Below are 72,089 nucleotides of genomic sequence, written 5' to 3'. Positions count from 1 at the left end.
TTGTGATGTTGAGCATTTTTTCATATGCCTATTGGCCATCTGTATGTCCTCTTTGGAGAAGTGTCTATTCATTTCTTTTATCCATTTTTTGATTGAATCGTTTTTCTTTCTGGTATTGGAGAATGTATTGTTAATAACACTAATGAGTTGATAAAAAAATAATAAAAAAAATTTTTTTGAGAAAATACAGTGAAAAAAATGAAAATTCTATTGTGTAAATTGGAATGAAAACTACATAGAACAGAGGGCCTGAGTTGGGGGAAAGTGACAAAGAGACAAAAAAACAAGGTAAAAACCTTCAAAATGCCACAAAAATAATTTGAATGCAGAATAAAATAATTTGTGTGTGAGGATTGAATGAGAGAAAAAGTAAAAGAGAAAAGAAGAAACAAAAGAGTGAGAGAGAAAAAAAGAGATAGTTAAGGTAACCCTCATAGAAAAAAAAAAAAAACAAGAATGAAAAATGTAACACCTATGGGTGATGGAATTCAAAATGAAAAGGAAAGGATAAAATGGAAAGAGGATAAATTGACCATGGTGGAAGAGTAAAAAGATAAAAAATACAAGAAAAAGTGGAAAAAGTTATAAAGACTGGATTTTTTTCTGGTTTTGAAAGGTTATCTTTTTCCTTTTTCTTCTTTCTTTCTCTTTTTGGCTGGTGGCGCTGTACCCCAGGTTCTGCTCCTGTGGCACTCTTCGGCAGAGATTTGCAATTGATGTGTTGCTATGGCGATGACATAAACTAGGCCTCAGGTAAGCAGGGCTTGTTGGCATTTGCAGGCTTCGACAATGGGAGAGTCCATTTTCCCGGAGCCTCTCCCCACGTCTCTTCTTCCTGAGCCAGCAGCCTGGGAACCCAGCTGTGAAGTTTCCCCAGCCACTGCTTGGAGAGCAAGGGGCTCTATGAGCTGTCAAATCCCCCCTCTATCCCCGCTCAAAGCAAGGTTCTGGGTAAGACTTTCCTAGCCAGAGCTGCCAGCGTAACCAGGCAGGGCTGGGAGCCGATTGCTTTTCAGGTGTCTTTCCATGAGCCTCTGGGCATGTCTAGTATGCCTCAGCACTCCACAGGCCTACTCTCCCCAGGTTTTTTGCACTTTGTAACCTTTGTAAACTTTGGCTGGTAGGAAGATGCCCCAGTTCACTGCCTGCAGAGCAAGAGGTTCTAAAAACTGCCAAGTTCCTCTTCCAAGTCTGCTCAAAGCACAGCTCTGGGTAAGGCTTTGTCAACCAGAGCTGCTAGTGTATGCAGGCAGGGCAGTGAGCTGACTTCTGGTCAGGCTCCTTTCTAAGGTTCTTTGGGTATGTCTAGTTAAATTTGCCTCAGCACTCCGCGGGTCTGCTCTCCCTAGGCTTCTCCCTTGTTGGGAAGCCTACAGCTCAGCCCGTCCAACTTCTGCAGTGTTCTCTGAGGTCTGCTCTGTGGGAATGTGCTTTTTAACATGTATCAGCTCTCAGGAAGTTGCCCCAGCCACTGGCTGCAGAGCAAGGGGCCCTAAGAACCATCAAGTCTCTCCTCCAAGTCCACTTAAATTGCAGCCCTGGGAAAGAAGGCTTTGTCGGCCAGAGCTGCCAGCATAAGCCAGCTGGGCAGTGAGCAGACTGTGGGTTAGGCTCCTTTCTAAGGGTTCTGGGTTATGTCTAGTTTGCCTCAGTGTTCTGCAGGTCTGCTCTCCAGAAACTGCCTGCTCCAGCAAGCTGCCTGTGCGCCTAGCCCTCACAGCTTCTGTAGGTCTTTTCCATGGGAATGTGCTTTGTAGCCTGTATCGGCTGGTGGAGGCGCCCTGCCTGGACAGGTCCAGTGCAGGGAACTCAGCCCCTGCGCACTTCCCATGCCCTGTTGGTCTGGAAGCCGATTATACAAAAACTCTGACTACAGGCCATGCACAAGGTCACTACTGACAGTCTCTGACCCAGCCCCTTCTTCTGGGAATGTGGGTGCCCATGCCCCAGGTACCAGGTGGAACCACTTGCACACTGCCCCTGATTGCAGACCGGGAGATCGGGAGTAAACAAAGCCCAAAGCAGCTCTGGTGTGAGTCTCTGCAGGCAACCCGCTCGCCCACCTCTGCCAGGGTCAGCCACTGGTGTTAGCTCTGTGTTGATGATCTCAAGCTGAGCCGTGGGCACACTTTCTCTTTGGCTTGAATGTCTCTGCCCTAGCCAGCTTATTTTCTCTCCCCTAGCCCTCCCTTCCTCTCAGTTACAAGTAAAACCAGCCCTTCCTCAGGTCAGTGAGGGAAGTGGAATACTCTGTTCTCCATCTTATTTCCTTCAGAGTGGAATATATATATTATATATTCAGCCACCTTTTCGCCCAATTGTACTTTGTTTGATGTATGTATATTTCAGATGCTCCTGGGATTGTTTTTCTGTCTCTAGTTGTTGAATTTGTTGAAATTTCAGGAAGAGGTATCAGGAGCACCGCTCACAGTGCCATTTCTCTGATGTCACTCTTGTGTGTTCTTAAATTTAAAGTGAGTTTCTTATAGGCAGTATATACTTGGGTAAGGTTTTTTTTGTTTTGTTTTTTTAATCCATTCATCTACCCTATGTCATTTGATTGTGCAATTCGACCCATTACTTTGAAAATAATTATTGATAAGAATGGATTTATTATTAACAGTTTTTTAGGCATGGGGTCATGGTGTGTGTGTTGGGGGTTAGGGTGTTATATTCTGTGGGACACTTGCAGCTATGTTAACCCAATAATATTAAAATATTTTAAAAGTTAAAAAAAACATTTTGTTAGTTGTTTTATATTATTCTTGTAAGTTTTTTTGTCTGTCTTTTCCTCTCTTGCTGTTGTTGACTAAAATTTAATATCAACTAGGTTTTTCATCACCAAAAAGGATTTATTCAGGAAAAAGAAAAGTTTGCATCTCAGTGAGTGCAGACATATAAAGCCATGTGCACACTCTGCTTGGTATGCCAAGATTGGGAAGTAATTATTCCAGGTAAAAGGAAGTTAGAGGAAGTAAGAACCGTAGAACTAAGTTATAAGCATAGAACTCTTCCTGTAGTGTTCTCACATGCTCTTGAGATTGCAGAAGAGACTTTCATAAGCCCTAGCTCCTCCCATAGACCCTAGAGCAGGGGTCCCCAAACTTTTTACACAGGGGGCCAGTTTACTGTCCCTCAGACTGTTGGAGGGCCAGACTATAAAAAAAACTATGAACAAATCCCTATGCACACTGCACATATCTTATTTTAAAGTAAAAAAACAAAACGGGAACAAATACAATATTTAAAATAAAGAACAAGTAAATTTAAATCAACAAACTGACCAGTATTTCAATGGGAACTACGGGCCTGCTTTTGGTTAATGAGATGGTCAATGTGCTCCTCTCACTGACCACCAATGAAAGAGGTGCCCCTTCTGGAAGTGCGGTGGGGGCCGGATAAATGGCCTCGGGGCTGCATGTGGCCTGCGGGCCATAGTTTGGGGACCCCTGCCCTAGAGACTAAATGTGTTTTCTTAACATTCCAGTTAGTCGTTATCATTGTCTGTGTATTTGTTGATTTTTTTGTACTGATATGCATTTATTCCTTTCTGTTTTTCTTTTGTCTGAGTTCTATAGCTATATATATATATATTGTGGTTACTTGGGGCTTATATGGCTCATGATTGTTATGGTCTAATTAAGGTCGATAAAAACTTAAGTTTAATTGCTGACAAAGCTCTACACTGTCACTTCTCTCTTTCATGCTTTATATTATTGTTTTCACAACTTACAAGTGTTAATATTATGTATCTTTATATGTATTTTTAGTTATATTTATACTTATTTTAATACTTTTTTCTTTTTTATATTTAATTTAAAGTGAATGCCATCATTACAGTAATACAATATTCTGCATTATCTACATATTTACCTTTGCCAATGAACTTCATACTTTCTTATGCTAGCATGTTGCTGTTTAGTGTCTTTTTGTTTTAACTTGAAGAACTTCTTTTTGCATTTCTCATAAGGTGGATCTAGTAGTAATAAAACCCTCACAACTTTTATTTTTCTAAAAAGTTTTTTATCTCTTCTTTATTTTTAAAGAACAGTTTTTCTGGACATAAAATTTTTTTGTGTGTGACAGAGACAGAAAGAGGGACAGACAGAGACAGACAGACCAGAAGGGAGAGAGATGAGAAGAATCAATTCTTCATTATGGCATCTTAGTTGTTTATTGATTGCTTTCTCATATGTGCCGTGACCAGGGGGCTACAGCAGAGCAAGTGACCCCTTGCTCAAGCCAGCGACCTTGGGCTCAAGCTAGTGAGCCTTGCTCAAACCAGATTAGCTGGCGACCTCAGGGTTTTGAATCTGGCTCCTCCGCATACTAGTCCAAGGCTCTATCTACTGTGTCACCATCTGGTCAGGTTGGACATAGTATTTTTGATTGGCAGTTTTTTTCTTTCAGCACTTTAATTTATCATCCTATTCCCTTGTGGACTGTAAGATTTCTGCTGAAAAGTCTACTGATAGTCTTATGAAGATAATATGTAGTCAATTGCTTTTCTCTTGCTGTTTTCACATTTTTCTCTGACGTTTTACAATTCAATTATAATGTATCTCATGAATTTGGGGGGGTTCATCTTATTTAGTGACTTTTGGACTTGTTGGATTTGGATACCCATTTTCTTCTTCAGATCTGTGAAGTTTTCAGCCATTATTTTTTTGAATAAGCTTTCTGGTCCTTTCTCCATCTTCTTATGAGACTTTCATAATGTGTATGATATTTCATAAGTATATTAAGTTTCCTTCACTTTTTTTCATCTTTTTTCTTTTTCTTTTCTAACTGAATATTTTCAATGGCTTGTGTTTGATTTTGCTGATCTTTTCTTATGCTTAACCTAAACTGATGTTGATTGAACCCCTCTAGTGAATTTTTAAATTCTGTTATTGCATTCTTCCCTATTTCCATTTTGTATTTTAAAAATATATTCTATCTTTTTGTTGAAATTCACATTTTGTTCATACATTGCTCTCTTAACTTCAGTGAGCATATATATGACATTTTGAATTTTATATCAGGTAAATCAGGGGTCTCAAACTCGCGGCCTGTGGGCCGCATGCAGCCCGCTGAACAATTTTGTGCGGCCCGCAGACTAATCCACGAAGTTCAAAATATTTTGGATAAAATTAAGTAAGCCTAGGGGCCTACTTGTATTTTTCATTTCTCTAGCATCCTAGCTAGATATTAGCTTAGTTAACAGCAGTTGTGATGCGAACTACAGTTTCTGGTCGTTTTGTGACACTGAGTAAACTGCATGTACGATTGTGCTTGTTGTACTAATTCTTTTTTGTTTTCAACTGCAGTGAGAAAAGTGTTGCGTAACAGTTGCCTTTTGTAGACCTAGTGCGGCCCGCCGAACAGCTGTGATCTTGCTCTGCGGCCCACATGCTGAGTTGAGTTTGAGACCCCTGAGGTAAATCATATAACTCTGTTTCATGGGGTTTGTTTATGGAGATTTATCTTTTTCCTTTATTTGAAGCATCTTTGCCTAATTCTTCATTTTCTTTGACTCTTTGTGTTAGTGTCTGCATATTAGACAAAGCAGAAACCTCTTCTAGTTTCATAGGCTAGCCTCATACAGGAGATTACCACATATGATCAACCTGGTGAGAGTTTGGAGTTAGACTGCCTAAGTTCATATCCAGACTTTATCACATAACTTGGGACCTTAAAAAAGTTATTTAACTTTTCTGTGCATTACTCCAAACAGTCTCAAAACTACAAAAAATTTACAAGATGGATACAAATAATCTTCGTATATCTTTGTTTGGAAATCCCCTTCACATTCATGAATTTGAATGTGATTTCAGATCATGCATTTTATAAAGTTACCATGTCTCTCTCTAGTTCTTTGAGTATGAAATAAATAATTTCCTAGTCTTTTCTTAACATTCATGATCTTAATGTTTTAAATGATTTAGGCCAGTGGTTTTGTAGATGCCCTTAATTTGGGTTTGTTAAATGTTTTTTCATGATTTGACCCAGGTTCAGAACTCAGTTTAAACGTTCTCTTCTCAGAGTTACATTTAATGTGAAATGTTTCCCTCAGTTACTCTGTAAACAGGATCCTGCCATATTTTTTCGTTCTATTTTTTCTTATCTATTTATGTATTTATTTGTTTTCTGTCTCAAGTTGGTGGACTGTAAGGTCCATAGAAGCAGCCTGGACTTTATTTTTCTTGTTCAGTGCTATATTCTAACACATACGGTGATTATAATCTGCCAGTTATTGAGATAAGCAGTAGCAATAAAATGGTGACACAAACAGATGTTATTATTTAAAAATGCATTAGATGGTGTTTACAGATAACTTGCTATTAAGTCATTCATTCAATAAATATTTATTGAACACCTACTATATTCTGATTTCTGGGGATAAGGCAGTGAACAACACAGAAAAGTTCCTGATCTCCTGAAGTTTACATTCCAGAAAGGAAGCAAATAATAAAACAATTAAATCAATATGTAATACAATTAGTGGAGAGGATGAACCATCTTGCTCTACAGATGAAGAGGATTCAAGAGAGGGAAGGGGAAAGAAGAAGGTCTTGAGTTGGGTATACATTTAGCAACTCCAAGGACTGACAAGGAGTCCACTGTGGCTGGAGCAGCTCAAGTGAGGGAGAATGAGTGAGGAAATGAGGTCAGTGAGGCAGCCAATGTTCCATCTTGTGTGGCTTTGGATTTCATTCTAATTGTGATGGGAATCCATTAGAAGGTTCAAAGCTTGAGAGTGACATAATCTTTTACTGCACAGAGAGTTGCTTTGTGAACTGTTTTCCTTCTCAGAAAGCTCCGTAGGGAATTGTCTGAGAATCAGTGATGCTCAAGAAACTTGACATTTCTGGCTGATATTTTTTATACATCAGGTCCTGTACTGGTAGCTAGAAATCCTGGAATGTGTTCCCAGATTTGCACATTCCTTTACAAGGGGCCTTGGCCAGGCCAGTTTTTCTGGCTTAACAATACCTCTTCATACTCATGCATGCAAGAAAGTATGAAGAGTGAAGAGGAAAGAGAGCAGAGCACTTACGGGAATTCTCCAGCAATCCGAAACCTCAAGTATGAACATGGTATAAATAAATTAGTATGCAGAAAGAATCTGGGTCCTTTCCATAATGAAAAAAATCAGTAAGTCCTCCTTTGAAATATTTTCTGAAGGTTTAATAATTAGTGTAGGCAAAATCAGAGGTCAGCATGACTATGTAAAGCAAAACAACCCCTCAGCTTTGTTTTACCCAAAGGCATTTCAATGACCCCAAAAGTAGCTTATTTAAAACATTTTTGACTTCCTCACTGTGTTGACTGATGGATAAAGCATTTTCTGAATCAATCAGGGTGTTAATGAGTAAGAGAATTACTGGGAAGTTCAGGGAAGGACAGTTTTGTGGCTGAGTATAAATGGAAAAAGGAACTAGAAGAGAATTTGAGAGAAATAGTATATTTCATGCCCAGTTTTTGAAAAGATTGTATGCGGATATTTTATTTTTAAAGACACGAACTTTTATCTGATATGGGTGAAATTGGGTGATCTGTTTGTATGGGATGACAGTGAAGAAAATGTAGCCAAGCCCTCTTGTTTCTGGAACTATGGTTTAGGTGTTAAGCCACAGGTTTCCTGGAATAGTTCAGTTTTTTTTTTTAATTTTTATTTCTTGCCTTCCTACATTAAGAGAGAATTAGGTCTTCCAAGTACTCAAGGAAGTCTAAATGGGACTCTCTGTGGTTTAAAAAATAATTCAAACCAGAGTCTGACTTCTTTTCTCTTTTCCTGGAGCTTATTTGGGATACATTTTGTTACCTCTTCCAAAGGTGTGAAATAGAAGTTTGGTATTTCTGATCAATGACCTTCTACGGTAACTTCCTGTTATTTTATTCCCCTCTGGGAACCAGATAGCCATGCAATGCATTCCCACTGTGTGAGGATGAATAAACCTTTCTAATTTAGAATTAGTCATTTGTGAGATCCTAATTAACACAATGAGTAAAATGTCTGTGTTTATTTCTGACCAGTCATGGGAGAAGCCTGTGTTAAATTCATTGTACCATTTTGTTGACTCCTTCAATTTAAGAAGCTGGTGTCTGATAGAGCAGTAACATCCCCACCCTATTTTATTTTTCCTTTTTTCTTCTTTTTTAAATTCTCTATTGGTGGCCTCCAGTCACTTCCCTACCTCTTAATTACTGTTACCTCAGAGCCTAACCATGCCTGGCAGCTAATGTGTACCTTGTGAACTGACCAAACAAAGGACTGATTCAGAGAGAACTCACAGAAAAGCAGGTTGGCATTTAACTTTAAACTTAAAAAGCAAACAACCAGGCAAATATTCGTCAGAAAAATGAGTATCCAATGATCCCGGCCCGGTGATTACAAAGCTCTGTTTTGTGTTCTTCATTCTCGTGTGAAGTATTGTAGTCTGCACATGGGCACACATCCCAATTTAGATAGAAGGAAAATAGGATTGACCCCTGAGAAATCAGCTAGTAAAATCTATAGGAATGGACCAAGAGATCAGTCATGTTTTAATGAAGAAATTCAGAAATATCTAAAATGCAATTGAAATGCAATCTTGGAAACAAGACTGAGTTGTAATTACAGTCTGATAAATGGATGCTTAGTCAATTTTCATGTCTCCCTGTCTGGGGATAGGCTGTGATCACAGAAGGGACATGACTGAAGAGAGTTTAGAGAAGGTAACCAGCAGGACAAAGAATTTGGTTGCGTGTCAGTGATATTCAAGAAGAGGATGCTGCCACCCCTGAGAATGTTATTTGGAAGGTTTGGTTTTTGGATCCCTGGAGTAATTCTAGACTTATCAGCCTATCAAATTTTGGCAATGCATTCACTGACTCCTTTTCTGAATTTATCCCCCAAGAAGCCATCTGTGTATGCTCCAGCTTCTGTGTGGCTGTCTAACAGGGAGATTTTCTGATCAGCCACTATCTCATGCTGGATGGCTCAATGGGTGCATTTCTCATGATAAACTAAGAAATTGACATTCTGGCTTCTGTGAGATCACTTAAGGTGAATCATTCCCAGGAAACAGGAAAAGCTGGCAAAGCTGAGTTTCAGGGGCTGCCAAGCCAAAGACTCGATCCTGGACTCTACCTGGTAGCTGGTCTCTTTCTCATCTTGCTGTAACTGCTATAAATATAAAAGGACTATGAACACTGCAGTGAAGCCTAATAAGAATTCATGGGCATGTTTAATCCATTATGGTTAGAAACTGCATTTTAAATCACTGTACTATTTTGCCTCAATCTTTACTTATAAACTCTTAATTGATTTTGGTGATCTAAAGTCTACTTTCTTTCTCATACATTTTCATATTTTTCCTTATGTGACCTATATGGTTAGTAACTTTATGTCCAGGAGCAAATGATGAATATTTTAGAATACACATATCTATAAAAGAGGGAGAATATTAGAAATCTGTTCTTCATGGAAAACGAATTGCTACTTCATGACAATTCCAAGCCACACTTTATTTTTGAGCTGGAATTAAAGCAACAAGTAGATATCATTTCAAATATCCTGCAGAGGAAAGAGAGGGATCATTCTCATACCAGATGCTTCCCATCCAAGTGGGAATACGCAAAAGGCTTTTATGAGCCAGACTCCTTAAGCACACAGGGTAGAAACATAGACCATGTGTTCAAACGAGAGCATAAGAAGAATGTTGGTCTCAGGAATGCTGGGATTGAACTAGAAGACAAGTACCAAGGCTCTGCCCCTGTAGAAAAGGTCATAAAATCCATACGTGAATGATCTCAATTTTCTAAAAAAAAAAAAAAAAGATTTTTCAGAATAAGAAATGCTGACGATCTTTCTCTTTGCTCTGCTTGGAACTCATGACCTCATGTACGTATTTATCCACACATAAGAATGGTGATAAGAAAGAGAAACTTCAAAGCATTTTTCTTGCTACTGACAAAAGCTTTTGAGAAAATAAATGGAATATTCACAAGGTCCTAAAAAACTGTGTATAAGTATAGAGTGTCAGTAATAATTAGAGAAATACATAAAATAAAAGAGAATACAATCTTTTCTCTAAAACACATGATTTTTTTTTTCAGTACTTACATCACTGACAAGTATATTGGGTAATTGGATTTTGGAAACAAAATTGTCTTTGTTACATTTTTGTTTTTGAAATCCAATATATTAGCGTGTGTGTGTGTGTGTGTGTGTGTGTGTGTGTGTGTGTGTATGTGTGTGTGTGTGTGTGTGTGTAAAATAAAATCTTCAACAAGGCAAATAATTTTATCTTGTTTTTTAAGCTGCTATATGCCTCCAGGTCCCAGTATAGTGCCTTGAACATAGTAGGCATTCAGCACATTTGTTGAATGAATTATTGGGTGTATCTAGTAGAGAGAAACATGATATCATGATGAAAATATGAACTACTATTGATGCCTGCTTTCTGGTCTCAAAGGTAGACCTGATTTACTTGATGACCTAGAGAAAACGTCAGACTTCACATTGGGTATCTGGTGGTTCTATTCATGCCCTTTCCTCTACTCTGTGTACAAAGACTCTCCCATTTTCCTGTCAGGGTCCCTATACTGCTGTCAAAACCTAGCTCAATATGACTACCCCTTGAAGAGTTTTCATGCTTAATCACATTTAAATGTCCATCCTGCTTTACCCTGAGTATTCACTGAGTGCTAATAATTGACATGATGGCAGCACTAGGGAAATTTAACCTAAATGTATTGAAACTCCCCTTCTAATCCTTTCTTTATTGTTATTTCTGATGACATCCCATTCTTTATTGCCTCTCCTTCCACTGTCTGGTCTTTCCCTGGGTCTAAGATTATTACTGACATTCTCCAACCCCTCCCTACTCCCAAACTTCTACTGTTAATTATCTTTTCTGAGATAATTTCTAAAGATAAATTGATAACTGACCCATAATATTAGTACGTAACTCAAGAAGTAGTTGATGCAAGTGGACAGAATACTGATTTGATCATCATGAGACCTCATTTCTAGAAAGCTCTGACAGTAACCAGTTTTGTAAACTTGGGTTCTCAATTTCTCTGAGTTTCTTTTTTTATGTATAAAATGTAAGGTTTTGTCTAGGTTAGTGTTTCTATTAAGTAAGTGCTGTAACACTGATCTGGGGATATGTCTTTTTTTTTTATAGGGACAGAGAGAGGGATAGATAAGGACAGACAGACAGGAACAAAGAGAGATGAGAAGCATCAATCATCAGTTTTTCATTGCGACACCTTAGTTGTTCATTGATTGCTTTCTCATATGTGCCTTGACCGTGGGCCTTCAGCAGACCGAGTAACCCCTTGCTCAAGCCAGTGACCTTGGGTCTAAGCTTAACCCCTTGCTCAAGCCAGCGACCTTGGGTCTAAGCTGGTGAGCATTTTTTTTTTTTCTCAAGCCAGATGAGCCCACGCTTAAGCTGGTGACCTCAGGGTCTTGAACCTGGATCCTTCGGAATTCCATTCTGATGCTCTATCCACTGCTCTACCGCCTGGTCAGGCGAGGATATATGTCTTTTAAAAATATATTTTGGGGTCACATTTGTTTGGGAATTGCTATGTGCCTTTGTCACCTTCTTGAATGTTAGCAAGTGAAGGTTCTGATAAGTCCTGAGCTAAGTAACTATTTTTCTATACCTGATAATTTACTTTTTTTTTTTGGAGGAAGGGTAAGGTGTTGGTAGGTCCCTAGAACTCTATGAAGGATTCCTTCAATGAACTTTCTGGGAATCTTGGCTGCAGTAACACATCCCTTTATCCCCAATGCCAGCTGTGGAGGGCATAGAGATAAGTAGGTCAAGTTCTTAGTCTTTCAGGCATAAAAGATCAAAAATGGCAGAGAGGAAAATTATAAGGGGTGGCAATTTTAGACTAAAATGATAAGGGGCGTAAGTATTGAGAAGCATGTAGATCTACCCAGAGCTGGGGAAGTGGAGGAAGAAAGGGAAGTTTCCACAGGTGAAGTGCCATTGGAGCTGAATGCTGAGAGTGTTTGCAGTGGTTCACCAGGTAGAGAAGGTGTGACAGGATATTCTGGGCAGAAGGAATGACGTGTCATAGAGACATAAAATACCAAGGTTTGTTCCAGTCCTGTGCAATAATTCTATGGTTATGGAGCCAAGGAGTGCAGGCTGCCTAGGGAGAAAGAAGCAGGAGAAAGTTTGGGAGTTGGGTAGAGGTCTGCTTGCCATGTGCTTTAAGTGTCACTTTAAGGAGTCTGAAATTTATCTAGTAGGTAACAGGAAAGCATCCTTAGCTTGGTTTTTAATCAGAGGAATTACATGACCAATAAGTATTTTACAAAAGGAATTACTTCTTTTAAAAGTAAAAAGAGAGAGAGAAAATTCCAGGCTAATGAGAGAGTGCTAAGGCAGTATGGAAGAGGAAGGAACTCACCAGGAAAAGAATGATGATACTATTGAAATGGTTCTATTAAGAGATAATAAAAGGCTGAATAATTAACAGTGCTAAAAGAATAAGATGGAGGTAACAGATTTGAAGGAAATTTAGAAGCTCTATAGATTGTGTGAAGTGACTGGAGGTGAGACAAGAAAGGAGCAGGAATATAGAGTGACTCTATGGTGTTTAGCTTGGGCAATGTGTCTTCTCAAACTTACTAGGATAGGAATTTAGTAACTGTTTCATACAGATCTTGAAGTGGAATGAGGACTCTATATAGTGTAATTTTCCGGTAAAAACCCATCTATTGATTTTTGTGTTTGAGTTCAAGAATGATTTAAACTATACTCTTTCTTAAGGAGATTTGGCATCTATAAAAAACTCTATTCCAAACTGAAATTTGGTAGGTGCTCAACGCATGCTTGTCAACAAAACAGTAGTTTAACCTATATATTTCTTTTGATAAATAATCATTTTTAGGACTGTAAATCCATAGGTTTCATTCAGTCAAGAACTTCTTTTAAGCATGGATAATCCTATATATGTTGATATCTCAGTAGAAATTTCAAAATGATTTCTTTTTCTAGGTGGAAAGAGCATGGATCACCAACAATTGTAGTGATTTAAATATTAAACCATTATTTTTTGAATTAGTTCTAAATTTGGCCTAAACACTAAATATTATTGATGCTAATACATTAAAAACATTATGTTCATATAGTCAAGGAGTCAGTAAAAATTAGAAAACTATTCTTTTAAAATACTCTTCAAAATTTTTAGAAGTTCATGCTTGCTTATTGTAGAGAACTTAACTAAGATTTTAAAGAATTATGTTTTCCAGAAACCTTTTGAAGTACGGGATTTTTCATTTGGGGAAAAAACCCTTCTTTTTAGAGGCAGGATGTGGAGACTAGCATGAGCCAAATTGTTTACACAAAAGCAACCCACACCTCCCTAATTAGGTCAGAGACTTTTGCCTTTACCTGCCACAGCTGCCTTCTATTAGTACTAGAAACAAACTGTACAATCTATGGTCACTGAACTATGACCACCTTCTCGTTTTGAATTTTTTGTCCAAGAGATCAGGAATTCAGAAACTGAGTTGGTGGTGAGGAGCTTTGCTAGACAGAACTTATCAGAGGAAGGGAAGTATAGTGTCCACCTTAAAAACAAACTGAACTATCAAAATGGCCACACATTATAAAATGAAACACAATAAGAGAACTCAGAGAGTGACTCCTGAGAATTTTTTTTCATTTACATCACAAAGAAATAAAGATAAAAACTGAATGGTTTTAGGACAGGCAGGGCAGCCTCTCCTTCCCCACTTCCTCCACCTGTGTGTGCTGCGTTTAAGGCGGATCCATGAAATTGTATTGAAATAAATTTAGAAGCTTTAGAAGGCAGGTACATGTAATGGTTGTTCCCACTATTCTGAGGGAAAGGATGAAAGGTTGCTGTGTCTAAGCCTTCTGATTTGGCAGATTTCTAAATGCATTTTATTGCATCTGAAAGAAATTTTGCATTCTTGAGAAAATGCAATGCAGAAGTGAAGTTGAGACACAATGTCCTTTTATCTCAGAGCAAAACAATCTCATTTCTGTACAGTTGAAGCAGAGGGCAGGCCAGTCAGGTTGTGGTTTCTGAAATCTAACAACCTAGTATCGCTGTGCCATTCTCTCCTGGGTTCAGTGCCACTCCCTTAACTTGATATCTGTTTACTTTAGAGGAGGCAGTTTTTGAGAAAGGATCATAAATATCCTGGCCCGGTGCCCCAGGAGCCATGACAAGCAAAAGAACATACTCGCCTACAGATAGCCCTTGAGATATTTAAATGTGCGGGTTAATTTTTTATCCACTTTAATAACTAGATTACCTATCCCCACCCCCACATCTTGTTGCTTTCTATTTCTGCTGTGAAGCCGTGGGCACAGAAATCTCGGCAGGCAAATTACTCCAGAGCACACTGCAAGACAACCCTGTAAGGAACAGTTAAACCCACAGCATCTGGATTCCTGGAGCCTTGTGCGACATGGCAGGTGTGAGTGGTTGTTTAAAGTATTCCATGTTTATCTTCAACTTCTTGTTCTGGGTAAGTGTTTTTTTTTTCCTTTTCATTATCAATTTTATGCAAGAAAGGGGATCTTGATATGAATATCGTAAACGAGTACAGACTCTGCACTAGAGACCTAGAAGGAGGAGGAAAATGTATTTTCCATTTACTTTTGTTTGGATTTGTTTGTTCTTTCCTTGGTTATTTCAGTAATTGAAAAGGAGCCAATGACTCAAAAAAGTACACCTCAGGATCTTTGAGGGTAAACATTTTATAAATATTTTGATAATGTTGCAAAACAATCACAGAGGGAAAAAATACCCCTTAATTAAAGGACAATTATTCTTAGTTGTATATCACGCAGGCCTCCCAAGTTTTAGGACTCTGTGGGAAAATTCTGCCCTGATTCCCTCCGGATAGATCCCAAGCTCCCGAACCCCACCCTTTTCGTCTGGGTTTGAAACAGGTGGATGACGGGGTGCCAGGAGACAAAGACCTGAGAAGAGGATTATTTTCAGAGACCCAAAGAAGAAAAAAGGGATCATAAAAATCTTGAGAGGGAAACATGAAGAATATAATTGTGGAAAGATTAAGCCACTGGGTTTGTATCAGCAGTGTAAAGTTAGGATTTCCATGTGTCATCACTCCACCTTTTAATCAACAGGTTTTGTATTTTAGCAAGTTCTTGTGTTTCCCTTACAAGTCTGTTGACATAAGGCCTAGCAAATAGATTGAAAAGTGGAGTTTATCATTGCAAAATAGAAAAATAAGATACGGAAAGGCAATAGGTAAGAGGCAATTAGGACTGTTGGAAAATTGACATTTTTGTATACATGGTGTAATTTTAGATTGTTCAAAAGAAAAAATGATTTTGTATACTGATTTAAAAACTGGCTTATGGAGTATAAACAGGAGCAAGTGGGTTTTTTTTCTTCTTCTTTTTTTAAACTTGGTTACCTCTAGTAAATAGGCAGCTGGAATATAAATGTTGGTAAATTTGTGTTCTATTAAAATAATGACATACCTAATCAAACATAACTACAAGAGAATAGTCTTACTGTGTAGAATGACTTTCCATTCAATGTCCAATAGCTTCAATAAGTACAGATGATATGTGGGTGAAGTAAGTGAGTATATAGACAGATGAAATAAACCTTGGCCTTTGTCTTTTCATTTTTCTCTGGGAAAATGGACCACCTTTGCAAATAGTAAATGAAGCTCATGAATATATGCCTGTTTTTTTAAGTTAGTCTTGATAAATTTTTCTTTGAATATTTGAAATTGGTTAAACATTGAGAGTAGAATATAAACAAAAAAAATGCCGGTGTACTTTGGTTTTGTTTTTAGCTTTTTATTATGTACAACTTTAAACACTCACAAAATAGGACAGGGTAATCAAGCCAATCCATCCCCAATAGCCATGAAATCATGGTCAGTCCTTCCTTGTTCATACTGTCATCCACCTCCCTCACCTCGTATTATTTTAAAACAAATCTTGGATATATCATTTCATTTGTAAATATTTTAGTATATAGCTCTAAAAGATAGACAATTCCTTTTTAAAATATAACCAGTGTCATTATCACACTAAAAACGTATTAGGAATTTCTTAATTGATTATCAAAGATCCATCCAGGGTTCAAATTTTCCATGGCCTCATAAGTGCTCCTGTTTGAATTAGAATCCAAGTAAGGCCCATACATTGTGCCCACACATTGATATACATCTTTTATGTCAATCTTCATTTTTAGGTTATCCTTCCATCTTTATCTCTCTTTTTTTTCTCCCTTGAAATGTTATGTACTGGTGTGTGTTGTCTTGTCACAATTTTCAGATTTTGCAGATATACCTCCTTCATAATTGATCTTTCATTAGGAGGCACATAATGTCTGACCCTGTCACCTTTTATGATGTGAGTAGCCACTGATGCTTAAGAACCTAAATCCCTAGTTCCTTAAGAGTTTCAAATTAGTGATATTACATTTCTATTATTTTCCCTTTTTTTAGTGATAATACTTTCAATAAAGAGAAACTTCTCACTGACTAATTGGTTATCAGTGGTGCCTAGTTTTTATTTTAAAAGGGAGCACAAATATTTCTTACCCTTTACCTGATTTCAAATGATGAGTTAATTTTTTTGGTATCATACAACAGTGCTAAGCAAGTATTTATTTAAGTATCCTATGACATAATAAATGTTAATGCCAGCAGATCTCTCTTCCTCACTGATGTGTTATTTATTCCACGTTTGGCCAGCGGGAGCATCTTCAGGTTGGCTCCTGAGTTCTTTAGACATGATCCTAAGAACTTTGATAACTTCTTCACTATTTGGAATGACAAGATGTTTCAGGCTCACTGCCCTATTTCCTGCCCCAGGCCTGGACTCAGCTATTTCTCTAGGAAGTCCTGATACTTGGTTTTAAAAAACCTGTAACGATTGTCTTTTTATGATGCAGAATATATATGGTCCATTTAAATAAACAAAAATATGAATATGTTAATAATTGCATGGCTTCTATTTTAATAACATGTCCCAAAGTACCCTAACCAGTAGCAATGCTCATTATGAAATTATAAAACAGTTAAAATATATCTCTGTTGTAAAAATACAACATAGAAAGTAAATACATCAGAGGTCAGGGTTTCATTAAATAGCTAACCAGGAATTTGGAATAGTTCTGAATTTTAAACCAAAATGATAAGACAGTCTAAAAAAGGGATATGTTATAGGTTCAGGATGATATATTTAAGATTAGAGTTTAAGGAGAGTTGTAGACATCTGTACCAGGCTGTTCCTAGACAGTATTATTACATTCCTAGGGAGCTCTGATTATTTTATGACTACCATTATTTCTTTGTTTTTCTGGTAATGAAGACAAAGTCTGATGCTATAGATTTCAGTTAGATATTTCTAACTTCCCTGGGCTAAAGGTCTTGTTTTTACTATTAGCATAGTGGTGGGATTTACAATCTCTATATGAGCATCTTGAAATGGAGTCTTTGAGTGAGAAGAACAGTTGTGAAGACCAATGGTAACTTCTCAGCCAACAGGCAACAAACACCTTCTCATTCAAAATATAGACAGCAGGAACAGTTTCTGAGGTTAAGGAACCTTTCTTATTTCTATTTTGCCCTCTACCCACAACCCAGAGTCCTCAGCTGGAATTTTACAACCCTTCATAGGAAATTAGCAATTTGTCACATTCTTAATGTTTACTTAAGCAAAATGCTAACGGTCTCCCTGATGTGGTTTTCTTGTAGATATCCGTGGCCTTATGTTTTTAAATGCATTCTTTCCGGTATAACTTGTGAAACTAAGCCTTTGCAAAGTAGGGCCAGATGTTGAAATATCTGTAAGATATGCATGTGGTCATGTAAGTTAAACATACCAGTTCCTTTTGTGAGAGAACTTGAGATGTGCCACATAAATATGTAGTGATTTCCACTGGTTAGTAATTGAAGAAAAACATGTGAAAGTAAGTATCACTTCTAATCACTCATGCTAGGGGTTGATGTAAGTTAGAGCAAACTGGAGGTGCTCTAGGTTATAGATAAATTATAGGTACAAAACCTGTATCTCTGAGTCTTGCGTCAAAACAGATGAACTGCCTACATTTTCTTATGCCTCTCTCAGGCTTCGGAGTACTGTAGATGCTTGGGGTGTCGTGTCTTCGGACTCCGGATAAGTGTGGAACACAGGGCCATCGGCCAGTGGGTGCAGTGGACCCACTGCCAGAGGCGGAGAGCCATGGAGAGGCCCACTTTGATGAAGGAAAACAGAGTGAGGGAACATTATGAACAGCAAATGAGGTGAGGTGAGAAGGAGGAGCCAAGGGGTAAAGCCAAATGTATCAGCAAGTGAAAGAAACCAAAGCTTGCAGCAGTTTGAAGAGAGCAGAAGGAAGTCAGGCTTTGGAGAATGTCCAGAAACCAGCATTTTGATGTTCATCATTGTATTTTATGTGGTGCCTGGGTCTCTGGATGAGATGTTCTGAGAGCAATTAAAAGAGTTGATGCAGAGCAGACATAACTAGAAGATAGGCTACATTAAAAAATGGGGCACAGTTATATTTCATTCTGTCAGCTGATGAAATCCTTCAAGATAAAGATTGGACGATGGAAAAATGTGCAAACTTTGTAAATACAGCATTTCCCAGCTACCATACAATCAGTGTGGAACTATACCAAGGACAAAAGGCATTGGAGCTCAGTGGTTGAGAGCTCAGGCTGAACCTCAGCTCCTCCATCACCAGCTGTGTGACGTTGTGGAAATTAGTTAACCTCTCTGTGCTTTATTGTTCCTCATCTGTAAAACTGGGGAGAGTAGTGGTATCTACTTCACAGGGTTGTTGTGAAGATTAAGTTATTTAATTCATATAAAGAACTCAGAATAATCCTAAGTAAACGTTTAAGGAACAACACTTCAGCCAATATTTTATAGGCATTTTTATGAGACAGAAATATAAAACCACTGTGCAGAGTGATAAATAAATTTCAATGTAGGCTTTTGAAACAGAGGGGGAAATAGGAAGTCAAGAATTATGATAAGGCATAAATTCTTCTACCAAATATTAAGGGAATGGAAAGAAAGTTTATTTTGTAAACAGACAGATTCAAATCCTGAATTTACTCCATATTCCTTTGTGGCCTGTTCTGTGTTCCTTGACTTTTCTGTGCCTGAGTCTCTGCATTTGGAAAATGAGGATGATAATTTCACCTGGCAGGGTTTACTGTGAAGATTCACTGAAATACTTTATGAAAGCCTATAACCAAGGATTGACATATAATAATAGTGCAATTAATGCTATTCCCCCCCCCCCCCCAAGTACAACCACCATTTAAGTTAAATGTATTGGAATCTGGTATGATAGTATTTTATATGTGATGGGCTTTTAAAACTTAAATATAATTTTAGCCCCATTCTGACCCTCCTTTGGCCTCATGGGGCAAGAAATCTGTAGGGCTGGAGGAATACATTCACCCTAAACCCAGCCTCCACTGTGAGTATCTGGAAGCACAATTTGCCTTACCCAAATGGCCTCAAACCTAAGTCCAGGGTCTGTACAAACCCTTCTCCAGGGGTGATCAAGAGGGAGCTGTTTGCCAGGAATGGAAACAGGTTGTAAACAGATCTGGCAGGCTGAGGTATCCATACCCATTCTGTTACATCCCTCCGAGTTCAAGACAGAACCGGAAGTGAAAGGTGGGGGCTCCCGCTGGCTGTCCCCACGCCACATTCTTATATCAGGCTCTGAGAGTTCTGTATCAAATCTTGTCTTCCGGGTCATTAAGTGGGCGCATTTGTCAAGGTAGGAAAGTAGAACATATTTTATATACGTTTATCCCCTTGAGTTATTTATAACTTCTCAATATAGAGACCTATGGTTTGTGCTCTCTTGTTTGTGTTCTTGCCCCGGGCCCTGCAAATGTATAAATATGTATAGGTCTGCAGGTGTTACTTTATGGCAACTGTCATTTGAAACAAAGTGATAAATATTTCTGAATGTGCATCCTGTTATCATTCAGAAACGTTAGGATGCTAATCAAATGTTGAACATTCAACTCTCTTTACATATTTTGAAGTTATGTGAACTTTAGGGATTTTATATATCAATGTAAGAAAGATAACCTGAATCGTGCTTACCCAGGCCCTATTCATGCCAGAAGAAAATGTGGCTGATATCTTTCTCTTAAATTTAGATATATTTAAAATTAGAATTTGCGAGGTATCTTTGGTGCTTGGCTTACTTCATAGGTTCAGGAGGTGCTCATGAATGCCAGCACAGCGACACTCCACTGTGTGTGCTGATACACACGGATACAGTACATACCACTCATTTTGGGAAGAAAAACATTTAAAGTATCACTCATTTTTCCAAAAATCTAAAAATCATAATAACAGAGTCTGCTAAGAATTGAAGTGTTTAGTTTCCTCCACTGGTTTGGCACAGTCATTTTTTTTCTTTTTTTTTTTTCAGAGACAGAGAGAGTCAGAGAGAGGGACAGATAGGGACAGACAGGAAGGAAGAGAGATGAGAAACATCAATTCTTCGTTGCAGTTCCTTAGTTGTTCATTGATTGCTTTCTTATATGTGCCTTGACCGGGAAGCTATGGCAGAGCGAGTGACCCCTTGCTCAAGCCAGCGACCTTGGGCTTCAAACCAGCGACCATGAGGTCATGTCTATGATCCCATGCTCAAGCCAGCAACCCGTGCGTAAGCCGGATGAGCTAGCGCTCAAGCCGTGACCTTGGGGTTTTGAACCTGGGTCCTCTGCATCCCAGTTCAATGCTGTATTCACTGTGCTCTATCCACTGCACCACCTCCTGGATAGGCAGTATAGCAATTTTCAGCTGGGGTGCTGCAAGAGTTTTTAAAACATGCAGTGCCTGACTAATTTAGTCAGGGGCTCTGACCTCTTTCTCAGATTGTCAAATTAAAAAATCACAACAGTCAACACAACAATAGCCATTTTTGTGTGAATAAACCAAAATTATACATATTTTTCATCAGATTGACAAAAAAAAAGTTTTTTTGGTGTGCCACAGGATTTTAGTAGTTAGTTATGTGTGCCAGGAGACAAAAGACGTTGAAAATTTGTGGTTTAGAGCATCATAAAATCAGATATTGTGTGAACACTGGGGGACATCTCTGTAAATCAGTGCTGCATTAGAACCATACCCATTGAGGAAATACACAGCAACCTCCCCTCCAACGAGATCTGAGAATTAACATAATGCTTGTTGTTAGAGAGTGAGGCAAATTCATAAGAAAGCAGGATAGGTCTCATTAAAGAATGAGTAAGGGAAAACCCAGCATAAATAATAAAAAAACTCTGTTATAATCAATGAAAGGGAATGTCACCCTGAAGCCCTAAAGGATAAGCACACACCCCTGAAAGAAACTCTGGCATCCTTAAAAAAGTTGTAGGAAACTAGTAGCCTCTATGCAATGCGAGAAAATAACCCTCCATGAAATAGCAGCTGCATGTCATGAGAAAAGATCAAGTTAACTGGAAAACCATAGGATGAGATGGAAAGGAAAATGGATAAAGAAGTACTTCAAGTAAACCAGAAACACAATGATAGAATTAAAATCCACTCCAGAAATCACATTACATGGAGACAGTGATGTAGAATTCCAAATTGAGAAGCTCTGCCAGAGGAAAATTGGAAAGAGATAAACAATGCAAAGGAAGATGATATATCCAGAGAACAGAGACTGGAACAATGTACAAATTCACATAAAGAGTTCTCGTGAACGATGATATCATCTTACTACAATGCAATTATTCTGGACTTTTGAGTAAATGTTTAATAAGAAGCAACTTGAAAATTAACAACAGTAGTACTGTCCCAAAATGTTAGGGTTATACTCATGATCTCTTGTGTTGTGGGGTTATAACAACAAATATTGTAGTTACCCAAATTATCCATTTGGATATTTTCTTGTTGTCTTGTAACCTCTCAAGAGCAGCATAAGAAGGTTTTCCTTAAGTTTATCTAAAAAATGTCTATTTTGGACCCATAATAATATCTCACAGTACACTCTTCCTCCTACAATAGCATTATGCAGGTTCTTCCATTTTGTACGCTTTTCAAAAACATTTTGATGAACACCCAAATTCAAAGGTTGAATTTAGAGAGAGGGAGGATTGGAAGACACATTATCCAAGAAGAGGACAAATGAGCCTGTTCTATACCATTTATTTTTGTCCTGGGTGGTGCTTTCCATTTTCTTCTTGCCCTGTCTTAGTCTGCTTGGGTTGCCATAAACTAGCATAGAGTTGGTAGGTTAAAAAACCGAAATTGATTTTCTCACAGTACTGGAAGCTGGAAGTCCAAGAGCAAGGTGCCACCTAATTTGGTTTCTGGTGAGGCCTCTCTTCCCAGATTGCAAATGATGGCCTGCTTGCTGGGTCCTCACATGGTCACTCCTCCCAGCGTGTGTTCATCAAAAAAGAAAGATCTCTCTCTCTCTCTCCCTCCTGTTACAAAGTCATAGATCATGTCGTATTAGGATCTTGCCCTTATGATCTCATTTAACTAATCACCTTCTAAAAGTCCTACCTCAATATAGAGTCACATTGTAAGTTAGAGCTTCAACATCCAAATTTAGGGGGGTGTAATTTAGTCCATAGCATGTTCATAAGCAAAGATAAAAATTACCTCATTTCTTAGCATGCTGACTCAGACTAAGAACCTCTTATTTCTATAAAAAGAAAGATGTTCCATGAGAGCTGAGAGACAACCACAGTGACTCACTGGGACCTAGTCAATTCTGCAGTGTCCACTGTGGGCTGATTTGGGGGTCCAACATATCAACCCATTTACAACCTTATCAACAGGAAGAGGGACTAAACTAGATATTTTTTTAAAAAGATTTATACTCCCAAGTATTTAAGACAGTATAAAAAATCAAGGAACAAGCCTATAAATATAAATTGGAAAAGAGCTCCAAGACATTATGGCCAATCTTAAAACAAGCGGGATAAAATAGGTTAGTATTGTTCCTGACAGTAAGTCAACTTACTTTTAAAGCTATCTAACAAACTTATAACTGATTTCATGTTGTTAAGACTCTCTGATTTTTATATATGAATTTCTTCAATAAGATGAGGAAGATATGTTTTAAACATTTATTTGTTTCTGTTTTTATTATGAAGTTTGAAATAGGGATCAAAATGATAGTTTTGCCAACTTAAAAATCCCTAAGAACATTTATCTAATTATGAACATTGAAGTTAGATGTGCCCCGACAGGTATCCACCTGACGACCTCATCTAGGGCCGATGCTCTGCCCATCTGAGGCCATGCTTGCAACTGAGCTATTTTTAGCACCTGAGGCAGAGGTTCATGGGAGTGATCCTCAGTGCGGGGCCAACATGCAGAAGAAAAAAAGATTGAAGTTGGGCAATATATATATATATATATATATATATATATATATATATATATATATATTTTTTTTTTTTTTTTTTTTTTTTTTTTTTTTTTTGAGAGAGAGGGAGAGAGACAGGAAGGGAGAGGGAGAATGAGAAGCATCAACTTGTAGTTGCTTTCACTTTAGTCGTACATTGAGCTTCTCATACGTACCCTGGATGGGGCTGTGCCAGTGTCCCCTTGGTCAAGCCAGTGACCTTGGGCTTTTCATGCCAGTGACCTTTGGGCTCAAGCTGGTGAACTACAGGGTCATGTAGACAATCTCTGCTCAAGCCCGCCACCCCACGCTGACAAGCCTGCACTCAGAGCCAGTGACTTTAGGGTTTTGAACTTACGACCTCAGTGTTCCAGGTACAAGGCTTTATCCACTGCACCACCACAGGTCAGGCAAAATATTCTTGACTCTGACATAATTGAGTTCTTTTTCTTTTTAAAAAGACTTTATTTGTTAGAGCAGTTTTAGGTTCACAGTAAAATTGAGAGGAAAGTGCAGAGATTTCCTATACACCCCTAACTCCCACACATACATAACTTTCCTTGTTATTTTGTTTTATTTTTATTATTTTTACAGAGACAGAGAGAGAGTCAGAGAGAGGGATAGATAGGGACAGACAGACAAGAATGGAGAGAGATGAGAATCATCAGTCATTTGTTTTTTGTTGTGACACCTTAGTTGTTCATTGATTGCTTTCTCATATGTGCTTTGACCGTGGGGCCACAGCAGACCGAGTAACCCCTTGCCCGAGCCAGCGACCTTGGGTCCAAGCTGGTGAGCTTTGCTCAAACCAGATGAGCCCGCACTCAAGCTGGCGACCTTGAGGTCTGGAACCTGGGTCCTCTGCATCCCAGTCCAATGCTCTATCCACTGCGCCACCGCCTGGTCAGACGCTTTCCTTGTTATTTATATTACTCATCAGAGAGTGTTATGTATGTTAAAATTGATGAACCAATGTTGACACATCATAATCACTCAAAGACCATAGTTTACATAGGGTCCACTCTTGGTGTTACACATTCTATGGGTTTGGACAAATGTATAATCACATTGACATGTATCCATCATTATATTATTATACAGCATATTTTCACTGCCCTAAAATCCTCTGTGCTCTTCCCATTTATTTATTTCTTCTTCAGCAATCCTGATCTTTCTACTGACTCCATAGTTTTGCTATTTCCAGAATGTCATACAGTTGGAATCATACAGTATATAGCATTTTCAGATTGGCTTCTTTTACATAGTAATAACACAATTAAGTTTCCTCCGTATTCTTTCATGGCTTGAGAGCTCATTTCTTTTTAGCCTTGAATAATATTCCATTTTCTGGATGTACCACAGTTTATTTATCCATTCACTTACTGAAGGACATCTTGGTAAGTTTCAGCAATTATGCTATAAATATCCTTGGGCAGGTTTTTGTGTGGATGTAAGTTTTCAACTCTGTTGGGTAAATACTAAAGAGTGTTACTGCTGGGTCATATGGTAAGAGTATCTTTAGCTGGTGAGAAACTGCCACACTGTCTTCCAAGGCAGCTGTACCATTTTGCATCTCACCAGCAGTGAATGACAATTCCTGTTGCTTGACATCTTTATCAGCATTTGTGGTTGTTAGTGTTCCAGATTTTGGCCATTCTAATAAGTATGTAGTGGTATCTCATTGTTGCTTTGATATCCTTCTTTTAAATGTTAATTTTATAGATAACTTTCAGTGTCTGAGAAGACTAAAAGTTATCATTTGAGGGAAAAAAAATGATTGATTTAATAAGATTTTTGAATAATTTGATGTCTAACTACATTGAAAAAGTGAACTAAAAAGTCACACAGAAACAAAAAAAAGCAAAAGGTCAAACAATATTAGTCTCTAAGAGCTATTAAAGTTTTCTTAATAGTTTCATCAGTAAATGTCAGGTAAGAATGATAATCGTAATATCTGTTTAAATAATTAATGCTGTAATACTGAACTATATCATATACTGGACTATAACATATACTGGACCATATCATATGAAGCAATAAAATATCCCCTAATTTTTGTGAGCAACATATTTTCAGTTAAAGCTAAAAGCCATAGCAGCTATTAAGCTAATCAATGTAAGTCTTCCTGTGGAAGAAGAAAAAGAAAATATTAGTGAACAAATCAAATTACAAAACATCCAGCTGCTACAAAATTATTGAAAATCCCCAAGAATCTCATTATCATTTGAATAAATCCTTCCAGACTTATTTTATTAACAAAGAACTGCTAGAAGGAGTACTTTAACTTCATCTGCAAATGAAATTAGAATTTGTGGAAACAGGGAAAGGAAATAAGGAGGGGTTTCAGGCTCTAACACTATTTTTTCATTGGTTTGTATTTTATAGTGTGTGTATGTGCGTGCCTGTAAGATCACTAACCACCAATACAGGTTATATGGTGATTTCATTGACAGCTTTGGGTTTCCATTGCCTTCCTTATTTTGTAGAAGGAGTAGAAGCGTGTAGCAGAGGCAGGATTGGATTCAAGGTGGTGCTGGATTTTCACAATGTGACTGTTATCTGTCGAGGATTCTAGTTTCTTTGTCTGAAATGAAGGGTTTGATCCTGGATGATTTTTGAGACCTTTCAGGGAACACAGATTCGCTGGTTATTCAGCGACTCATGGCATTCTCTATTCCTTAACAAAGCCATTGACGCTACTTCCCTGGCCAACTTGATGAGAAGCCATTAAAAGTGAAACTGCTGTTTTGGGATTCCAGACGTGTGGCTCAACCGTGCACGAAAGCAATGACGCTGCCAAGTCACTGGGCTTTAGAGGCCTCGGCTAGCAAGTCCTCCGAAGCCTGCTGTGCTTCGTATGTTACCTAGCTTGTTCTCAACATCTCTATCTAATAATAGGGCTTTGATTTCTTTTCTGAGGCCTCAACATACATATCTTAAAAAAAAAAAAAAAAGAAAATCCTAAAAGGCAAGGGTTTTCCTTACATGAAAGTAAAATGTGTTTCATATTTTATGTGTTGGCCTTGCTCCAAATTAAATAATCTGGTAAAGTCATTAAGGGAATTTAAGACTTTAAGAATGGTTCCTCATTGTTTCTCTTCTCTGGGTAAGGTTTACCACCTGAAAGCTTATTTGAAAAGCGTTTATTTGGGTACAGAAAGTACGATGAATACTTGTGGCTTAACTGTAGGTTTGGTCAAATGTTCTACTTTTCCTCGTCTATCCCAATTTCTAGTTTCTGGGATCTTGAAGAGATGTTTTTCTCTTTCATTCGGTCTAAGGCAACTTCTCAGTGACAAACCTGGGGGCCTAATAAGGATATTTGATCTTCAAATTGTTGTGAGTTATCTTTTGTAGTTTAAAATCTAGCAAAAACACTAAGTTGAAGTTGAAACATGGAACATCGCCTTTCCCCTCCCCTATAGAGGAGATGATTTCTTGTCCGACCTAGACCTGTGAATGAACCTTGGATGTGGATAGGAAACAGATTATTCTTATCGAATTTACCAATTACAATGGGCCATTTCAGCAGTTATCTGCACATGAATGTGCCTCACTTATGTCTTTCAGGTTGTAATGGTGTAATTAATGATAGATCATTGTAACCAGATGGGTAGGGGTATGTGGAATTACAGTTGCAGTTTATCGTACTCAAATTCTAACATATATTTTTTCTTTTCTTGCAGCTCTGTGGTATCTTGATCCTGGCAGTAGCAATTTGGGTTCGAGTAAGCCGAGATGATGAAGAGGTAACTAAATAAACACAAACCTCTCTGATCCCAAAGTAGTTACTTTTCTTATATTGATCAAATTAAATGGCAATAATAATAAGTGTTTCAATAGCATTTTCCTTACCTGCCTCATACAATTATTTGGTATGTGATTTTATAATTGAATTCAATTAAATTAATTAAAAGTGCTCACTATGTACCTGGCACTGTGTTAGGTATGGACCAGTCCTTCTGGAAAATGGAGGAGGTGTTATTCCAAAAACAGAAATATCGCAACAAAAGTGGAGGTGGGAAGGAGCCAAAGTGGAAATCAGCCTCTTTTGTTGCTTGCTTAAGCCAGCTTGAGGTGGCTTTCCTCCCCACCAACAGTGATTTTTGTAGTACGGTATAAGGTATTGACAATAATTTCGCAGATCCAAGGTGGGGTGGTGCTCCAAAAAAATAAAAATAATAAAGAAAGTGAGAAGTTCTCTTGGATAAGATTTTGAATCTGTGTTTTCAAGGCAACAATGGACGAAGATAGTAGTAATTACTTGTGGCAATTGGTAATGAGGACAACTCCTTGTAACAGTAAGAGGTGGTGGTCACACTGGTGTAACTCGCTATTGGCTGGTGTTGTCCAGCTTCTTGCTATCTGAGTAAGATTAGCATGACCCTGGTACCCCCATGTGGGTCAAATAAGTTTGCAAATATGATATATATGTTTGCTCACTTGTAGTTAGTATTGGGTGTGGGGGACAGGCTGTAAGCAGGCAAGGTTCTTATAGCCTAAGGCTTAGTTTTAAGACTAAGCCTTTTCCACCCTTTTAATACTAAGATCTTCTCAAAACTGAGCTTTTTCCCACACCCTTGACTGTTGCATGATGTGGGATAATGCACTCTTATGAGGAATCCCATTTATGCCTCAGATAAGTGGCTTTGTATAAGTGGCTTTGTATACTGGCTTAAAGGTTTGGATTTCTACACTATAAAATGGGGCAGACTCTCTCTGGTTCCTGAAATTAGCATTGCAGAGGAGAAGCAGCCAAGATGGCGGAGTGCTGAAGGAAAAGCCAGTTTGTGCAGTTTGTGCAGGAAGAAGGAGATGGGGAACAGAGGTGAATAAGGGTGGTGAGGTAGAAACTTTGATTCTAGGAATACTCGGAGGAGTCAGTGGCTTTGGGAGCCCTGAATGGAAAGGGAAATGTTTTCCCACTGTGTGTATTTCTTGCCCGCTGGGTGCGAGCTAGGATCAAAGATAATGGCCCACCAGTTCTTGGCTCTGTTGTTTCATTACCATCTATCCGTATCAAATGTTAATCTGCGCAGGCAAGGCAGCTGTGTTGGTGGCTACGGCTACTGGCTACACACTGTGCTGTGTCCTGGGGCAAAGCTCTTACCAAGGTTTCCATGGCTAGAGGATGTTTGGTTCCTATTGTAAGTTCTGGCTCTGGTCTATGAATTCCACTTGCCTTGTTTCTGTACCATACCATAGTGTTGCAAATGTATAAAGAGTATGTGTGGGGAAAAGGGTGAGGATGTGAGAGGGATGTTCTATTAGTTTTATCCAACATTGTGCCTGGCACCATCTCCTGGTTCCCCTACTTTTGTTCTTCTCTCTCCCTTCTTCTTCTCAGGGGCACCCCACCCTCAAAATTATTATTCTTACTGCACACCGAGCAGTTCTCTTGTTCTTTGTTGTCTGGGTTCTTGCCACTACTCAGGCTCACATTATTTACTGTTAGGACTTTTGTAAAGTATTCTCCCAAAAGCTTTCTCTCTAATAGAAGTGCTAAGCCTTATTTGATAATTGCTAAGCTGTTTCTAAGCTGGCAATTAAGGTAATGCATTTCTTTAAATTAATTAATGAATTTTTATTTTAAAATTTTTCAATTATAGTTTGACATTCAATAATATATTAGTTTAAGGTGTATAGCATAGTGGGTAGACATTTATATAACTTATGAAGTGATCCTCCAATGAGTCTAGTCCCCCCTTGCCACCATACATAGTTATTACAATGTTATTGACTATATTCCCTATGCTGTACAGGTAATATATATTCAATTAAAACTTATTATCCTGTGGTGCAGCTAAATGCTTTTGGACATAACCTAGTTGAAAGAAAGATTAAAAGAAAATTAACATCTATTCTGAATGAGTGGCTTTTCCAGACCCACTCACCCACCCTTCCTCTATTCCTTCCTCCCTCCCTCCCTCCCTCCCTCCCTCCCTCCCTCCCTCCCTTCCTTCCTTCCTTCCTTCCTTCCTTCCTTCCTTCCTTCCTTCCTTCCTTCCTTCCTTCCTTCCTGCCTTCCTGCCTTCCTGCCTTCCTGCCTTCCTGCCTTCCTTCCTCCCATCCCTACCTTTCTTCTTTCTTCCTTCTTTTGCTTTTATTTCTTTCTTTTAAAATTATGCTTTCTACCATTAGAGAACTCAGAGAATCACAATAGAAATTAATCAGCTGCTTCCTTATTCTGTGTCTCATAATGTTGAAAAAATTGGATGAGGAACAGGTGTGGAAACTAGTTGGCAACATCCTAGTCCATTAGGATTTCATTTATTGTTTTATGCTGATAAATGTAACTCACTTCCTAATGGGTTTGGGCTTTGGGATTTGAGCCCTTTGATGGTATTTGAAGATGTACAGAATCTCTGTTGTCTAGAAGCTGAGGTCTGGCTTTGGGACTCAAATTAAGCACAGAAATTAACAGCCACCTTTTTAGTGGGTGGTTTGGCCTTTTTAAGATGTGTATACAGCCTGTATTTTATTTTATTTTATTTTATTATTTTATTTTATACTTCTGGTTGATATAGGAATATTTTCTTTCCCTTCAGTGCTTCCAGTAAACAAATTTGATGTTTATTCTATTAAGAAATTACACAAATTGAATGTATTAAAGGAGAACCATTGTCTTTGAGAGGGTGTTGCTCCATATCTGGAGATGAGAACAAATTGATGGAACTAGACAGCATCTTCAGTTTCATTTTCCCTTTTGTGTTCTGTCAGCCTCTAGCCCAGCAGTATCTGTCAGGACAACATTAACCAGCTTGATTTATGTGAAATTGACTTGACTTATATTTATCTGAAGTCAGTGACAAAGAATCCAGACTGTGCAAGGAACTGAATTACTAGTGGGAAATAGTGGTTGCAATTTTGGAAGGAAGAACATGAGCATAAACACAGAAAGAAGGATTTCAGGAAAGTAGAGGTGGACATCTTTTAGCATGTCTCTTTGGACTGAAGTGTCTCTTAGGGATGCTCTGTTCTCCTTCTTGATAAACTCAGCATCGTGAGGCCCAGCAGGTGGGCAGCCACTCCTGTCCCAGGAGATCCCTTAGAATCCAAAGAGGACTCTGAGCCACCTTCATTCAGGTTCTGCTATTTCTCTATCTTTACAAATTCTCCCCTTGTCCTAAAACACACTCAGACACTGTTCGTCTAAGACAGCTTTTAATTCTCTGTTGTCCCTTTCCTGGCACATATGCTTGCACTCAAATTTCCACTTCTTTTCTGATGAAAAATGCCACTTGGGCTGGACTTTGAACAGAGACCCTCAGAGAGCCAACACACTGCTTTCTGACCAGTCTTTGGTTGTGAGTCACCGGCCCAGCAGAGCTTCATTATCCTGCTGAATAAGGGCTGGCCACATTATCCAGGTCTCACTTGTCGGTACTTGACCTATTATTTCTCTGTCTGGGCTATATAAGCAAAGTTCTGATACCTCAGTGAGGTTTCTCCCTCTCAGATGCCTTAGGGTTTGCCTGCACGGGCCATACCATTCTAGTGAAGTAGTGTTTAATGGTGGGTGAGTAGAGTCAGTTTTCTAATGCTGTTTTTCTCTCCTTTTCTGTTCTGACCCAGATGCTATGCCTGTTTATTAACAAAACTGATTTCTTAACCCTGATCTTAAGCAAGCAAACAATAATCAAACATAAAACATGAAAAAAAAATTACCTGTTCAATGAAAAGGTTTCTAAATAGGTAAATTGAAACATTATTTGTAAGTACAGACTCTTGAGAGACAAAGGAGGCCTTAGATATCACAGAAGCTGACCCAATTCTCTTTATAAATGGGAAACGGGCCCAATAGTCAGTTTATAATACTGACTATTGCAGTGTTATAAACTCAGTTATATATATAACAGGACCCACTGGAATATAGAACTTTGTTCTCATGCTTTGACAACTTCAGCACATTTCTTCCTACTGATTGTAAAATAAAGACTCCCTAAGCTACAAATTGGTTTAAAAAGTCATTTAAAATATAAAATTAAAAAAAAATGTAAAATCATTCATAGTAGCATTTTTTCCATTTCTTGTTATGGGAGCTGATCTACACAATATGTCGAATATTCCAGGAAACAGTCTCTGAGTTAGTCTAAGAGCTAATGCTTTGCCTTGAAATAAACCAGTAGGTAGAGGTTGTACAGGAAAGACGGCCTACCTGTGGCACTCAGATACAACTCAGGCATGAAGCTTGAATTTTTAATTATGAGGAACTTCTGGATATATCTGGAGGACAAGTGGGAGATTGAGTGAGGTGTTAGGAAGGTGAGGAAGAAGAGTACATGTGTGGGGAGGAAGAGTTATATTATGCAAGTTGGATGGCCCAATCCATCACATAGAGCGCTAAGATTTTTTTCCCCCTCAGTATCCTATTACTTAACAGTCAGACAAAATGAAGAGTTTCTGGAAGACTCCATGGACTGTATCTTCTGGGAACAAAGAGATAGAATTAATATGGAATATCAGGTCCTAGACTTTTTATTTGTTTGTTTGTTTTGGCAAATGTATAGACCTGTGAAATTACTATTAAAATCAATATTTAAAGTATTCTATTAACCCATAAATATTTTCTCATCCCTTTGCAGTCAGTCACTCCTTTCCCTCCTGCTCAGCTGAAAGTCAAGCCCTGCTCCGATTTCTAGCACCATCACTTAGATTTACTTATTCTTGATTATTAGATATATGGAACAATACAGAAACACTCTTTTGAATATGGCTTATTTAGCTCAAACATAATGTTTTTGAGATTCATTCATATTGTTGTGTCTATCAGTAGTTTGAGGAGCATGGGCTTTATAATTAATTTAATTGCCACAAAAACACATGCATTACAATGCTACTTTTATGTAGAAAACACAAAATATGCAAACCAAAGAGCAGCATATCATGGGTGAAAGTACATGTCCTTCTAAATTTAAAATAATCTGTGTATCGAAAGCCTATTACATTGCTTCCATCCACTATCTAATATATCATCTTAGAAAAATATAATATAAAGATGGAAACATTATTCAGACAAATAACACCTTAGTAGAATGTAAGCTCCCTGAAGGCAGAGATTTTTGCTGCTTTGGATCACTAATATCTCAAAGTCTAGAACAGAGCCTGGTACCTAGTAGGTACCCAGTGGATTTTGTTAAATAAAACACATCAAGGAAAGGGATTTTCTGATTTCTCTTTTTTATTTTCAGTTTATCAGCAGTAAGAACTCTGATGTTAGTCCTTACGTGGCTGTGAATATCTTAATTGCTGTGGGTGCTACCATCATGATTCTGGGGTTCCTGGGATGCTGTGGTGCCGTGAAGGAAAGCCGCTGCATGCTTCTCTTGGTGAGTCCTCCATGCCCACCCCACTGCCCGCTCAAAGAACTTGCCAAGACTGATGACACTCTAACTTCTGGGTAGAGGGTTTGATTGTGGAAGCCATATGGTTAGCTCAGATTAGAGGCTACCCCAAGAGAAGACAAGTTTTAGCATTCTTTATTCATTATTCCTGAGTACCTACCTGCTACATGCCAGATGCTGTGCTAAATGAGGCAGAGACACTGAGACAATTGAAACCCATCAGGGAAGATGGGCAAAATAATAATTAGCTACAGTGGGAGTGGCCCAAGAGAAAAAGGGCAAGGAGGGAACTTCAAGCCAGAAGCAGAAGTGAATAGGTACATGTATGGGTGAGGTTGTGATGAACCTTCCAGAGAAAAACCCCCTGAGTTTTTGAAGGAAGTACAAGGTCACTTGTTTGGAAACTGTAGGCCTCTGTGTGGTTGGAGTGGCAGAGGCTAATTTTGGTAAATGATGGTAGATGGATCTGAGTATAGACTATGGCAAAGTCACATTACATTTATTTATTTATTTATTTATTTATTTATTTATTTATTTATTTATTTATTTATTTATTTCTCAGTGAGAGGAGAGGAGGCAGAGACAGACTCTCATATGACTCTGACTGGGATCTACCAGCAAGCCCACTAGGGGGTGATGCTCTGCCCACCTGGGGCTTTGCTCAATTGCTCAGCAACCAAGCTCTTCTTAGCACCTGAGGTGAAGGCCATGGACCCATCCTCAGTGCCTGGGGCCAACTTGATCCAATTGAGCCATGGCTGCAGGAGGGGAGAGAGAGAGAGAAAGAGAAAAAGAGAGACAGAAGTGAGAGGGGGAGGGGTGGGGAAGCAGATGGGTGCTTTTCTTGTGTGCCCTGATTGGGAATCAAACCCAGGACATCCATGTGCTGGGCTGACACTCTACCACTGAGCCAACTGGCCAGGCCTCAAAACACATTTCATGCTAAGAAAATTCTAAGGGAGTGAGATATCATATCTGTCACTTAGAAAGCTTCAAGGAGGATGGATTGGGTTGGGATAACCCATAGTCTTCACTTTTAATATATACAGTAGAAAATAATAAATGGATATAGAGAGAAGATTAGAAAAATCATCAAGTATTTATTAAATATAAATCTGACATAAAGGTTGATCAGAGTTTGTCTAAACTTGTTTTTCTCATGAAGTAAGTATTTGTTTATTATGAAGGAAAGTAAGGACAGAGTTTTGAACTGTATTAGCACCCATAGTGGTTGCCTTTAGATTAATAAGGCCTCATTGACAATTGAGGATTTAATTACTTGAAGAGCTTGTTTTAAAAAAACAATTAACTTGTTGTGGGCTGCATTCTCCAAAATTATGATTTAAAAATCTGAGGCAGGTTTTGGGAGTTGACATTTATAACAAGATCTTGGGAACTGTAAGCATGGTAGAAACCTTGTGTATGCTGTCAGTTCTGAAGTTTTGAAGTTTGTGTTTGATGAAGAAAAAGGAGAAAGATAACATTCAAATACTTGCATCTAAGTTTTTAAACTTTTCCCCATGCAGCAACTTCTATGAATACATTTTCATTTTACCCACTTTCTATGGTCAGTCTTTGGAGCAAATATTTCTGAAGGTAATGGTCTCAAAATTTGCTCCTTGAGGCAAAGGGTAGACTAAATAAAGAGCATGGTTACTCCTTGGAGTTGTAAGCTGACCCAGACTATAAAAGGAAGATCTGTGCTGAAACATCCCAAGATGTGAATGCATGCGCTGGGATAACACATGTTCTTTTTTCTTTTTTTCTCAGTTTTTCATAGGCTTGCTTTTGATCCTGCTCCTGCAGGTGGTGGCAGGTATCCTAGGAGCTACTTTCAAATCCGAGGTGTGTACCCATATGATATCTGATCATTCTGGAAAACTGAAAAATAGAAATACCACTTTCTGGCATGAATAACTTAACAATACTTTTTAAAAATTCTTTTCATTTTCAGTCTGAGCATTTTCTGAATGAAACTATCTATAAAAATGTACATCTTCTGAACGCCACAGATGAGGAAGCAGAAACATTCCAGAAAGCCATGAGTAAATTTCAAAAAAAGGTAATTAGAATTAGTAGGTCATTTGGGGAGTTAGACATAGATCTGTGTTCATTTAGTTTTGAACAGATGGATTACTTAAAGATCGAAAAATATCTCTATTGTACGGACTTTGACTGACAATTCTGTCGGCATGTAATTAGAAAAATCCAAGAAGAATTCTAATTTCCCTCCCAGTATCTTACAAATTCTAACACATTTAAAAGAACAGAGATCAAGAAGATATGGTTATGACAGATTAAATCTAGATTGGGCCAAACCCAACATTGTTTTAATATTTTTAGTATGCTTGAGGCATTTGGAGAGCCCCTCCCCCCATCTGTCTCTCTCTCTCTCTTAACATGCTCACTCCTTCTCTCATAAAAATAATTACAGCTATTGTTTTTTTTGTTATTTTTTTTTTTGTATTTTTCCGAAGTTGGAAATGAGGAGGCAGTCAGACAGACTCCTGCATGCGCCCAACCAGGACCCACCTGGCATGCCCACCAGGGGGCGATGCTCTGCTCACCAGGGGGCATCGCTCTGCCGCAATTAGAGCCATTCTAGCGCCTGAGGCAGAGGCCACAGAGCCATCCTCAGCTCCCGAGCAAACTTTGCTCCAGTGGAGCCTTGGCTGTGAGAGGGGAAGAGAGAGACAGAGAGAAAGGAGAGGGAGAGGGGTGGAGAAGCAGATGGGCACTTCTCCTGTGTGCCCTGGCCGGGAATTGAACCCGGGACTCCTGCACGCCAGGCCAATGCTCTACCACTGAGCAAACCAGCCAGGGCCACAGCTATCGGTTTTTTACTACTTACTAGGTACCAAGCTCTACATTTAGTAGCTCACTTTATTCTCACAACTCTGCGAGGTAGCTAATATAATTATCCTCATATTCTTATTTGACAGATGAGGAGATTAGGGCTCAGAGATGTTGACAGCAAGTGATGGGTTTGGAATTTGAACCCAGATATGACCAGTAATGCTTTTTAGTCGGTACACTAACCTCCCATTTGTTAGTTAGTTTATTTATTTATTTATTAAGGCTGCTTTGTAGCTCCAGGGTAAAGTCAAAACACAAGCAGGCATTGAAGGTATTCTACTATTTAGCTCCTACCTGATATTTTAACTTTCTATACACAGCTCCATAATGAAAGCACTCTAGTCCAGCCAGGTTTGCCCACTCAGGATGCTTTAAGCAATTCTGCCTTTCATCCTTTGCATTATTCCTTATCTTTGGAATGTACTTACTACTATCTTTCTTTTTAAATACTACATGTACTTTAAAGCTTGACTAAAATATGACCTACTCTGTGAAACGTCTTCCACACCTTCTTTATTCATAATCCCCATCATATGAACTCCATGTAACATTCATTTCACATGTCATAGAAACTGTCAGAATCTTAGAAGAGAGTTGGATTTTATAGAACATTTAACTTGACTTCTCATTGACTATAGTATTTTATATCGATGTTCATATGCTGTCTAATTAAATGTTGAAGAGCTTTACCAATTTTTGACCATCCCACTTATGTTCAAGTCTGATAATTAGTGTGTTCTTAATTTGAAACAAAATCTGCCTCCTTAGAATTTGCATCATTTAGTCCTAGTTCTTTCTCCTGAAGTTCCAGAGGAAAAAGAGTATCTGATGTGGTCTACATTGTGCAACCTTTTTCTTTGAAAATGGCTGTCATGTGACTTCTAAAAGCTTTGCTTTTCAAATTCATACATCCTTTCTTGAGCTACTTATCAGATGACATTTTCTCCCCCCAGAGCATTACCCAGTTCCGATTTGGATAGACTTCAGCTTGAAAAATTCTGCCTAATGAACATCATTTCCAAGAGCTCAAACCTGTTATGAGTTTGAGCTCAACCCTGTTCAACTTTCTCTGTGTTGTGCTTTTCCTCACTTCTCTATAGCTGCATCCCTTGATCTTCTCCCCTCCAGGTCGTTCTTGCTCTGAAAGACAGATTAATCAAAGTTTAAAATAGTAACACTTTAGGCAACTCAGTTCCTCCGCTGGGTGGAACTGAGAGCATCCTTGATTCTCACTGGTAGTTAACCTGGAACCAAATGTACTACAGGTAACCACTGGGTCTCTGGATTAGCTCCTAAATCACATTTTGCTTTGCATTGCCTCTGGTATCCAAGGTCTTGGAGCCAACAATGGAGTTCTAAATGTTCTGTTTGTCCTAGTATAATTCTCAATTGCTTTCATTCTTGTATGTTAATTTTTTATCTCTTATATCTGAAGCTCCTTGTGTTCTTGTGTTCATAAGACTGTAGTTCCTTTTTATTAGGCATTGTGAGGTTTTTTTTTAATGTTATCTACCAGGGTTGTTTTTTTTTTTTTTTTTTTTCTTGTAATGCTTCTTTGGGAAAAATATCCTACCTCCAACTCTGGCTGGGTGACCTGGGGTTCTACCATAAATGGAGACAAGTTCTAGATAGCAAGTGGAATTCTCTTTGGATTTCAGGAAACTGCCACACAGATTTCCTGCTAACATACTAATGAAATGTGCAACCCTGGATTCTTGGTGATGACTTTGTCTAGAGGTTGTTGTCACATTGCCTGTACAGTGCCTCGTTCATCTAGCTGTTATAATTCTTTCAACACATTCTGACCAGCGTCCCCAGCTGCTCCCACATTTGATCTGGTGACCAGATATCATGCCAAGTTTTGCCTTTCTAATTCCTTCCTTGTCTTCTGTTAAGTATGTCTCTATACCTCCCTAAAGAATCCTGAAGTATATTGTGTTCCAAATATGGGCTGACCTGTGAGTGCATATAGTGGGATTTATATTTTTGTGGTCTAGAGTATCTGTATCAAGTAATACTATTCAAGATTATATCATCAGAAAGAGTGAGCAATTAATGGTGTCCACCATGGGAACAGGAAAGGAGGTTATTTCAAGATTACCCTCTTCACTAATATTGATTGATCTTGGGAGCAACTGAAATCTCCAGCTTTGTCATATAAATGCCGTTGTCTGAACTATCTTGGGAACTCAGTTCTGCTCTTAAGTGTATCACTTATAGCTCTGTATCAGCTACAGAGTTGCAAAGATCCTTTCCATAGCTTGATGTAATCATTGGCATCAATGTGGAATAGATCATGTTTAGTGAGAGCATAAAGGGAATAACTGCAAAGCACGAACCACAATGACAGCTGACACAGGAGTGCTTTCTACACACCGGCCACTGGGTTAAGCTTTTATATTTTCACCTGGGTTTTCTCATTTTTATCTTTACAACGAATCTACAGATTGATGTTATTATTAGCAACTATTATTATCTGGATGAAAAAGCTGTAGCATAGAGAGGATTAAGTAACATGGATAATGGGTGGTCACCCAGCCAGCAAGTGAACATTCTTTCAATATCCTGGCATTGCAATACAACTGAGCCTGGAAAACAACTCTGTCTTGGTTTTATTTCCTTAAGTCATTTTTTTTCTACCATTCTGCATGAAGAGTTTTCTTTTATTCTAATAGAGCAAATAAGACAAGATGATGGATAATTATTGCTCTCTTTCATCTAATAATATGGCCATATACTCTGAGTCACTGGGCTTATTATGTCCTTGTGTTTCTTCCCCAAACATGACCAACATTCTGCTAGTGTTTCCCCATGTTTCAGTTTACTCTAAGCCTTCACCATTCTGATGTATTTCTAAGAGTTTTATCTCTCATTTGTGCTCTTCTCCCTCTTGTACAGATGTCCGTGTAAAATTTAATGTCATGAGAGGTCCACTGAGCATCTTGCCCTTTTCCTCCTAGCTCCAAAAGTGATCAGAGATCATGAGATGGAAATCTTATTTTTAAAACCTGTCATCTATTTTGAACAAAAGTTCTTGGAAGAGATCTTGACTCTCATGAATTCTTTGGAAGTTTTTTTCCTAAAATCTAGGCTCAGTAGATCTGATTCTTCTCCTCTCTCATCATTAAAAACTAGAAGGTGAGTTTTCATCTTCTAAGCTCCTCAGACATTTGCTCCTGCAACCTATTTTTCCTTCTTTCATATTATGACCAAAAAAGAGTATTCGTTTATTTTTGCTTTTACCTTCAGAGAGGTGGGTGAAAATCACAACATTTCAGTACAAGATACATCATAAGAATGGTTTCAAGAGAATATGATTCAGTGTATTGACAGCATTTTTTTAGTGCCTGCTTTTTATATCTATTCTTCATCAAACAGTTTCAGTGCTGTGGTTTGGTCAATGGAGCTTCTGACTGGGGAAGTAATTTTCAACAATATTATCAGTCATGTGAATGTTTGGAGGCGTCAGCATCTTGTACAACTTATGAAGGAAAAAGTGTTTATGAACAGGTAAGAACAGATTTGGCACAGTAAGTAGTTCTGTTTCGTTTTTCATAATGAAAGTCTTTACAGAAAATTAAATTGCAGCAATTATAATGGGAATCATGATATAAAAGTCCCAGGAATTTCCCAAATCAAAAAGCAATCCTTACTTAAAGATAAAAGCTAATATAAAAAGATGAAAATATTTCATGTTTTCTATGAGTCTGGCATCATTTGAACTAAACTCTAATAGATCAAAGTAACATTCTGCTGCAAGGGGAAGCAAAGTGCAGACTAACAGATAAAAGTTTATTTTGTCCTCTGCTTGGTGACTTATATCATTATTCTCTTCTATTTTTTTTTCTATTTTAACATAAGTTCTAGAAATCCATATTTTTACTTTAATTTTAAAAGTAAAACTTTCTTTTTCTAATCAAATAATTCTTTTCTCAAATCATTGTATAGGTTTAAAGAAAAGACTTGGTTTTTAGGGGTTTCAGCTCTGTTTGTTAAGTTTACTTACTAATTTATCTAATTAGTGGTCCAATTGAAAAGGTGTCTTAGACATTTGAAGTCAATCGAAAAAGCTGGTTTTATCTTTTATGCATTGTAGATGTGATATTCATGTCACTTATAGATGCCAATATGTGAATGTCATATCATTATTTCCTATTATTGCTTAATTGATCAAATATTTATTGACTACTTTTTATATGCTAGGCCTCCAACCAGCCACTGGAGATCAATTTCTGATTAGAGCACAGTGTCTGAACTCATGAAACTGATGCTGAAATAGGGAAGAGAGAAAGATACGTAGGCAACTTCAAGCCAGTGAACTATTGGCATTTCTTGAATAAGGGCGGGCACTGGTATTATGTGATTCTCATCTAATTCAGTTTTCAGGTTCAAAGTATGACTTCCTAGAAGGCATGATATCTGTGTCTTATCACATAATTTTTTCCTCTTGCTTGAAAAGAATGTATATGAATATGACAACTGATGTTAATGTTTCATTTATTGCTGTTATACTTCAGTGCCTACACTGTGTCAGACAGACCCTTACTAGTACCAGACATGCTTCTGGACCCTCTGGTTGGGAGAGAGATATATAACAGCTATTATAATTCAATAAATTAATTTCTATAACACTTTGAGATTATTTTCAATCTAGCATTGGCTTAGTAATGGCTACTGAGGTTAATTATTTATCAGAAAATAGAAAGTACGTCAGGAGAAACATCTCTCCTGCTGACTATAGCATCTCTTTTACTAATTTTATCAAAAGTAAGGAGATTCTGTTCTGAAGAGGAATGAATCGCTGTTACTAGGATTTAAAGTAACACATCGGGGAGAGGTTATCAGACTACAGAGCTAACATGTCTTTCATTGTCCCAATAATATCAATAAATATTTTTATTCTTAATTTTTATATTTTTCCCTGTTCCCCTCCTCCCTACCTAATGTTAGTGACACGATGTCCACAGGAAGAGGGATATAAATATGGTGTAAATAAATGCTGTTCCCACTTAGAATAATGAGGACATTAGTAAGTTCAATTGCAAAGTGATGTCTCCTGAGATTCAACGCAAAGATATTTTTCCTCCGGATACATTTAGAAAAGTCCTAGCATTATCCTAAAAAATAATAGACATTCCTTCCAAATTCACACATAATTCAGCTGATAGCTGCACCAGTTTCCCAAAAGGAAGGTCATAAATTCATAAAATACTTCCATCTGCCTTGTGTCATTTGTAAGAAGTCTGGAAAAATAAGAAAACTGAAATGGCCATAATTTGTTTCTTTTTTCCCCTTTCCCTTTTGCCAACTTAACCTGGTTATCTAAAGGGGAAGGGGGGAAACTCCTCAAGCCTAATAAATATGACTCAGTAGGTCATTAATCTCATAGTTAACCCTAAGTAATGTAATAATTTCTTCTAATGTTTACTGCTTTGGATCAAATGAGAATGGAGAAACCCATTCAGGAATGAAAGGAAAAGACTGTTTTGCTAAGCCTTATGGAAAACTTATATTTTATTTAACAACAATATTTTGTTAGCCCTTTGCACATATAACACTATCACAGGGATGACATATTTTCTGGCAACACAGACAATAGAACTATTGTATTGTATAGTATTTTTCATTTTTAAAATTATTCATATAATTTACAGTTTTTGGAATTTTTATGTCTGTCTGAAATGTTTTAAGCTTGGCATCACATGCTGGTTTGAGTAAATTTTTAAGAAATGTAGCAGAGATATAGCTTCCTAAATGTTCTTTTCTCATCTAAATTAAGGACATAATAGCGCACATGTAATTTTTTAAAAAAAATTTTAAGTAAAAATAAATCTGCTAAGTATTAAAAATAATTTTTTTTTTTAAAAAAACTTGTTTTAAAAATGAAAATTTTCACTATAATTAGCTGAAACTCCAACCAGGGAACTTGGCTGCAGACCACAAACCGAAAAAATCATATACCATCAAGGTGATAGCAACCCTAAAACTGTTAGTTAAAGTAAAATTATTATTTATAACTAAAGATCCCTACATTCAACTGTGACATAGTTGAAGCAAAATTTTGCTCCTTGGGTGCTTTCTAATGTGCGAATGAACCGCAACAATTACCTCCTTTCAGGGGGGAGGAGCTTGAAGGGGAGGAACAAATCCAGTTCCCTTTTGTTGAGTATGTTTCTTGCTAGCAATGTAAACAATCGGTCTAATGAAAAAGATTTTAATTCAAATAAGGTCATCAAAATTTGATTAAAAGTAACATTTTATTTATTTATTTTTTTAACAGCCATGCATTTCTTTTATAAAAGACTTAGTTAAAAGACATATTATCATCATTATTGGAATAGCATTTGGACTGGCAGTTATTGAGGTACAGTATAATCTTTCATTATTGACTCTTTATTTATTTCTTGCTCATTCATTAATTCTTCTAACATATATTTATGACAAGCCAAGTATATATAAACCAGGAGCTTCAGAAAAGCACTGGATACCAAGTGCCCAAGGGCCAGCAAGGCGCTCTATCAGCCTGGGGTCTGAGGAGGGGATTACAGTCTTACATATTGAGCAGGGCTAAGTCCATTATTTCTAAATGATCTCTCTACTGGGAAAGAAATATTGCATCAATTTCCACAAGATTTCTTAGTTCCAGATATCCTTTTCCTTTTGAAGACTAGTACAAGAGTTAAAGTTAGAAGAAAGAGCCCCAGACAAATCCAGAACACAACCGTTACCTTTTCTTATCTCTCCTCCCAATTTTGAAACAGAAAATAAAAACTGAACTTGGAGTGTGCTGAGCCATTTTCCTGCTATTCCATTTTAGAGAAATCTATCAAGTTCTAATAATATGAAACACTTGCTTTTAATTTTCTCACTATAAGGACTATGGACTCACTTGGAGAAATTTTTAAGGAAGTGCTTCTCGAGGTTTATGTATTTACTCACCAATTTGACTATTGCTGTTGAAAAAAAATACTGTATAGGGTTTTTATCTTAATGGATTTTCTTGGCATTTTTTAAAAGGAATCCAAATGATATTTCTTACACAGCCTAAAACTCTTTGCCAAAAAGATGAAATAAAACTATTTCAGAGAAGCATTTTTGGAATCATCCTAGCTCTTGGTTAGTTTAGATATCAAGTGAGTCAAATTCACTGGCATCCTGTTCTGGGCATTGGCAAGGATCCTAACGATGTGTGGGGTGTCTCTTTGGTTCACGCGGCTGAGAATTGGTTAGTTCAGCTGAGTGACTGCTGCTTTCCTCGCATGGAATGCTGTACAATGTCCTCCTTGGGATTTCTGGTAGCTTTTTATCTCTCACTTGTGCCACATGACTGCCAGAAAGGAATTTTAGCTGGGACTGAAGCAATTTAGTGTTCTAAGTGGTCATTTGGGTTACTGGTGGAATTTCCCAGCCATCCATTAGAAAAAGTGTAGAGACAATTAGCAGTAAATTGGGATAGTGAGTATTACTTCCTGGTAGCCCAGAATAGGTCTAAATTTGAAGCATTCTCTGCTGGGAACATGGTTGTCTTTATGTCTGATATATGTTCAAAGTTGATTGGTGCTGTGTATTGTCTATTTCTCTTGATTTAGCCTTTCATGAAATATCCTTTATTTCTCTGCTTTGTATTCTGGGTTAGTGCTAAGTTAGAAATAGGAGCTAGTGGCCATAGTGTGTTAGAAATCACACACATATATATTCATAAGTTTATAAACATAAATCACACACCACACATACATGTTGCTAGAGTAAACTTTAAACAAATGATTGGGAGGGCAAGCTTTAAATGAAGTATTCAATGCAAATGTCAATGTAAGTGTCAAATTCCATGTGAGACTCAAATTGACTATGACTGGATACAACCCACAAATGCTTTTAAGAAGCTTCTCAAATGGAAAGCCAGAGAAAATAAGGACATAATCAGCTGGGGGACTGATATTTCTCATATCATAGTCAGGAGCATTGCCAAGAATCTAAATACGTCTAATGGAAAGTAAAATTACAAGAGGAATAAAATATTTTATGAAATTGGTATATCCATGTGTTTGTTACATACTTAGATTATTTTTTATTTTTATTTTTTACAGAGACAGAGAGAGTCAGAGAGAGGGATAGACAGGGACAGACAGACAGGAACAGAGAGATGAAAAGCATCAGTTATTAGTTTTTCATTGCGCATTGCGACACCTTAGTTGTTCATTGATTGCTTTCTCATATGTGCCTTAACCACGGGCCTTCAGCAGACTGAGTAACCCCTTGCTCGAGCCAGCGACCTTGGGTCCAAGCTGGTGAGCTTTTGCTCAAACCAGATGAGCCTGCATTCAAGCTGGCGACCTCAGGGTCTCGAACCTGAGTCCTCGGCATCCCAGTCCGACGCTCTATTCACTGCGCCACCGCTTAGTCAGGCCATACTTAGATATTTTATTGGTTGTTCAAAAGATATACTTAGGGTATACCTTCATAAAAACCTTTTGATAGGTATGGAATTCATATATGTTAATATCATAAAATACAACATTTTTAGTTACGCCAATTTAGTGTGATTTCTAGAATATATGTAGATATGATAGTTGGTTTAAAGAACTGTAGCTTTGAAAATAGTCTTCTGATATTCAGTTTATAAAAATGTATCCAAGGCCCTGGCCGGTTGGCTCAGTGGTAGAGCGTCGGCCTAGCGTGCGGAGGACCCGGGTTCGATTCCCGGCCAGGGCACACAGGAGAAGCGTCCATTTGCTTCTCCACCCCTCCGCCGCGCTTTCCTCTCTGTCTCTCTCTTCCCCTCCTGCAGCCAAGGCTCCATTGGAGCAAAGATGGCCCGGGCGCTGGGGATGGCTCTGTGGCCTCTGCCTCAGGCGCTAGAGTGGCTCTGGTCGCAACATGGCGACGCCCAGGATGGGCAGAGCATCGCCCCCTGGTGGGCAGAGCGTAGCCCCTGGTGGGCGTGCCGGGTGGATCCCGGTCGGGCGCATGCGGGAGTCTGTAAGACTGTCTCTCCCTGTTTCCAGCTTCAGAAAAATGAAAAAAAAAAAAAAAAAAATGTATCCAAAAATGTACATTTGTCTTATAGTCATTAATTCTAGTTGCCTAATACTTAGGCCTATTTCCAAGGCTTAACATTTAAGCTTTATTTCCCAAGTTCAAATTCAGGAAAACAAAGACTCATAGAAAAAAAAATACCTCTAATAAGTATCTTTAAGAAGAAAATAGGGGCAAATGTCTCCATGCAGAAAATATATTCCAACTATTTTCATAAAAAATCATATAAAAAATTATGCCCTGACATTTGGTGTTAAGTCTGTTTAGACAGGCACTGATGGGGTGGACCAACCGTTATTTTCAAGGCTCTTGTAAGACCACATACCTGAGAGATTTTTTTTTTTTTTTAGGTAGCATATTTTGAAACTATGAAAAATGCTTTATTTTTATAAGAAAATTTTATCTATAGACATTTTTGGAATTCTCATTGTTCCAAGTTAAATAATCCAATGATCATATCTCTCTTCATTTGACTATGGCAGTTTACAAGCACAAAAAAATGATCAACACTTTCTCTTCTCATTTCAACTACAGGAAAGAAAGAGCCACTGACACTGATAGTCATCACTTTGGAGGATAAAAGTTTTTCTGACGGAAGGTCCCAGAAATAGCACAAAAATGATAACTTTGCAATTTTTAGATTGCTCTAGAATATGGGAACTTATGCAAATTACTTATAGCAAATTTATCCTGAGTCTTCACATATATCACCATACAATGAATCTCTTTTAAATTATTTGCTATTTTTATGAACAATGAAAAATTTCATTTCCAGAGGCAAAGGAAGATGCAAGAAAGTAGGATATCAGCTGGCTAGTCTGCCGGTAAATGGTGGGCATCTAGTTCAAGGGTGTGGCTGTGAAAGATGGTAGTTGCCTTATCCCAGTATTTTGCCCATTTTCTTTATTCTTTCTTGATACTTGTCTCTCAGATTTGAGGCTTGGGACCAAGGTAAAAAGACTAAATTTCAAGGCTTTTGGAAGTTATTCTAAAATAATGACTTTGAGAACACTCTGGATAAAAATCATTATTTCTGCAGAGAATTGGTGTCTCATTATTATTTTTTTAAAGACAAATATTAGGCAGTAGTTCTCATTTGAAATGCATTTCCAGGAAAGAATTATTAGGCAGGACGTCTCGGTACAGTAAGAGCACTTGAAATGACTCAGTATAAATGGCAGCTCGCCCTCCTCCTGCCTCCTCTCAACGCACCCTGGCGGGGAGGAAACTTTTGATCAGTAATGCACACCAGTCTTTCTGTTATTTCTACATCAAAGCCACAGCATGCAAGTCACCAACTGCAAAGCCGGTTGGAGCAAGTTTTGGGGGTCCCTCATTTTTGGGAGAGCCACTTAATGAGCCAGAAACTATGTACTAGATTTTCAGCTGTGTTTTTTCACTTCAAGGGAAATTTCTGAATTAAGCTATTCTCCATTAATTTCAAAGTTTTTTTTTAAAGAAAAAGGTTACTTTTTGTCCTTCCTCTTGGCAATGCCTAACTATGGCAAGAGAAATTCTAGACTCCTTGATTTTTATGCCGATGATTTAAACCAGATGATCGTAACCCTTTTATGGAAGCAATAGGGTATATTGAGCGCCCAGATGCCCAAGGTCCCCCTTGCTGTAGGGCAGATGCCCCAGAGAAGGGTGTGTGTTCCAAGGGTGGAGAGCTTTGGTGGCAGCAGCTATTGAACAACCAAATAGGGCAGGTTAGAGGTGGCTTGGTTAGCTGAGAATGCTGATAAAACACAAAGTACTCAGGAAACTTTCTCAGTGATCCTTTGTCCCATGGGAGTCTCTAATTTCCCATAAAGAGAGATGACTTACATAAATAAGATTAAAACTGTCAATAGCCAGAATCTTTTTTGTATATAATGTTCTTTCTGTCTGTTTATAATGTCACCAGCATTTTCACTGAAAATTCATGTTAATCCTGTTATTTTATTCTCTAGATACTGGGTCTGGTGTTTTCTATGGTCCTGTTCTGCCAGATTGGGAACAAATGAATCTGTGGATGTGTCAAGCTATCATCAGTCAAACTTCTTTAAATTTTTGCTTTGGCTTTGTGACTTTAAATATATGAATGCTGCATATGTTAGGAGCAGCTGTGCCATTAAAATATAGCTAAACTATAGATATCTTCCAGACATACTTAACATATTTAGGAGTTTAGTGATATGTACTAGGAAAATGATATGAATGTGCAGTTTTACTCAAAATAAAAGTAACGTTCTTTATATTGGTGCTTCTTTTGTGTCTGATCACTGTGTTCAGGTGGTAGTATGCTTACACCACTCATTGGGAGCCACTCAGTGGAGTAGTCTTTGTCTGTGAGTGACTGTTAGGTAACACAATGCATTTAGTCTTTTCAGAAGTGACACCGTTTTGTGTGGTGTATCATCCATTAGTGTTGAGATTAAATTAAGTCTCAAATGGAAAGATTGAGAGAGTGGCCCAGCTCTTTTCTACTTATGCCCACATCTACTAATGGTGTCTCTCTTTCCTCTCTATGTATCATGGGGACAAGATGATGTGCATGCCTTCTGTCCAGTCACTGAATCTCGGGCTCCTCTCTGGATCTTCCTCTGGAACATAGTTACAACTGCTTCTATCATTCTAGTTCTCACGGGCATTTTTACATTTTACTTTTTATTGATGTGCAGTGTACACACAATAAAGTGGAAAAATCTTAAGTATGCACCTGTGTAAACACTATCCCAATCAAGATACAGGACATTTGCAGCACAGCAGGATGCTCCTACATGCCACCTCCCTGTGGTGTGTCTGGAGCTGGCTCAGCCCCACTTGCCAGAGCAGACTGTATCCACATCAGTAATTGGATTCAGTCTGTTCGCATTGGTTTTGCAGAACCGATATCTAATTTTTGTTGAGTTTGGTGAACAGGTTGTTGAAATGGCACTTGTAATCAGGGTTCTTTCTAAAATGGGCGCCTGGGCAGCTGCCCGATGTGGAAATCACAATTTTACATTCTGTACTCTTTTTGTAACGTTCATCTGTGCAACAGTACATTCTAAGGGCCATTAGTAATGTTCATTCAGTCCATAGGTGAAAACAATTGCAAGTGAGGATGCTATTCAAGAAGTAGTATGGAAATACCTTAAATAACAGTTTTATTGTATTTTTTTTGTTAGGTATTATTTAATATTTTTTATTAATATTTAAAACTCTTTCTTATAATCTAATTTTGTGTGCCTCTTTTATTGTTCTTATTGAAGTAATAAATGCATGAAATAAATTACCTTTCAGTATATATTTTTTATACTTATAATGGTCATTAGGTCAGAGAACCGGTTGTTAAATTATTTGAATCTCACCACTGATCCACATCCACCTCTTCCCAACTCTGTGCTCAGTGACATCACAGTGGTAGCTTGAAATCCACCATGGTGGGAGTATTTACACCATGGAAACTGGCAAATGATATAAAATCAGGGATTTATTTTTTAAATCTGGTTGTTAAACAGTTACTAATACACCACCACCCTTCTCAGCAAATACCTCCCCAAAGGTAACCACACTTCTGAATTTTATGACCACAGATTCACTATGTCTATTCTTGGACTTTCTATAAATGGAATAGTAAAATAAGCATTCTGGCTTCTTCAACATTTTGTTTGTGAGATTCATCTATATTGTTGCATGCAACTGATGTCAATTCTCATTGTTATGTAGTAGTTCATTGTATATGAAAATATATATCACAATGTACTTATAGACATTGAGTTTGCTTCCAATTTGGCATTATTGTGAATAAAGCTGCTATAAATGTTCTTTTATGTCTTTAAGTATGTATATGTACTCATTTATGGGTATACATATATTCACATTTAATAGATTCTGTCACAAAATTTTCTACAGTGGTTGTACCAATCTGTATTCTTATTAGAAAAGTATGATAGACTCAATTTCCTTTTCTGAGAAGGAGCAAGAAAAAGAAAGGTAGTTATTGTCAAGTAGATTAGAGTGACTAGCAAGAAGTAGAAAACTTGGGGGGGGGCTGGCTTGGTTAGACAACTTAATTTTGTGCTCCCTTATTGATGACAAATGTAACTGTCTTTCTCTGAGCACATCTCACCTCCCAGAAACTATACCAGAAACTGTACTTTTATTTTCTGCTTTCTTCTTACCACATCCTTATGAGGTATATACTATCTATTATTACCCTTAGTTTGCTGGTGGAAAAATAGAGAATTAGAACTTTAAGCCCAGAGCCAAATCACTCATAATTGGCAAAACTGGGATTCAAAACTTGATAATTGTCTCCCAAATTCTGACTGAGGATCATGCTCTATTTGGTTTTCCCATAATGTATCTATTAATAAATTTGCCATATTTTATTATAATTACCTGTGTATGTGTTGCTTCTGTTAGTATACTGCAACTCTTAAGGGCATTGATTTTTCTTATTTTCATTATGTCCTCAGTAAGCACTTTGCATAGGATCACTCATTTAATCCAGAATGACCCTCTTAAGTTAGTACTGCTTTTAGACCCAATTTACAGACAAAGAAACTAACAGTGAGGTTAATTAATGTTTTTTAGGTCATTCAGCTAGTTAAGTGGAGGAGCTGTGATTCAGTTTAAGTGACTCAAAACCTGTATGCCTTATCATTTTGTCCTACCTTACAGAGTTATTGCGAGAAATAGGAAATGAATATGGTAGTTTCTTTGCATAGTGCTAGGCACATATTAGACTATTTTATGTATCAATGATATAAAGAACTATGTCCAGATAGACAGAAAAACAAGAACTCTCTAGCTATTTAAATAATAGAAATACAGAACAGGGAATTACTGTATTAGTCAGCTTGGGCTGCCATAACAAAATACTATAGTCTAGGGGGATTCAATGACAAATTAATTTTCTCACAGTTTTGGAGACTAGAAGTCCAAGATCAGGATGCTGACAGATCTGTTGCTGGTGAGAGCTCTCTTCTTATCTTAGAGATGGGTCAGCTTCTTGTGTAGCCTCACCCTGCAGAGAGAGAACAAATGAGCTCTCTGGCATCTTATAAAAACATTAGTTCTATTGGATCAGGGTTTCACCCTTAAAATATTTTTTAACCCTAATTATTTCCTGACTCTAAAGCTACCCCGAGGGTTAGGACTCAAACATGAGTGTGGGGAGGGAGGGGACAAATTTCAGTCCATAGCGGCTGCTTACACAGATGATGGAAGAAGAAGCCAAAGAGGATAGCAAGGTAAACCAGAAATTAGCAACAGTAAGAAGTTGCTACCACCCTTAGAACTGGAAAGACAGAGATACTGTCATCACAACCCAGGATCCAGGGCCACCTGGTGGAAGATGAAACCCATGACGGGGACCACAGAGAGAAGGTTGTGTAGGAGGAGTAGGAGCCATGGGGGTGACTCAACAGCTATTGTTAGAATAGAGAAAGGGAGACATTTCTCCTGCCCATGCCAATCTTTTACCAGTACCTCCCACTGGCCAAAATCATCTACAAACCAGAAAACAAGGGAGCCCGGGCAATGTAGTTTCCTATGATACAAAGCTAGGTTGAGAATGGCAAAGACTGGACTGAACAAACTGGGATGACTGTCATACCAATCGGAGAGTTAGATAGCAAGCACACAGGTATTGAACACTTTGGTTAAAGGCTATGACATTGTAGAAAGTACAACAGATTCAACATTCTTATGAGAACTGGTACAAAGTTTTCTGGATTCTCTCCTGTTTTGACAAAAATTCAAAGCATTTTAAGAACAGGGAGAAATTTTTAGGGCTATTGTACATAACAGGGAGACATTTGCCCCTTAGGGGATATTTGACAATGTCTGGAGACATTTTTGGTTGTGACAACTGGTGTTGAAAAGGAGTATTACTGGCCAGTAGTGGGTAGAGGCTAGGGATGCTGCTAAACATCCTACAATGCACAGGAACATTCCCCCATAACAAAGAATTACATGGTCCAAAAGGCCCACAGTGCAGTGTTTGTGAAGCACTGCTTTAGAGAGTCACATCTGAATGACAAAATACCCTCTTGCCAGGGGCACTAAAGTGCCTGTTCTCATGGAAAGTGAACTGAATTAGAGTAAGGAGTCATTTTAGACCAGGCTCCAAACTTGATGGTTTTGTAATCTGTGGAAATCACTTAAGTTTCTTCAACTCCAAATGAGAAATTTTATCTAGAAGAAATTAATTTGGTTGTGATAGTTCATTAACATTTTAATTTTGATCTTTGGTACTAAAAGTGATTATGAGGGAAGCTCTTACTCTGTGGATGGACATTAAAATTAGATTTAAGAATAAGTTTATATTTTACCTTCATGATTCCCAGAACAAACCATAATATTAAAAATCATATTAAATTTTATTAAAATACTTAAGAACATAGCAAGAACAAAATTAAAAAATTGATCAATAGATAATGGAGGTAGAAATGTTTTTCCTAATTAAGAGAAATGTGTAATTACCTCCATTATGTTTAATATTATACAATTGCATTCATTTAGATATATAAAATATAAATTATATTTGACAAATACTTCTCAAATCTATGCATTTCCCTGCTTCCTGGTGGTTACCATGCTATCTAATCTCTCAGAAGCCCTCCTGAGTTAGAAACAGCTAATTGTCTATTCAATGTCCTTTCTTTCTTTCTCTACCTTACTGATATATTCCTTATCTTGTTGGAGTCTAACGATCCCAACTAAAATATTTTATTTCCAAACACTTATAGTAGTGAAACTCAACCAAGCAAACCCACAAAAATATACATAATTAGTGTTTCTCATCTTCTACAGCAGCAGATTAATTTTTAATTAATCTTTCAATAACATAAGAACATCTTTTAGGTAACTAGATTTATAGGATCCCACAAAGACCATTAAAATAGATTTATTTTTATTAAGTGAAAGGCAGGGAGGCAGGGAGAGAGAATTCTGCATGCACCCCAGCCGAGATCCACCCAGCAACCCCCTTCTGGGGTTGATGTTCTGCCCATCTGGGGTTGCTGCTCAGTTGCTCAGCAACTGAGATATTTTAGTGCTGGAGGCAAGGCGATAGAACCATCCTCAGTGCTGGGGGGCCAACTTGCTCATTTGAGCAATGATTGTGGGAGGTGAAGGGAGGGGGGATAAAGGAAGGGGTGGAGAAGACAATGGTTGCTTCACCTGTGTGCTCTGGGAATCAAACTCAGGACTTTGACACAGCAGGCTGATGCTCTACTGCCGAGCCAACTGGCTAGGACCTAAAGTAGAATTTTATCATATTTGATAAAAGAGACTTTCTGATGCCCATAATCTAAATTGAACAAGAGTCATATAATTTGAACTGCACACAGTTGAAAAATGTAACTTCTTCTGGAAAAGACACTGAGAAGGCTGTGTTGGATAACAATGCGAACCATTCCTAAGCTCCTTCCTGGGAGAGTTAGTTCTATACTAGACAAATGCAATGAGCCGCTCACAAAGGTGAGAGATTGTTCTAGATTGCCTCAAGGTCTATTTCTGCACTCTTTTTTTTTTTTTTTTTTTTTTTCATTTTTCTGAAGCTGGAAACAGGGAGAGACAGTCAGACAGACTCCCGCATGCGCCCGACCGGGATCCAGCCGGCACGCCCACCAGGGGCTACGCTCTGCCCACCAGGGGGCGATGCTCTGCCCATCCTGGGCCTCGCCATGTTGCGACCAGAGCCACTCTAGCACCTGGGGCAGAGGCCACAGAGCCATCCCCAGCGCCCGGGCCATCTTTGCTCCAATGGAGCCTCGGCTGCGGGAGGGGAAGAGAGAGACAGAGAGGGAAAGCGCGGCGGAGGGGTGGAGAAGCAAATGGGCGCTTCTCCTGTGTGCCCTGGCCGGGAATCGAACCCGGGTCCTCCGCACGCTAGGCCGACGCTCTACCGCTGAGCCAACCGGCCAGGGCTATTTCTGCACTCTTGTTCTATCCTTGGAGCCACATCTTGCCATTGAACATTATAAGACTTGATATAAAATTGAATAATCTCACTTTGTGTTAAGTGCTGTGGTTATTTTTGCCCTCGTGTTCCTGTAGAAATTTTAGAAGTAGCTTATCATATTGCACGCGCGCACACACACACACACACACTCCCACCGGAACTTTTATTGATATGGCTTTGAATCTATAGCTTACAGCTTTATGACACTGAGTCTTCCCATCTAGGTAGAGTTATCTACTTATTTAGATTCTCTTTAATTTCTCTTAATAATGCTTTAAAGTTTTTCTACTAGAAATCTTTCAATTGCTTAATAACTAGGTTTAACACTGGATTTAATGCCATCACATGCAAAATTGTTTTTCTATATATCAACTATAAAAAGTATAAATTGAAGTTTCAAAGAAATCTTTTACAAAGAATCAAGAAATACCTAATAATAAATCTAATGAATTGTAAGACTTTTAATATAAAATTCATAAAACATTCTTAAGAGAAATTATGTTAATTTTGAATCCAGTAACCTTGCTAAACTTATGAACTAATTTAATAACTTACCTGTAGATTATATTGTATATTTTCTATGTATACACCATTGTGTCATTGTCTAATAATACAGCTTTATTTTTTCCTTTCCAATATTTATATATTTTTGTTTCTTTTTCTTGATTTATTGCATTGATTAAGACCATTAGTGCAATGTTGAACAGGAGTGGTATCTTTCATGGGGGTGCAATCTAGAGATATAGGTGGGTTTTTTTTTTATAAATTCTAGAATTGGGGTATATGCTAGTTTCATCAGTAACTGAAATTATATCAAAATTTAGCATAGGACTAGGAACATATGGAAGAAAAGAACATTTTAACATTTAAGAGACATTATTGATTAGTTAGTTCATAAATATGAGAGAACAAAGAGATTTGGAGGAAGGGCTTGGATGGGATGAAATAGGAACTAACATCATCGGAGTAGTGACCAGGGCCAGCTTCCCAAACATGTATTTTTCCCCAAGGAAAATGGTAATGGGCATTGGACTGGAGAGAAACAGATGGCCCTAAGCACATTTATATTTTATATTCGCAAAATCCACATTTCTTATTATGTGAGCATTCAACCACTTGGAAAGCAGTTTGAATAGGGACATGACTTTTGGAATAAAGAAAATTATGGTTTAAATTTCAGCTCCATCATTGTGTAACCACAGGCAAGTTGCTTGATCCCTTTGAAGCTTGGTTCCTCACCTGTAAATTGAGGATAATGATTCATACTTATTAGCATCACTGTAAGGATTAAATGTGATAACGTGTATGTTGTTGGTTATATAAAAATGTACAATACATGTTAGTTTTCTGCCCCTTTTTGGTTTAAAATTTTCTTTATCTTGTATTGCTGTATAATATTTTTGACATGAAACTATATATTTTTCTCTTGGTGTTTCTCTCTTTCCTATCTTACCACCTCCCTTAAACTTCCACATTGTTCAAGCACATAGTTGGGACCCTTGAGGAGGAAAAGATAGAGTGGAAGGCAGAACTAGTCCACAGTGCTTTTAGATTTTGCATTCAGGAACTTAAAATTTGAAGGCAGATGTCTTCCACTCATGGATTCTGGGCTGCATTTGCTTTCAGTTATGTTTTGTATTGCTTCACAGTGCCTAAAATATTTTGAGTAGTTGCTGGCACTTAAAAATTGGGACACTTGGTATAAAACTCTGGGCGATCTGACACAGCTAGATCTGCATTTTCACAGGAGAAATTGGCTAGAACCCTACAATGCCTGCCCCTTGTTTGGGCTGCTTGAACTCCAGTTTGGCATAGCCACCACGGGCCTGCTCCATTTGTCTATGTTGCAACCATTCAAGTCTGTGTGTCCTACTGGGAGACCTTTTTTTTTTGAATTTGGGGACTAGCCAAGTATTTGGGAGAAGCAAAGAGGAGAGACTGGGGCATTGCTGGTCCCTCGCCAATTTAGAACATGTATCTTCTAGACCCAAAATATGGGCAGGAAAGAATGAGAAGAGAAAATATGTGAGTGATTCTCTCTCTCTCTCTCTCTCTCTCTCTCTCTCTGTGTGTGTGTGTGTGTGTGTGTGTGTGTGTGTGAAAGAGAGAGCATGAGAAGTAGGACTTCTTGGCTGAGTACCTGGGAAGACAGCAAGCCCTCGGAGAAGGAATAGCAGCATGGTATGTCTAGAACAGGCACAGAAGTGCTCCAAACAGCCTCATACTCCAACCGTGGCATCAAAGTAATAGAAAAAGTCTTGTCCTCTACCGCAGGTGTGGATTTGTCCCAGACTGAAACAAGGCCTTTCTTATGCTGCTATTTGTGCAACTGTGGGCCGTAAGAGCAATAATCAAATTGGTTCCTTCAACTCACACCATATCTTGGTACTGAGGTTTTCAGAAACTTGCTCAGATTAATTTTCTCTCTCTCTATCCCCCTATATACCATGTCTATCCCCCATACCTCTCCCCATAATGTTAGAGTTCACTCTTACATTATTCTTCTGTTTCTATGAGTTGGGAGTACTGGCTTCTACTCTTTTCTTGTTCTCTTTGTCCCCATCACCACCACTTGCTTGAAATATTGCCCTGTACCTTCCACAACTCTACTGTCTCCTGTTCTCACTCTCCTTTTCCGTCTGTGTCCAACTCTCAGACCATTGTTTCAACTGTTAGTCAGGCACTCATTGAAGGGCTGCTCTTTCTATATCTAATTTATATTCTGCTACTTATTTGTTTTGTTTTGGGCATCATTCAAATTTAGGAGTTTCTTAAGCTTCTAGTCAGTCTTTTTAAAATTAATTTATTTAGAAATTAAATTGAATGGGGTGACATTGATCAATAAGAGTGCATAGGTTTCAGGTGAATGTCTCTATAGCATTTGAACTGTTGATTGCAATTAGTCTCTTAAATTCTACTTCCTCTTCTTTGTTGATCCTAACTATTTCCAAATCCCCAGTGAATTCTCCAGTCTTCAAAATCCATATCCCTGGTCAGGACTGCCCTTCTGAGTTGAATTTTTAGATGCTAAATAAAGATGGCATAGCCCTATCTGCTTTTCCTTCTGCTTTTTTGATATTGGTCATCAGCATTAACAAGTTAGCCAAGCTAGGCATCTCAGAATCACATTCAACATCTCCTTTTTATCTACCATGTCTAATTGGTCACCCTGTCTTATTGATACTTCCATCCTATCTCTTCCCTTCCTGCTGTTCACAGCCTCAGTTAAGGTTATCATCATTTCATTAAAATTGCCGCACCTATAAGTTAAAGTTGACAAGCTCTAAAACTAACAACCAATTCAATTGACTCTAAGAGATTCATGGAGATTAGAATATCCTGTCATTTTTCATGAGAGGAGTTTGTTTAGTTATCTCTTCGATTTCCTTTTTCTACTAGAATGGGTGGTGATGAAGAGCTATAGAATCTGGAATCAGATTGCCTGGGTTCAAATCACGACTTCACCATCTAGTAGCTGAGTGATTGTGGTATTGTTACTTTCTCTTTGCCTAATCCTTTTCAAGGATAAAAGAAATCTCTATAAAGTTGTTTTTATGAAATTAAAAGAGACAGTGTCTGCTCAATACTTGTAACATATAGTAGAGTAACAACTCAAAAAGTATATATTAGTAGCTATAATATCATTATTATAAGAGTAAGCAGAATTAACATTAGAATTTAAATACTTACTTATCTAGTTTTGGTTTGAATTATGAAGCTTCTTTACACATCAAAAAAAGTTTAAGGCCCTCAAGGACTTCATCTTCAAAGCTCTGAATTTTTGAAATGGATTTTGACACACACTCCTCCACAAAATGATGAATCTTCTGCTCAGAAACCTTTTCCAAGGCTGCTGTCCAGTGATCGTGTTAAGCAGTGGAACCAAAAAGACAAGGAAGGGATAATGGGCCAGGAACTGAGCCACATGGAATGACAGACAGTAAATGAAAGGGGATTTAATCTGGGACTCAGCATGATGTTAAACAGCACACATCACGTCGAGTGGAGAGACAGCTCCGCCAGCTTTGCTGCAAGGTGAGACCCAAATAAGTCATGTCTGCTTAATACAATCTGAACATCAATTGTGGCAAAGCCAAGTGCAGTAACTAACTGAGGCAAACATGACATTGCACCTGGCTCACAATAGCTCCAAGAGTAATTTGTGACACTATTTCAAGTGATTCCAATAGAACATGTTGTTCTCTGCAGAAATTGTGATTTTGGAAAGCAAGTTGGGGTTCATGGCAAAATTTGAGATGAAAATGGTTAGGAATGTAAGTAACTAGCAAGAAATCATTGGTAAGTTCATAACTGGAAGCCATAATAACTGGCAATTGGACTTATTTTGTTAATACCATATCCCCCTCCCAATAAATAAATGCTTACTCTAGAGACAGGCAAGTCAAGCAAAGTAAGCCCAACAAGTACTTAGAAATAAAATGAATATCAAATGTGTATAATGAGTATTAGCATGTGGTGAGTACTTGGTGGACTGGGACGAGCATAGTCTCAGGGCTCTGGAAGCTGGAGCTGTGGGCTGTGAGTCGGGCTGTGAGCCTGGCTCTGTGTGAGGCTGGCTAAACCCCCGATACCTTTTTTACCCCATTAATTATCCCTCAGTGGTTTCAAATTCTGGACTTTAAAATGTACTTTCCAAAGATCTAAAGATTTAAAAATCCTTAGATAGAAAGAGCAAATTTTCAAATGGAAGAACCAACTTTCTTTCCTGGGAAGCATCCAGCCATAAAAAATCTAAAAATATCTTGGAAAGGGCATATATTTGACAAATATAAAGCAGAAATTCTATTTTTCCTCCTACCCAGATTACTCTCATATATAATTATCCTATATCTTTATGGTTAAGTGGTAATAATGTGTGTCCTGGTTAAAGAATGAGAAACTCATATTTTGTTGTCAAGAGAGAGGAAACAGCAGGAAGAATGTTGGAATTATGAGACCACTAAGTATATTAAGAAAAAAAAATCTGTGTTCACAGAGACTTTTCTGAGATTGCTGAATTAAATTGCAATGCTGAGTTACCTTTGTCATGTAAAAAATATTGATAAAATAATTCAAATTATTTATAGAATTTATCCAAACATCCAAGAAAAGTGAAAGATTACATCATGTATGAGAGGAAATTGTTGCCAGCACCAACATTTATTTAGAAGATGCCAGCTATGTATCAGGCTCAAGTCTAGATATTTTACATACTTTATGCAAAGTATCTCAGTACCAATGCCTGCGTCCCACCCCTAGAGATTTTGAATTAACTGGTGATTATAATGTGCAGCTGTAGTTGGGAAATATGCCCTTAGATGAGTCCAGTGAGAACTAGTATCTAATCCCAGAACTTTCTTTTTTCTGTGCTGTTGAATTCCATAAATTTTCTCAGCCGTATTCCCTCAGAACACCTGCATGCCACCTGCAATAACAGGGTCACCTTGAAACACACCCTGTGTCTTAAATATTTTCCACCATTGAGCCTGTGTACAAACCTCATAAACCTCAACATTTGGCCTTCCACAGGTTCTGTCTTGGTCCTAGATTCAGAGTGGAACTTGGAACAGCTGGTCAGGTTGACCTTTCTAGAGATGTGAATAAAGAATCCATGGATATTATCGCTCCATTGTTCTGTCATGCTTGTACAACTCAGCAGTCTTGGGTTTAACGCAGCAAATATTGTTCTGCCTTCCATTGTTTAATGCAAAATGATTATCTTTTTCTTTAGTTTTGAGTTTTTACTACTGGCGTGCCTAAGGAGCGAGAGGCAGCGGTCTGTGTTAGGAAGCCTCCATCTACCATTTGGCTTAGATTGGCCTGGCACACACACCTTTCCTGAAACTCGAACTGTGACACCCCTGCCCACCACAGGTCCTCCCACCCCAAGGCTTTGCTGAGGCCTGCCTGGTCCAAATATTTGACTGAAGCTTCCCATGTGCACAGTCCTGCCTCTACAAATCAGCCTCTTGTTTGTGGACAAAATGGCCATAAGAAACAATAACCTGCCAAGGTCAAGCTGCAACAGGAAAACGCCAGTCACACAATGGTAAAAACCCTTGTGGTATGCTATAACTCAGATTTTCTGAATCACCTAAGGCACTCCTGACCCACAAATTCACATCCATGGTCCATGAATTCCACCCCCGTGAGAATCCTCTTGACATATTAATTTGGTGGAGAAGTTCTACTCCCAATTTTATTTCTCAGTGTTCAAAACACAAATACCAAATGTTGTGTTTGAGATAACACTCCCCAAACTATAACATTCTGCCATGAAGTGAGTTATCCAAGAGATAAGCTTGTTTTCAAGGGGGAAAAGGAGAAATTAAACCAAGTGGGCCCAGTTTATTTAACCCTGATTAGCATCAGATGAATTGCTCTACCTTCCCTGAAGAGAGGGGAGCTGTGAGCAGGCTGAAAGACTGAGAGTTAAATTAACAAAGCTCCCTGACTATGGAAGAAATATCAGATATAGGGAGAAACACTTATCCTTAAACAAGGCTCATTTAAAAAGATATTTTAGGATTGTATTAACTTTTATTTGAAGTATGGTACGGTATGTATTCAGAAAAATGACCTACAAGTGTGAGATTTCTAAAATGTGTCCACAAGTTCTTTATTATGCCTTTCTCCAAGGTAAAGCCCAATTCTGCTCCCGTTGAGTGTGGACTCAATGTAGTGACTCATTTCTAATGATGAGAAAGTGATGGAAATGACAGTGTGACTTTTAAAATTAGGTCAGAAAAAGCACAGTGGCTTCCTTCTTGCCCCTGGACCACTTGCTCTGGAGGAACCCAGGTACCACGTTGTGAGGACACTCAAGCAGTCTTGTAGAGGGACTGATGTGGTGAGGATTGAGGCTTCCTGCCAACAGCCTGAAGTGAATCATTTTGGAAGCCATTGGAGGACCCTCGTCCCATCCGACGGCTTGACCGCAGCCTCGTGAGAGACTCTGACCCAGAACTACCCAGTGAAGCCTCTCTTCCTGGCTCAAAGAAATTGTAAAATGTAACATTTATTTATTTTTGTTTTAAGCTTCTAAATTTTGAGTAATTTATTATGCAAAAAAATCTATAACCAATACAAAAATACACAGATCAAAGACTTTTCAAAAACTGAATACCCTAGCACCAAGATCAAGAAACAGAACATTTATTGCTCCACTACTTCTATTACTTAAAAGTCCCTTTTGTGTTTCCTTCTAGTCCCTACCCTCTTTCCTGAGTACTAACTATAATTTTGACTTCTAAGAGCATAGATTTCTCCTCCCCTTTTTCTAGATTCTTATTAATAAAATATATCAGTATTTATAACTTTCTGTCTGGCTTATTTCACTAAACATTATGTTTATGATATTTAGCCACATTTTTAGTGCAGTTGTAGATAGTTAATTTTAATTAGTGTATAGCTTTCTTTGTATATACATATAAACTTTTATCAAAAAGTATATGTTAGTTATTAATTTTATTTAATTATTTCTACAGCTGCATTTTATTTTTATATTTTAAAATTTTATTTTTTTAGTATAGTTGTTATACAATATATTATATTAGTTTCAGGTGACAATATAGTAATTTGATGTTTTTGTACTCTACAATGTAATCACACCACTAATTCTAGTAATCATCTGTCACTGTACAAACTTATCACAATATTATTGACTATATTCCCCTTCACCTCTTTCACCGTCCCCCTTCCCCTCCAGCTGCATTTTAAAATCAAGTTTTAACATTTGTCCAGTGTAGAAGCGTATAACTACCACTTTATTTTTCACCCAGAGAGGGATATATTTGCTGTTAACTTTGGACTTAGGTAGCCGTTACATTGGTATTTAGTTTGGTCAGTTAATTTTTGTGTGTGCCTGTGATCAAGTTACTTAAAGACATACACATACATTTATTAATTTACACATAAATATATATATTTATACAAATATGTGTATTTAACTTACAAAGGGGATGAGAAAAATCATATAATGATCTCCATAGACAGTAAAAATGCCTTGAATAATGTTAAATACCCATTCCAGAAATTAAAAAAAATAATTAATAAAATAGAAATCTATGGATATTTCTTTAATACATATTTTAGCCACCAATTCAATATCTTACTTAATATAGAAACTAAAAAAAAACAACACAATGCTAAAACTGATATAATCAGTAACAGAATATTCAAGGACACAGAATATAAAGTATTAGCATACAGAAACTAGTAGTCTTCATACTAGTAAACAAATGTAGTTAAAATATATAATGAAAGACTACATTTACAGTAGAAATTAAAAGTAAGATAAAATACTTAGAAATAAACTTTTATAAAATATTCAAACTCTATATGAGGAAAACTTGAAAACTTTTGAAAGACATAAAACAAAACAGAACTTGAATAAATGGAAAGACCACTTTATCCTAAGGGAGGAAGTTTCAATATGTGAATACATCAATTATCTCATAATACATACATTTAGTATGCAGGAATAACTGGGAAAATAAAAAGTAATGACAGGGGCTAGCTCTATCAAATATTAAAGCATATTATAAAAGCTCTATGGTTAAAACAATGTGGTATCAGGGTGTAAATAGAATAGTAATCCATAAATAGACCTAAGTATATCTGGCAATTTAGCTTATCGTAAAGGTGGCATCTCAAATTGAGGCAGGATAGTAAGGAGATAGGAAAATTTCTGGGCAAGTGAAATGGGAAATACATTTTTTTTATTTGTGTAAAAGGAAACCAAAGAGGGTAAAACAGAAACTAATGAAAATTTTTAGTATGAGGAAATATGGAAATGAGGTGGAGGGGTAGCAATGAAGTTGAGAGTTCTCTAAATATATTCCTTCAAAAGTATATTCTTTTGCCTGACTGGGCGGTGGCGCAGTGAATAGAGCGTCGGACTGGGATGCAGAGGACCAAAGTTCTTGACCCCGAGGTTCCCAGCTTGAGTGTGGGTTCATCTGGTTTGAGCAAAGCTCACCAGCTTCAGCCCAAGGTCACTGGCTCAAGCAAGGGGTTACTCAGTCTGCTGTAGCCCCCCGGGTCAAAGCACATATGAGAAAGCAATCAATGAACAACTAAGGTGCTGCATCAAAAAATTGATGCTTCTCATCTCTCACCCTTCCTGTCTGTCTGTCCCTATCTATCCTTCTCTCTGTCTCTGTAAAAAAAAAAAAGTGTATTCTTTTGATTTTCTAATATAGTTTTGAACTATGTAAGTGCTTTAAATATGCAAAATTAAATTAAACAGGAAAAAAGAAACTAAAATTTAACATAAATAAAAACATAGAACTAAATGGATATAAAACAGAAAACATAAACAAAGATTTCAAGTAACTGACATAGTACTATGATTGTACATAGTGTAATGTATCTTAAGGACATAAACAACAACAAAATTCAAAGAAATACCTCACAAAATAAGTTTACTGGTAGTAGTATTTGTATTGCTGTTTTGAAACTATTTCATATATATTATAAAATAAAGCAAATAAATCTATTAGTGTTGCTATGAACAAAGATTTTTAGTATAAAAGAAAAAAGATACAAACAAAGCAGGAGAAATTTGAAAATCTGTAATGGTGCATTTGAATCAGCAATACCAATATACAATTATAATGTAAGAAAATGTATTTCCTTGTCCTAGTCACTGCAAAGGTTTAGGAATAATACAATCAGTGACACTCCAGGAACAATGAGCACACTGAGCCTCCAGAACTTTGTTTCTAAATGCCCATACCAGGTGATCAAACCTATCATTACTAAGAGTAGGACTAATTGATATTATGTGACCCATGATGTGATATAAAATGAAATAAACAAGATCATTCATGAGGTATGCTCACACAAATTCTTTTTTTTTTTTTTTTTTTTTTTTTTTTACTGAGAGGCAGGAGGCGAACAGACTCCTGCATGCACCCCAACCAAGATCCACCTGGCAAGCCCCCTACAAGGTGATGCTCTGCCCATCTGAGGCTGCTGCTCCATTGCTCCATAACCAAACTATTTTAGAGCCTGAGGTGAGGCCACGGGGCCAACTTGCTCAAATCATTCAAGCCATGGCTACAGGAGAGGGTGACAGGTAGAGAGGTAGAGAAAGAGAGAGAAGCTAGGGGGTAAAGAAGCAGATGAGTGCTACTCCTATGTGCTCTGACTGGGAATTGAACCCAGGACTTCCACATGCCAGGCCGATGCTCTCCTGCTGAGCCAACTGGTCAGGGCCACAAAAAATTTTTAATCTGAATCTCATCATATCTTTACATGTCACTTATAGTTTACCTTATATTCATGGCATGGAGATAAAAGTTAAATGACACCATGGTGAGAAGGGAAGACAAAAACAGATGTGGTGTCACAATGACCCCCTTCTGCTTAACTGACAGTGGTGCTCTTGCATTTGGACCCACAATCAGACTCATGATACTTGAAAACCTTTCCCAGCACCAAATTTACGAAAAAGTTCAGGACAGAAAAGGACACAATAAGCACATTAACAACATAGGGAAGGGCTTGTTACTTCCAGAGCACAGCTCTGTGTTTGCAACATGTGTGGTCACCAGCGATGGGGTTAAACTGGGCTCACATGAACCTCAGCTTTAGGATTCGTTCAGAAATATGTGATTAGCTTCCATTCTCCAGTGTGGATACATCTCTTCAATACTGGTTTCTCATTACTTGATAAGCAATTTAGAAAATGAGGTTTAGGTGCTTGACCTTGTGCATAGTTCTTTCCTGGATTCTCTTTTTTGCTGGATATGGCATAGATAAACTTCTAACATTTCCTTAAGTTAATATTGAAAGGAAGGTTTCATCAAGAATCAAATTCTCATATGTCCTTGAGGTCGATAGAAAGACAGAGCATCTGGTAAACCTCTCCCTTTAGGGACTTTCTGCTATATAACTGGCCTAGATATGATCATGAAGGTTGTAAAGAAAAAAGTTGGAGAAGTTTGTTTAAAATTTAAAAAGACTAAAAAAGAAAATTTGACTATAATGCATAAACTCGAGGTCCTAATTTAAAGAAAGTAACTATAAAAACCTTTTGGGAACAATTAGGGAAATTTTAATATTACATATATTAATATATAATGATAGATATATTATTTGTGTTAATATCAATATATTGAAGCTATTATTTTTATGTAGGAGGAAAGCATATGCATGTTTATTGTGCTATTTCAATGTTTCTGTGAGTTTTGAGCATTATAATAATAACAACCTTGGAAAAATAGTTTTTAAAGGATAATACTAGTTTTAAGACTGACACAAAGTTGAGTGAAATATGGTGATAAATGATGTATTTGTTAAAGTGTAGATTTCATGGGATTTTTTTGCTACAAATCACACTCAGTTAAGATTCTTTGTAGAGACTTATTTTTTTCAAAAAATTATTTGGCATTAACTATATATTATTGAGTAAAATTAAGCAAGGTGACTAATTATAGATACATCTTTTTCAATGTGAGTTTGACTTTGATTTTCTATTCTTTTTGGTTTTTTATCATTTTCAAATTTTGTAATTTAAAACATACAGAAAAGCAAAAATATAAAACAGCCGCCCATGACTAAAATACATTATTTGATTTATAATCATTCTATAGAGAAAGAAAAGATGTAACTATGATATTATAGACATAGTTGAAGTCTTATTTTCCTCTGCTTTGCACAACTTCTCCTTACCTCCCCAGAAGTAACCATCATCCAGAGGTTAATATTTAAAATTCTGCAGTATATTTTTAGGCTTTAAATATATATATGTGCATAACCATGTTGGTTGAGTTTTAAAAATTTAGATGAGTGGTGTCAACCTGCCTGCATCATTTTGTAATTGACTTATGAAAGTTTAACATTGTAATACTGACACTTATTCAAAAAGTTAATTTATTCCAGTTTAAGATATTTCATTGCATAACCCCAGTTTACTCACCTACTAAAATGAAACAGCTCATTGTTTGTACTTCTTTTGAATTATTAACAGGCGTACTAAAGATGAATGTACACATTCACATCCCCTTGTACCCATCCATGGGAGTTTCCCTAAGGAATAGACCTAGGAATGGAACTGCCGGGCCACACAAGAATGCATATCTCCAAGCTGAGAAACTACTTTCCAAAATAATTGTTTTGTTATGTGTCACACCGCTGATATTGATTGTGCATTTTGACTATTAGATGATCATCTCCCTTGGAATTATTTTATTTGAGCTCTTTTTGGCTTCAAATGCAATTGAGTTTCTGTAACATGTTTTGTTTGCTCTGCTTGTTGCCTGGAGATACCACCAACCGGAGTGGTTTGAGATTTTTCAGATTATACGAGCAGCATGAATTCAGACCATAAACCACAGTGGATGATGACTTATTACAAACTTTCAGGGGATATTTTTGTTCTTTCCTTCCAATCAATGAAAACTGTCACATCGGTAACCACATAGCATGTTTTCTTCCTCTTCAGTTTGACACAGGGTGTAGAGCCTTTGGGAAATCAGCTTTATGTGGAGGTTTTCTTTAATTTTTTTTTCTTTAGTTAGACCCGAGACCTATCTCCTGTTATTTCCCCACAAGCCATCATAATGGAAGTTCAAGGTCTCCAGGATTTAGTCAGACTTCCCAGGATAAAAGCTCGATGTGGTACTCATTGCATCATAGCATTCTAGCATTCAATCAATTTTGGCCTCTGTGTACAGTTTTTTTTTTTTTTGGCAGCTTAGTAAAAAATTCAAAAAGATTTTTAACATTTATATATATTTCTAGAAATTTAATACTTTAATTTAAAGTATCTAGTCTTTAATTGCCCAATAAGAAATCACAATTAGTTCTTTATTCCATCATAATTTATTTTTGTATATAGAAACAGAGATACATATATCCCCCTACCAAATGTGTAGTTAATTGTACCAGCACTATTTATTTACTTTATTATTATTATTTTTAGATTTTATTTATTCAGCCTGACCTGTGGTGGCGCAGTGGATAAAGCATTGACCTGGAACGCTGAGGTTGCCAGTTCAAAACCCTAGGCTTGCCCAGTTAAGGCCCATATGGGAGTTGATGCTTCCTGCTCCTCCCCCCTTCTCTCTTCCTTCTCTCTCTTTCTCTCTCTCTCCCCCCTTTTCTAAAATGAATAAATAAAAAAATCTTAATAAGATTTTATTTATTCATTATACAGAGAGGAAAGAGTAAGACAGAGAGAGAGAGAGAGACAGAGAGAGAGAAGGGGGAGGAGCAGGAAGCATCAATTCCCATATGTGCCTTGACCAGGCAAGCCCAGGGTTTCAAACCTGAGACCCCAGCATTCTAGGTCAATGTTTTATCCACTGCACCACCACAGGTCAAGCTGCACCAACACTATTTAATAATTATTCCATACTTTCTCTACTAAATTACAATCCTAACTCTCTGTCACATGCCAAGTTCATATATATATATATATATATATATATAGAGAGAGAGAGAGAGAGAGAGACTATTCCTAAGTTTCTTTTCCATTCATTTAATTGTCTTATCTATCGTGTTAGAGGACCATTCTCATTAATTTCTGTGTATTTGCAATTATAATAATAGTAAAATATGACTCATCCTTTTTGAAATTCTTTCATTTAAATTGCTTTGTCTATTTTTGGATTTTATTTCTTCTGTATGATTTATAGAATGAACTTGACAATTACACTAAAAGAAATTTGTTGGGATTTTGATTGGTCTTGCATTCAATTTACAGATTTTTTTTGGAAAAACTTCTCTATGTTAAGTCTTCCCATCTCTCTCTCTCTATTAACCTGTTTTAATGTCTTCCAATAAAATTCACCAATAAGACATAGTGATTCAAAATGTGTTTGCACCATAATAACAATGAAAACATAGCAAAACTTAAAAATAATTAAAGAGACCCACAATCAAAATTGCATAATTTCACAAATATTTCTCAATAATTAACAGAAGCAACAGAAAAAGTTTATAGACAACTCAAATCACAATATTACTCATCTTGCTTTAATTGACATTTATTGAACATCATACCCAACAACTTCAGAATACACATTAATTTCAAGCACATATAGAAAAATGTCTAAAATAGAACATATGTTGTGATACATAGTATTAATAAAATTTAAAAATTCAAATCATACTGTAAGTTCTCACCACAATAAAATTCAACTAAAACAAAATACAACAAAACTCCTAGAAATTGCCCAAATATTTGAAAATTAAGCAACATATTCTAAGTAACTCACAGTGTTTAAAAATCAACATAAAATTAAAAAGTTTTCAAATTAAATTAAAATATGACATATAAAATTGTTAGGGTGCAGCCAAAGCAATGTTTTGAGGGAGGGTCTTCCTTTTTCAAGAAGCTATAAAAAGGGAGCAAATCAAACTCAAAATGTAGAAAGAAATAGTAAAGATAAAAGAAAACAATCAATAAAATGAAAAACAAATATTTAACAAATAAAGTCAACAAAGTAAGCAGCTAAATTTCTGATAGAAGCTATAAAAATTAATAAACATTTAGCAGTATTGATCAAGATAAAAGAGAAAATATCTTCAATATAAAGAATGAAAGAGACAATGTGTTGACGAATCCAGACAGACTTAAAAGAATAATGAAATATTATGGACAACTTTATGCTAATAATTTTGACAACTTAATTTAGAAGGAAAAATTCCTTGGGAATCATAACTAATCAAAACAAAAAAAAACAAATAAACTACCACAACTAATAAATAAATTTACAATAAATTTATTTATAATACCAATAAAATAATTTTTCTGTATACTAACAAGAAATAAATGAAAAATGAAATGAAAACTACATCTTTTATAGCACTATCAAAAATATCAAATAAATAAAATTAATTTTTTTTTTAAGTGAGAGAAAGTAGATAAGATACAGATTCCCACATGCGCCCCAACTGGGATCCACCTAGCAACCCTGTCTGGGGCCAAATGCTCGAATCAACTGAGCTTTCCTCAGCACCTCTGGCTGACATTGGAACCATTTGAGACACTGGCTGCAAGAGAGGAAGAGAGAGAGAAGGAGAGGGAAGGGAAGAGAAGCAGATGGTCGCTTTTCATGTGTGCCCTGAATAGGGACCTAACCTGGGATGTCCGCACATCGGGCCGATCCTCTATCTACTGAGCAAACCAGCCAGGGCCTAAAATGAAATCTAATAAAACATTAGTAGAAACAGTGGTGAAAGCTACAAAACTGTTTTTTAAGAAATTGATTTTTAAATAAATAGAAGGATATTTCATTGTTGTTTTTTTTACTACATCTCTGTGTTTATTATTTAAAAATCAACATTGTAAAATGTCTCTTTTTTCCAAATTGATCTATAGATTCAAAGGAATCTGAATCAAAATCTCAACCTTTTTTTTTTTTAATGGGTATTGATGGGCTCATTCTAAAATTCTGGTGCAATATCTAGACAAGCCAAGACAATGCTTAAAATATATAAAAGCTGTATGTCTTACTCTACTAGATATTAAGATTTACTCTCATAGCCTGATCCGTGGTGGCACAGTGGGTAAAGCATTGACCTGGAATGCTGAGGTCACCACTTCAAAACCCCGGGCTTGCCTGGTCAAGGCACATGCGAGAAACAGCTACTATGAGTTGTTATTTCCCTTCCTCCTTGCCTCCTCTAAAAAAAAAAAAGATTTATGATAATAATACAGTAATTTAGACAGTATGGTACTGGCACGCGAATAAACAAATAGATCCAGGATACAGAATAGAGGCCAAGAATATACCTATATATATGAAGTCACCTGATTTATGATGACATTCCAACTCAATTCAGTGAATGAACAGATGGTACATCAGTATAGGTTCTGTCAGGAGCTAGAAACCATGCCAGTAATTTGAACAAAGAGAATTTAATATAAAGCATTGTTCCAGAGTAAAATGTTATTAACTGCTAAAAGGACAAGCAGAGAATCTAAGTGTAACAACTGCAGAAAGCCGAAAGCAGCTACCACCCCTCTGGCTGAAGGATCAAAGAGAAAAGCTTGGAGAGTTAGAAAAGTGCGTGTAGGGCTGGGGAGGGGGGTGCTCATCTGGTGCCTGTGTTTATGAGCTTTGGAGGACGAGGTTTGTGGGATTAGTCCCAGGCCTCTGAATAGGGAGTATTGTTGCTGCAAAAGACATCCTTCTGCCACTACAGGGACAAAATATTGTTGGGTGCCCCTCACAGAAACCACCAGACTCAGAAGCCCTCAGAGTAATAGTAATAATAATAATAATAATAATAAAATAACCAACCTTGAAAACAACAGGAAGACACAAGTGCCTTCTTTCTGCTCCAGTTTTGAAACCTCTCTCTATTGACACCTATTGGTAGAGTCTAATAGCCAGCTAGCCAGCAAAGCAGAAATGTGGTTTGCAAAGTCCCAGTCCCAGTATCACAAAGTAATGTATATAGCCAGGTGGGTTTGCAGTTGAAAGACAATAACCTAATAACCTACACACGTAATGTATGCAATAAACAGTATAGAAGCAACTATATTTCCATGTTTTAAAAAAGGAACTGTAACCACCATTTCAAACCATATGTAAAATTAATTCCAGGTGGACCATAGATCTAATTTTGAAGGAAATCAAACTTCTAGAAGACAATAGGATATCTTTATAAGCAAATATTTCTTACACAGTCTCAAAAAAACCCATTAACCTTAAAAGCAGTAATTGATAAAATATATTTTGATAAATTATAAACTTCTTTTTATAAGAAGGTGTTATGATATTGGAAGAGTAAAAAGGTAAGACAAAGACTGGGTAAAATATTTGAAATACATATGATTAGTGGTGGGATTTAGAGAATTTAACAACCGGTTCTCTGCCTCAATGACCATTTTAAGTATAAAAAATATATACTGAGGGTAGTTTATTATTTCATTCATTTAATACTTAAATAAGAACAATAAAAGAGGTACACAAACTAGATTATGTTATAAGAAAGAATTTTAAAATATTAATGAAAAAATATTAAATAATATCTGACAAAAATAATACTATAAGTTGTCATCCTTGGTTGTTTGGCACTTTTTCTCTTTACATTATAGGTTTGTTTACTGTGGTAACAAACATGAGGGAATTAAAATGTAATGTTTCATCAAAGGTATAATGAGTTTTATGATATGAATAAATAAATATTACAAGCATAGTTCTGTCAAATTTTTTTCACTTATGGATGGAATGAACATTACTACAGGCACTTAGAATTCACTGTTGCACAGATGAATGTTAAAAAAGAGTAAGGAATGTAAATTTGTGATTCCCACATTGGGTGGCCGCCCAGGCACCCACCTTAGAGAGAGCCCTGATTACAGGGCTATGTTTTAACAACCGGTTCACAGAACTCCACAAACATTAAATTAAATTAAATTAAAAAAGAAAGAAAGAAAGCAGTTACTGGTTTATAAAAATTCAGAAATTTCACTAGGCAGGTCCTCCAGTGCTGGAAGTTGGACTGTATTATAATTAGATTTCAACTCAAAAGACTTTTGTATAATATATATATATATGAAAGACCTTCAAATTATTAAGAAGATAAATAATCTGATTTAAAAATAAACAAAGACTTAGGCCATCCACAAGAGAAACTACCAAAATGGCTTTACAATACACATATCGTTAATTATCAAAGAAATGCAAATTGAAATCACAGCAGATAACACAGTTGGCTAAAATTAAGAAGACACGTGAACAAGCATTGTTGAGGGTGTGGAGCAACTGAAACGTTCTTTTATTGATGGAGAGTATAAATGGGAGCAGTCCTTTTGGAAAACTCTGATGGTTCTGAAAAAGCTAACCATTCTACACAGGAGTCTGGTGGACATTGTGTTTTTGTGGTTCATGCTTATATATGAGCTCAATCAACTATCCTTCACTTAGTCCTACTTTGGACCCTGAAGGGATCCAAAGATATCACAGATCTGTTCCTGGAGCTCTGGGGAAAATCAGTTCTTTGCCTCTTACAGTTTCAGGTGGATGGCAGCAGTCCTTAGTTTGTGTCTGTATCACTCCAGTCTTCAAAACTAACATCTTCAAATCTGTCTCTGCTTTATCTTCACATCACCTCCTGTGTGTAGGCACCAAATCTCCCTCTGCCTCTCTCATAAAGACAGTACTTGTGATGGCATCCAGGGCCTGCCCTGATAATTCAACCTGACCTTGTACATCAGGAAATTTAGGTCCCTAATGATTAGCTGCTCATATACAGGTGGGAGCTAGAGGCAAGATTTAAACTGACCTCCAGAACTGTAAAAGAATAAATTCCTGTTGTTCTAAGCAAAAAAAAAAAAAATTAAATAAATAAAAAGAAAAAGAAAGAAAGAAGATAACCATGACAATTCTTTATGACACAAAGATTTCACTTCTGAGTAAATAACTATACAAATGCTTAAATACACCAAAACACACACACACACACACACATATGCAAGGATGCTTATAGTAACTTTATTAATAATAGTAAACAAACCCCTGCAAATAACATAAATAACCATCAAAAGTAGAATGAATAAATAAATTTTGCTATATTCATACAATAAAATACTACAGAGCAGTGAAAGAAGAAATCACTGATACATAGAACAAATGGATTAAAATTATGGATTCAATGTTGAATGAGAGAAGTCAGATACAAAGACAGTATACTATATTATTCCATCTATATGCAATTCAATAATATTTAAAACTAAGCTATGGTGATAGAGGACAGAATAAATGCTTACCTATGGGAAGAAAGTAATAGTTGGGAAGGGAATAAAGAAGCAGCACCCTGGGGTGTTGGAGATATTCTATATCTTTTCTTTTTGGTACAAATCATACTTTAATCAACTATGTTAGTTTTATGTTACAAATCTATTTAACAATGAATTGATAATTAATATTTATTTGTCAGGATTTTCCCATTTGTTTCATATATGTAACTTCTTTAACTCTTGCAACAAACTTGCTGGATGTGTAGATTAATGTTTTTCATTAAAATTGAATTTTTAAACACTTTTTTTTATATTTTCTTCTTTTTCTCTCCTTATTATGATATATTCCCATTCTGCACATATTTGTACACTGGATGGCAAGTAGGTCTTTATGACCCTGTTCAGTTTTCTTCAGGCTTTCTTTCTCTTCATTCTTCATTCAGTAATTTCTGTTGATCTCTCTTCAAATTTATTTTTTCTTTCTTCTGCCATCTCAAATTTGTTAAACCCTTCTACCAATTATTTCAGTTATTATACTCTTTAATTATAGAACTTCATTGGTATTCTTTTTTAAAATATATTTTATGTTTTTATTTAGAATCTTTGTTAAGTGATTCATTGTTGCCATGATTTAATTTAGCTTTTTAAAGCATAGTTTCTTTCTTTTTTTAGTTCTTTGAACATACTTAAAATAACTTCTTTGAAGTTTTGTCTGCTATTTCTAACCTTTAGGGACACTCAGATCTTATTGACCTCTTATTCTCCTGAATGAAAGTAACATTTTGCTTAATAAGTTTGTTGTTGAAAAGTTAATATTTTAGGTAACATATTATCAATA

At 37.2% G+C, this 72,089-nt stretch overlaps 1 protein-coding gene across 1 annotated transcript; it reads left to right on the top strand.

Moving 5' to 3' along the window:
• The first annotated feature begins 14,153 nt into the window (after positions 1 to 14,153).
• Positions 14,154 to 46,848, top strand: TSPAN8 (tetraspanin 8). The gene is made up of 8 exons (XM_066368561.1): positions 14,154 to 14,497; positions 27,063 to 27,125; positions 32,568 to 32,705; positions 34,491 to 34,565; positions 34,675 to 34,782; positions 38,955 to 39,086; positions 41,857 to 41,940; positions 46,562 to 46,848. The coding sequence occupies exons 1-8, from the start codon at positions 14,438 to 14,440 to the stop codon at positions 46,613 to 46,615; spliced, it is 714 nt and encodes a 237-aa protein (XP_066224658.1). The 5' UTR covers positions 14,154 to 14,437; the 3' UTR covers positions 46,616 to 46,848.
• Positions 46,849 to 72,089: the final 25,241 nt, after the last annotated feature.

This window comes from Saccopteryx leptura, chromosome 2 (genome assembly GCF_036850995.1).
Source record: "Saccopteryx leptura isolate mSacLep1 chromosome 2, mSacLep1_pri_phased_curated, whole genome shotgun sequence".
NCBI lineage: Eukaryota > Metazoa > Chordata > Mammalia > Chiroptera > Emballonuridae > Saccopteryx > Saccopteryx leptura.
This window is presented reverse-complemented; position numbering and strand designations above follow the sequence as displayed.

Bases quoted from the DNA above. Each gene is read 5' to 3' on its own strand.
- TSPAN8 (XM_066368561.1), top strand. From the start codon at position 14,438: ATGGCAGGTGTGAGTGGTTGTTTAAAGTATTCCATGTTTATCTTCAAC. The intron at 14,498-27,062 runs GTAAGTGTTTTT...CTTTTCTTGCAG, and splicing joins TCTTCAACTTCTTGTTCTGG to CTCTGTGGTATCTTGATCCT. The intron at 27,126-32,567 runs GTAACTAAATAA...TTTTATTTTCAG, and splicing joins TAAGCCGAGATGATGAAGAG to TTTATCAGCAGTAAGAACTC.